Here is a 72,089-nt window from a genome sequence, read left to right as displayed (position 1 = left end):
GTCTGATAAACTCTCTGAACTGAATTCCTGTGGCTGTGAATAGGGATTCTGTCTCCTTTTTTATTCATTCAGTGATTGGGGAAGTAAAGAGTAGTTGTAAATTTACTGCTGGTAAATAAACAGCACTGTCAAAACCCAGTGTATTCATTCAGTGATCACTTCCTTTTCCCAATTGGAAATATCTATGGTACAAGATTTTTAGTTGACAACTCAAGAGGAATAATACTACTCTTAAAATAAAAATATTTAAATTTCTGTTCTGTCTGGATCGTCTATTTCGTTACAAGTTCCATGGTGTTGTGATGTTAGTGTATTTTGAATAAGAGATGCAAATGTAAATCTTTCCATCTCTTACACTAGTAATGAAGGAGGTAAATTCTGCTGTCTGGCAGAGGCAATCTCATAGAGATATGATATAGTTCTTTTTTTCATTTGGGTTACAAGATCCAGGCCTCTATTTGGTACTGGAATTCACATTTTCCTTGATCTATGGGAATATTTTATGTATGCTTTCCATTATTCATCAAATGTACTGTTAGATATGCGCTTTTTTTACAGAATCAGGGTTTTAGATCACACTCCTTGCAGTGCCTGTTTTTTTTTCTTTTTGCCTCACTTCCGTAAGTGCTAAATCTTAAGGAGTACATGCATGAAAAGAAACTGACTTCCTCATAGGCCATGACCTTTCATGCATGATATAAATTCACATATTATGATTATAGTATAGTTACAGTCATTGAAAAGTACTGCAGAGAGCTATTTGACATTATTGTATATAGAGTGAGGGCAAAGGGAGTTGAGCTACAAAGAGAACCAACTGTTTTTATTAATGCACAATTTCATAACTAATCATTTTGTTGAAGCATAACATACATCTTGTGAACTGATGTATTTGTGTTAGACATTTGTAAATCTAACTAAGCATAAACACTTGACTTCAAAGCATTCCTGTGAGAGAATGATCATATTTTAACAATATGCTCAAAAAGACTCGTCCTTTTGTTTGAAAAAGTTATACCTGAGGGAAGAAGTGTACTATGAGGTATACTTCTGAGTATTAGTATATATAAACATCTTGATTTGGCTGGCTAAAAAATATATTAGGTAAACCTAGTCTAGCAATGAATACTTCAGCAATCTGAATTATGTTATTAAGCAGCACTAGAAAACTTGTTTTGCAAACAAAGAAACAGGAAAAAAAATACCCCAAAGTTTCAGCTTTTGCATTCTCACTAAATGCTTAAATTGACAACAGCACTTCAAGACCAAGAGACATAATCACGTTTCTATGCATTACCCAAGCCACAGTAAATAATGCATACATATATAGCCCATGGGAAAAGAAGAGACAAAGTCATTAGCTTGGAAGTTTTATTGAGTCATTTTGCACTGAAGTTGACAAATTTTACCTACTTGTTTCTGTGAAGCATGGACACTGGGTTAGTGTGGCTCACCTGACAGGCAGAAATGTAATAATCCTCAAATTTACTAGAGGTGCTAAGTTGGGCTGTTAAGAACAGTCTGTATCAGATAGCATTCTTAGCTCTGAAGCAGGCTTGACAGTCACACCAATTTCAATAACCATTTGCTAAAACCACTAATCATTTTCTTTGGAGGATGTGCTGGATATGTGGAAATCCAGGAAGAACAACCACTGTATGCTGAGGGCATCTCTACCACTGTTAAGCTGAGGTCTGACTAAAGCTGGGTTGGTGTACACTACTTTTGTAATGAGATTGATGTGGAGGAAGGATTGAACTCGTGCAATCAGTTTGCACACTGAGGTGTGTCTTGGGTTTGCTCTGCAATTTACCACGTCTCAGTGCTCTGTAAAGAGCACAGACAAACATGCCTTAAGACAAAACTTACTTAGGAACTTCTGTTTCAAGAAGCTGAAGATGACCGCCTAGATGTGTTTGAAAGAAGTGATAAAAGAGAAAGAAAGTGATTTTATGAATATGTAGTAAAGACTGTCAAACAGGACAGGAGGATAAAGTAGTGCAGTAGGAATTAGCGACACTGGAAAGTAGATGTGTCTCCACTATTTACTGGTGCAAATCAAGGGGAAAGGACTGTAGTTTTGATATGCAACTGTTTGGGTGCAGTCTGCAAGTATGCTTATGCAGCAAATTCACACTAAAAGGAACTCCAGTGTACTAAACTGTTTCTGTTAACTCTATGCAAAATTCACCAAGTGGAAAATGTAGAAGGAAATCATGAGCTGTTCAGTTTCAGAATCTCCAGTCTCTGATGTTGTCCTTCAGTTAACTCTTGAAACTCATCTTTTTGGTAATATTTTGGCTTCAGAATACTGGAAATTATACAGGGATACTCCAAGAGAATGTATGTTATCTGGTGCTCGTCTACTTTATGTCAGTACTTACTTGGTTATGTCTTGATACAATCAAGCCAGATTGATTTTGATTCCTATTCTATTTAAGGATGTCTTTTATCATGATAGCATCAGGTATCTTCATTAACAAGACACCAACTGTCTTAAGAAACTTAAGCTTTTTCATCAGTTCATCAAGCCTTGAAATTACACCAGTGCATTTTTGTATCTCTGCTAACGTTACCTTAGCATTTCTGTTTGCAAGACACATGGAATAAAAAAAATAAAAATCAAGAGCATTACTGAGAGACTGAGAGAAACAACAAAATAATTGTTCTATCTCTTTTTTCCTATTAATCTACAAACAAAGACTTAACTATCCTGAGAGAGATCACTAGCTCAAAAAAAGCAAAATTCTACTCAGTCTATTTAAACATGCAGTGAGAGCAAGTTAAAACTGGGAATACAAAATGAGGGTTAGCAATATCTGGCTGTGCTATGTGGCTACTATGGTTGCTACTTTAAGATCCTCAAATAATTTCCAAATGCAACTGTAACTTGCATTCTATCAACGGTGGTGTGTCCCCACCAACCAGAGATACTCTTTCCATCCTAGTGTTTTTTCAGTCATCTTCTACCCACATGACTTCTAGAGCTGCTGTTTGAATATCAGTGCAGGACCTTGCTCTCTTGTTCCTATTCCATGACCAATCATCATCCATATTTGTAATATTAATCAAATCCAGAAATTTGATTAAAGGTATTATAATATCTTTGACTCCTGGTGCATAAGGCTTAAATGTCAAAGAGTAAATAGAAAAATACCCCATAAAGCAACCATAATGTTTTTGGAATAAATTAAAACATGGAATTTAAAGAACAGAAAACAACTAAAGCCACACAGTGACAGTAATCTCTGCTGAAGAAACTGTTTCTTCATTTGTACATTCTGCTGAATTTACAGTGTTCTTGGCAAGCACATTTGCAATTTAAGAACTGAGAATAAAGACCTGCTTTTTATTAATTCTAACTTATTCCCCTGTAGTCACTGTCTTGTTACCCTCATTCTCGCTGCTCACTACAGCAGGTCAAAAGTTTTGATCATTGTAAATTTTAACACAAAACGCAAATCCATTTATACTTGCTATTTCCATCTTTATGAGATTTACTGACTCTTTCTTTCAATTATTTATGATGGTTCTGTGCTGTAGGCCAGCAACTGCCAAATACTTCTTTCCCATCAGATTTTATGGGGAAGTGCTAAAACATCTCCAGGATTTACTAAAAAATTCCCAGTAAAACTGACTGTCTTCCAAGGCCTATAGGTGTTAGAATGCATACATAAGTTTAATACTGGTTTTATGGCTTATTCATATAAATATCTCAAAAGATTCAGAACTGACATAAACAAATAAGCTGGAACCCTCCATGGCTGTTTATTAATGATTTCTTATTTCAGCAGTTACTTTGTGTGGAGAATCAGTTCTTATGGGTCTTTAGCAATGGGTGTGAAGAGTCAGGTTTTTTGTTTCTTTCTTTCCAATAGTGGTTAAGTTCTAACTCTTTTTTGAAGAGACCAGTTGTGATTGGAAATTCAATTAGTTCAGCTTAGTTATGAAGGGAATGGTCTGAAACACAGGCCTGCCAAGCAAACATCATGGTACCCCTTGTGACACACAGCTTCTTTTTCAGTCAGGCCATAAACTGCACGTGACAGTCTTTCATGGACAAATACATAGCATTCCATGAGACACTGGATTTTGTGCTTGAATGATTCAAGGTACAGTCCTTGCTTCACCAACTAAATTAGGAACAATATGATTTTATTTTTAAAAAGCAAAAAGTTGTGGAATGTTCTTCAGAACCTAACTGCAGCCCCTATAACATCTGAAAAACAGTGGAAACAAACTCACTCCTCATCTACATGCTCCCATATGAATCAGCCACTGGCCATCAGGGTTTGTGGTGGTCCATTTAGGCCTTCTTTTGCTGTCTGGTCTATCCATTATACAATCGAGTGAACAAAAATATCTCTGGTCAGCAAGCAGAAGCAGGCAGCATGGAGGGGCAGCAAGTGGCACTCAGCCATGGCTTAGTGCTGTCTCCCTCTAAGAATCTTTCAGAATTCTCAAAATACAATTCTACGAAAATATTGTGCAGTTGAAGGGTCAATTGTTGGTGGATTAGCACTTAATTCCCTGGAATAGTGACACAGGAATGAGCTCATTAAAAACAATATTGATTCCTGGAACAGGGTATAGAGACAGCTACTCTCCTGCTGCTCAGTTTTGCTTCCCTCCTGCAGTAATTCCCCTACCCCATACATTCAATTTCCTTAGACCGTGGTGTCATCTGGCAGTAGCTGTACCTTTAGCAGCTGTTGCTGGATGTACCACACACAGATCCAGCCAGCACACTGTAAGGCTCATACCCTCTCTGAGGTCCAGTTGTGTTTCTTTGATAATGTACATTCTCCAGATGCTTGTTGCTCCTCTTCCCCCGTCCCTTCCTAACCCATTTCTGCTACATACAAGGTACTGCTGGAAGGCATTCTGTGAGCTCCATGTAATCTCTTTGCCAAGAGGTAAAATCATCCAGGTTAATTTTTGCTATTTTCCTTACCAAATTGAGCTGACCTTGGTGATTTTGTCAACTCTTTCAAAGTTCATCAAAGAAATGGGAGGACCGTATATTCCACCTAGCACACAGGTTAGAAGAATGAACACCTTTAAGACTACAACTTTTGGTCAAATTATTTTATCAATAATTTTAACTGCTCTTTAAATTACTAACTGGAAATGAGCTAAAAAATTAGATGTATGGTCAAATGGAAAATTGCATGTTGAAAATCTTTTTTATCTCAGAAATGTAAATAATTCCTCATAATTGGTAAAAGACTATTAACTTTCGGTTTTAGCACCTTTCCTACTGGATCTTCCAGAATTTTGCCTTTATTTCCTTGTAAGATCAGTTATGAGAGAACTTGTTTTCTGATGAAAAAAATGTAATTATTCACCATTTTTTAATGTAAGACCCTCTAGAACTCATTTCTTTCAAGTGAAAACTGTATTTCAGCAGTTGATCTAAAATGAAAACTTTTTATTCTTCTATGATCTACGATTCTGTTTTATAAAAATTCTTCTCAATAGTTGGTAAATAGTGGTTAGGAAGGGTATTCCCACCAAAACCTTATACAATTACAAAGCCTTATGACAAAGTTTCCTTAGATGTCATTTTCAGTCTCAATATGTCACCTTCTCTCATATCAAGCACCTTTTTAAAACAAAATTCCTGTATCCTCTGCTTTGAAAAATCAAACTGTTTTGCTAATAATTTCATAAATGTAAAAGAAATAAAAGGAGAAATCTTGCAGTAATTTTTCATGTATTCATTTCTGTGATCCATTTCAACTCTTCCCTTTCTGCTGGCACATACCAACCACTACCTATGCAAGGAAACAAAATTTTCCAAGATTTAGTCTCCTTGGCTTTGTGTGTGGATGAGAAAAATTAATTGTTCAGAAGAGTAGTTTTAAACTCTCAGAAGAGGTCACATGGAGGCAGTTGACCACAATACATTTCAGGCATGGATGTTAAGCAGCTCACCTTGGGAGGTTACTTGATGTTGTGCTACGAAGAGGAGGGAGTGAATAACTGAGTAAGATTTGAACTCTGGAAAATGCTGAATGCAACTCAATGGATCAAAGGTAGCTCTATTTTTAAACAATCAGTGACTCTAAAATTGGAGAAGTATATAGTCTGTATAAAAATGAGATGTGATTTGAATGCAAAACCAGGTTAGAGAGTAGAAATCTTATCTTTGTGAACTGTAAGGTTTTAATAATGAAAAAATGTATGCATTTAGAAAATACATCAAGACATGAAATTCAAAAACTTTAAAGCCTTTAACAAATACAAAAAATATCCAGTTGACAATGTAATTTCAATGGAATTAACAGTTTTAGGGACAGTTAGATATTACTGAGAAACCAAAATACTTGCCATGTAGATCCGAAGAGCCTAATTATCTGAACCAATGCCATAGAAATAAACATAAGAAAATGGATGTCAACAGAAGGCAGGCATATGGTTAATATACTTAAAATATAGAAAAACTCTAAACAATTGGCTAAACAGTGTAAGATACCCAAGTTTAAAAACACCCTCCTCTTCCTGAAGGGTAATGGTCACACAAGTACTGAATGATGCATAAAAAGTTTGGAAAGAGACTCTTCTCCTGCCCTTGCCCTCAAAAAATCACTTTGCTTTCCTTTGACTGAACAATCCCTTTGACTGAGGGAGAGCTTTCCCTCCAGAGCACTGGGACAATCAATTGAAGATCTTTAAGGCAAATTTTAACAGCTTAGTGGTGAAGGGGTCTGTCGGTTGTTTGGTCTCCTAGATTTGAGTTGCCTGTCATTCAGAAGTAATCAATGCGCCCTAATAATGTTTGCTCTGCTGCTGTGGGAATGGGGCTGCATGTTGTCAGGTTACTGAGATGATTTTAATATTAATCACTATATAGGATATAAAAGTCCAGCTCTGCTGCAGTTTGGACTGTAATGTATTTCCTGTAACGGAAACAATTACAAAAGGAAAACACAAGACAAGAAAACACAATTCTAGGCTATGTTTATCAATTCATGGCTATTTGAAAATCCTCATCATCCTGGCTAAAAGTGAGGCTGACCATTTAACCTCTCCTCCCTTCTTGCTTCTCTCATGACACAAAAAGCTCTGGGAGCTGCCTATTTCTTCTTCCTGCTATTAAGAGATGGATTTTTCTCTCCTTATTGCACAGACCATATGAGGGGCAGACAGCTGTGCTTTTCTACCCTTTAAATTCTGCTTCCCATTTACTTATCCCTTGTAAGAAATAATGATGTTTACAAATTGAAACTTCAATAGATTCGTTCATTTTCTACTCCCAAACTTATTCAAATAACTAATATTCCTATTGCATTTGCCTAACTTAGACCATTTCTTCCTGCCTGCCTGCTGTTTCTGTAACCAGTTAGTGAAGAACCATGAGTTTGACTGTATGACCCAAAGGTTCCTTCCAACTTTAGCTACCCTGAAACCATCAATAAATTTCACACCTTGAAAAACAGTGCTTCTAATTATCCTATTAAGCTCTAAAATATGGGAAAATTACATAATTAAGAAGTCCTTGTGTTGCTTCTGTAACATGGAAGTAGTGGAAACTAAAATTTTGAATAAAACAAGTCTAGTAAGCATCTTGTTTGAATGATTACTGAACCCACCAAGGGTTGGTTTATTTCATTTATGGCTATGCAGATCATCTCAAATTTCCCCTGTCCCAATGGATACCTACATCTCCTCTCCAGTTTGTTTGCCTGAGGAAACAGAGACTCAAAGGTGGATTATGACTGAATCAAACCAGCTCTACTCTTCTATCCCCAGGAAATTCAATTACACATTTCCTCTATGTATGAATTTTACAGCCAAGCTATACTTGACCCTGTGACAAATCTTTTTTCTTGGTGTGAAGCATGGTGCTCCCGTCCTCCCAGAGTTTAGTGATCCTATTCTTCCTGTACAGCAATTTGGCAGGCAAATTGTATGCTTATTAAAAAAAATTGTCCAAAAATACATGCAGCTTCACATTTTGAGTAAATTGTAAAAGAATATTTTTCCTACAGTATTGTACATCATTTGGATTTTTTTTTCCACCATTAAATATCCATTTGTTAACTTCATTTTCTCTAGATCTGATCATCCAGCTGAAGTTCTCATTTAGTTTCACAGTCTGACCGTACTACCTGGGACTACTGTGCCAATTTCACCTGTATGTGCATCCATTTTCTCTGAACTACATCCTCAGCCTTCTATAAATTTTATAAATTTATAAATTTTATAAATTCAGTTATAAATCGCAGCACTGAAACATGGTGTCTACTCATACCCTGCATCAAAAAGACACAGCTCAAGTCTATGTAAAGAAACATGGAGTCTGTTTCTACGGGTGGCTGCATTGCCCCTAATGCCAATTGTGTTACTGAGGGCTGCAGATACAGAGCTTGAGCCAGATTGTTTCTATTTTCCCTCTGCCATCAACTAAACTTTTCAGGCAGACTTCATTCCAGCTCTTGCCTTACAACAAGAAGTTCAGAACGCAGCTTTTTGGAGTTACAGGAATTTGTATGTTTTTCAAAAATTTATTTTATTGGAATGTGCTGGCTGGATGTCCTTAATACTTCAAGAGCAGACAGCCACCACACACTATGAAAGAAAAGAAGAACTCATTTTCTTCTAACCAAGACTCTTCAGGTTCTTCTTGCAGGTTTTGTTCTTTAACAGATGCTTAATTCACAATATATTTTATAAACATTGCATGGTGTTTTTGCAGAGTCATGTCTGTGTAGCATAAATAAATGACTCTTTCACGCCTAAAAAGCTATAAATGCATGTCATAGGAAAGAAGCACTGAATGGATTCATGCCAGTGGAAAAAGACCTTTTAGTTGAGCTGCATAATGTGAAGCTATACCATTTTTGTTTTAATAACACTTCCCCTTCCTTCCAGCGTAAGTGTGTAACTAGGGACAGATAAATCCTTTTGTCTGAGATACTTCTACATCACTTTGAAACAGTACTTTAGGTCTCTGATCAAATGGCACTGGAGAGCATTTTTCATGTGAAACTATGGATCTCTTTTTCTTTTTCAACACTAAAATGAGAGGAAGTATTTCTTTTCCTCCAAGTACATTCAGTGTTCACTGTTCTATTTAGGTCCAGTTTGTTATGTGGTTCAAAGCTGCATTTGAAACTTGTGAATTAGCCATGCTACCATGTGAAGGACAGTTTCCTGATGGTGGGAAAAAGATTAAAAGAATGACAGCTCTCGAGGTTTAAGTGGTGCTGCAGGGTATTAAGCTCCATAGAAGAGTCTGAACATGTCAGAAGTGTTATGTACTTTATATTCACGGACAATTTCACAAAGGAGTTGATCGTGCTGTCCTTATGTTCTGAAAGGCAATAGGAATGACATGGTTACCAGTTTAAAGACTTTGTAGAACTGGGCCTGTCATGTTGATTGCTAGAGAGCTCTTTGTATGGAAGTGTTTTAAGGCAAACATTCTTGTAGGTATTTGCTATTAAATTGTTTAATAAAGACCACATTGAGCTTTTAGTCAAGCCCTGTAATGTTCTCAAAATACTGAAAATTTGCATGAATGCCTTGGGGTAAAATGCTAAGCTGATATAAGTTGAAAACATCCATCGCAGGATTTAACCCTGAGTAATTGACTAGAGTTGGCATAATGGAAAGAAACAGATTTACCACTTCAGCTATATAGACCTGTGGCACAGAAATAATTGCTGCACTTCTTAATATCTTTCCTAAAATCATATGTAGTATTTTATTTCATTAAAATTAAAAGAAAGTTGGTTATCCTGTATACTAACATGTACTAACATGTAACTCTAATACTAAATTACAGGTGGGTTTTTCTGTCCTTTTGTTTTGAATTCCTGTTTGCAAATCTGGCCTGTCATATAAAGAAACACGCAGGTTATTAAAAGTTATATGGTATTCCAGGTTGGGGCTTATTCATTATCTCTAAGTGAAGCTGTCCCACTTTGTTGGAAGCACCTAACACACCTCACCAGCAATCTTAGATGTTACATCACTAAACGAGTTTGGGTTTTCTTTGTGCAATTACCCACCCCTACATGGAACAGTTTCAAGCAAAAGAGCTGAGAGACCCTGTTCACATACAACTTTGCCCTCTGACTTGGCTATGATGAGCATGAATTTGGCAATGAGGAGCATGAATCATTCCAAGACATTGAGGGATTTCCGACTGGGCCTTAGAGTGATCAGAACTGACCTAAGAAGTTGTATTTTTCTCCCCTGCTGTGTTTTATTTGGGGATAAGCATTATATGCTTATCCAACAGAATGCCTCTCTTCTCCACAGGGTCTGGAGAAACATAAATCTACCCCACACATTTACCTAAGACATCTGAGAGTTCCTCTGCCAGCTCTCCAAGCTCACAGACACAAGCCAGCTGTGGTCTGGAAGCTATAGATTCATTTCAGCATGGCCCTGTGCCCAAACTAAAACATCTTGCTCAGCAGAGCTGTTAATGCCTAGATGGCTGCTGGGCTGCAGGTGGTAAACACATCCAGCTGCAGCGCGGGCAGCACAAGATCACTGCCCTGTGTGTTTCCTGGAGACCTACCTCTGTTTGCTGGTCCGCCAGCTCCTTGGGCTGGTGGAGTCACCAGTTCTGTCAAGATTTCAGCAGTGCTGTACATGTGAAGCAATAGATGGGCAGGCACCCCTGGGAATGGTCTGCTGGAAACTCTAACACCTAGAGAAATTTAGTGTTCCCCAGGCACAGAAAAGGTTTAGGGGGACAGGTAAGCACTCTAGGACAGGAGCATCTTTGCCTCCTTTGTGCACCTAGTCCACGGTCTTGTGAAGCAGCCAAATAACTTTAGATTACAGGCACGTTAATACATTATAACCTTGAATTGCATTTAGACTAAATATTCTGTTTGTGCAGTGTATAAACTAGTATATTCTGCTCGGTCTAACTAGGATATGAATGACAAATTTAGAGAAAATGTGGAACTGTTAGACAAAACAAAAACTTATTTCCACCTGGTTTGTGCACAGCTACTACACATACTTCAGAGAGTACGTACAGTAGAAATGCTCTTGGTGTTCAGAATCTTCCCAGACAAGACAAGCTGACATTTCTAATACATTGTCTGAATAGTTCTGAATACAGAGTCAGTTTGGGGGGAGATTTATTTCCATATGATTTTTAAAAAATCACATGAAGGTAACACACTATCCCGGCCACATCACTGACAAGAATTCAACGTTTAATTTTTCTGGCTGGGAGCCTTCTACTGAGTATTCTGGGGTTTTAATTGCAAGTTTCACATTCAGATCTGTCAGTGACCAGATTAAGTAGTTGTTCATTTTTTCACAATTTAGGTGGATGAATGAAAATGAAGAAATATGCCTACAGATATTTGAATGATGGTGTAATTGCTTAGCAGATCACTTAGCGTTTCTTACAGGCCTTAGATTACTACTGGAATTTTATTTGCCTATATGGAAGTACTGCAGCGCTCATATATATCATGAATGGGAACAAACACTCTCACTTGGTACATTGCATTAACCAGATAGTCATGAAATAAATCACAGAAATATATTCTTTTATTTAGTAGCAGCAGTGTGGCATGATTAAAGGTTGGATGTGTATCAGAAAATCTCAGAGGTCCGAGTAGACAGCATTAGTAATCTAAACTGTGCCTATGCTGTTCTTAGTGCTGTGCTTGAGGAAAAAAAAACAGAATAATTGGTACTACACCATGATTGAGATATTAGCTATTGCTGTCAGTATCATTTTGCTGTTTTGAAAAACCTCTAATGATGCCATTGCAAAGAATTGAGACACTTTATATTTCATGTATGATAAGGCATGCAGATCAGATGGGTCAGAATGATAATACATATTAAACCAGACATTTTAAAATGTCTATGCATACTCAAATACTACTTGGGTAACACCATGAATATTTCAAAATTCACTGATTACTTTACTCGGTGGAGTTCACTGATCTTTTTCCATAATTCTCTATATTCCTATGTCTGATAAAGTCATATGCATATAAGCAGAGTATCTGTGCATACTGTCTGAAACAGGTACAGCATAGGTTTTCAACAGATGTTTGTCTTAGTCTGTTCTCTAATCCAAGATAAATTGTGTTTTTCCTTACAAGTAAGAATATTATAATTCATAATAATTTGTTCATTCACTGAGTAGAAAATGATTAAAAATATAAATTAAATGTCAAAGCATAACTAATCAGCTGAAAACAATGAAACTTTCTATCCAAAGGAACTTTGTTACATTTTCAAAAATACGTTTTCATTTTGTTGCTACTGAATATGGATGCTTACACACTAGGCAGGATCATTTAGCCATATCAATCAATAAATGTAGACACCTGAGATTCCAGTTCTATACACATGCAAGAACAATAAAAACATAAAGCTCAGTACTAATCTACTAGTAACCTGCTCAAATATGAAATATTATTTCTGTTTATAAAATAATTTTTAATAACTGCAGAGCAAATATAATTTTCTTTTATCTATCCAGCATAATTTCATTAGAACTTGACAAGTTGCAGTCAATATAGTGCGCCAAATCTGATCTTGGTTATGTGCAGATATTCAAGTGATACCACTAAACTAAATCTATGTAAGTGAATCAGATTTTCATCCAAACTTGGTACCACTAACAAGGAAGTGTTTTAACAATAAGAGGAGTAGTTCCATTTTAGACTCCCACAGGTATCTGATACACATTGGGCTATGAAATATGAAAGAGGATCTATAAGGGACCTCACGTTTCTGGATTTGGGACCAGATAGGGTAACCAAGGGCACCTAGAACAATGTGAGATTCCTGTCTCTGAGACATCTCCTTTGTGGTTTGGAAGAGGAGCCATGCTTAAATACATCACTATAGAAACCACTGTATCTCAGCATTTGAGACTGCTCCAAATACTTTTATAATATTGACAAAATAAAATACTGAAAAGCTAGTTGGAACATGCCAGTTACTTTTAAGTTACAGCTGTAGGTTTGGTAAAATGTAATTTGAAAAACAAATGGAGGAAATACTGACAAAATTAGTAGAAGTTCTTCTTTACTTCTGCAGAAACAAAAATTCACACAATCCCTCCAAGAGCTCCTCTTAAGCATTGCTGCTTTTTTCTTTCCTCATACGTGGAAGTGCATGAATATTTTGCTGTCCCTGATCATATGCATGAAAGTATATTTTAACCAGCAAACTTCAGACCAGTTTGTGATTAGTTTAACTTCAGCTTTGCCACTACTTGTGTTTGAGACTCTCTCACAATTTCAACTTAGGTATTAATTCTTATTTGATTTTAATAATCCTTAATTATAGGTGTAGTCAAGTAATACAAACACATTAGTCTGTGACTTTATCTGCTGCCAGCCTTCTAACCAGCTGATGTCCTTCCATAAACATATATCCAAACATAATAATAGATCTTAATTTCCACTGGCATTTTACCACTGCTGCTCTGCTGTCATATTTCTCTCATACCGGTGGTCAAGTTTCTGGAGCACAGGCTGTTTTATTGTACCCAGATAAGCTTGATACAATACAAACATTTGTGGATATAAATACAGTTCCAACGTTTTATCATACTACTCACACACCCGATCCCAGGGATTTGGCTACTGGACTTTGAAACAACGAAGGTAAATATGGCAATGACAGGACATCAGTAGTAGTGAGATACAACTGAAAATAAACTGCTACTCAGACTCAGGAATGCAACCCTTCGTGAGGTGGTTTAGAGAATGAAACTGAGCAATGAGTATCTTAAAGAATGGATTACTACTGAACCACAGAAAGCATTGCTCTCTTACTGTTTCTTATTTTCTTATGCTATTATGAGCTTAAAAGGATACATTTTGAAAGACACAAATATAAAGAGATTTTAAGTGTTTGTTCTACTATTGAGCACTATAAAGACGATCATTGTGAGCCTAGAACAAAAGCAGTGACTACATCTCTGGCCACAATATAGACTATATTATTGAATAGAAGCCAAACAAAGTGCTCCAAGGAATGAAACAAGATCCTGGAGCAACCATTGGCAGTCCCTCCTTCCTGCCATTACTCCCTGAATTACCTCTATGAGTTTGTGTTTTGGGCAGGGAAGAAAGCATGTCCAGGAAATCTTGGGAAAGTCCTGTGATGCCCTCAGCCTGCCCTTAGGAAAGGGAATGCAAATGCAATCACTCTTTATCTCCAATTTCTGCTGCAGATTGGGAAGAAGGTCTGCAGTGGGGTGAGGGAGGGACTGGGAAGAGGACTTGGGCCAGGGAAGAGAGCAGGGCATCTATCTCCAGGCCTCTGTGAAGACAGCTGAGGAATGAGTTCAGTGTGTGCAAAAGCTTAACTTTATCCGTCTTATACATTCCTTATATAATCAAACAGAGCTCTGTAATAGCGTGTGCAATCTTGAATGTCTTATTAACCAAAATAGAGACACTGCTTGCCAACTGTGCTTTTCCAATCTCCCTCAGCTCAACTCTGCACCATCTGTCTTTAAATCATAAATATACTAATAACATTTATCCATTCAAGTTCTAATCGCCTAGGCTCACTGATCTCTGTGTTACCTTTGATTATTTTTTGACATTGCATGTCACCCACTCATCAGCTGCTGTTGTTGGAATATCACACAGAAAATAAAGCCATTTAAATTAAATGAATGCACAGTTCATTGGAAACCTTATAAACTCACACAGAGACCTTCTTGTATATAACACATTGTATTTTTCTGTTTTGAATAACACTCAGATCATGGACTCATACCCAGCTCAAGTCCACTGCACAGGCCAGGTGCAGCAAACAGAGATAAGCTCTGCAAGATCTTCTGGGTGGTAAGAGCTACTGAGAGCAGGATCTAATTCAAAAGCAATGGCTTTTAGGTCATGGTGTCCATTTTTTGCTAGAAGGAGTGTTCCCTACAATATACTTTTCTAAATAATTGTTCAATTAACATTTAAATATTCTAGCAGTAAGGCCTCCACTGTATTTCTTGGGAAATTATTCTACAGAAATCTCTACAAAATAAAAACCTGAACGAACTCACTTCATGATTTTTCCTTTAGTTTTTATGTTTCTCCTCATTCCTCAATTTGAAATGAAAGATGCTCATACAAATGCTAAAAAAATTTAGGACACAGCTGTATCAATCAATGGTTTTAAGACTATATATTGTTTTTAAAACATTTTACCATCTACTGTTGCTCCAAGCCAGCTTCTGAAAAGACAAGCAAATCAGGAAAAATGAGAGGCTGAAGAATGTCAAGCAGAGAATCCTCTTGGCCTCTTTATACTTTCCCATCAATACTTCCAGGTCCATATTTAGCACATGGCTCTTCCTAGAAAGTCTGGTTCTGACATGGTAATATCTCCTGTGCAAATGCATATGTAGGAATATACACATCTGCATAAGACAGGAGAAACAAAGTAAATATCCTGAAGTAGAAAGGATAGAGAACAAGCAGAGAAGCTGGGAAGCAGAAAAAAGACTGAAATAAAAGGCCAGAAGAAAGGCTGTCCTTAGCAGAATGTACCCAAATATTTATATTCACTCCCTATGGAAAAAACACACATGTTACATCCTTCTTATTCACAGTGAAGCATGTCTTTTTCAGCATATGTGCCCATTGACCATCTCCATGATAGTGCAAGCAAAGATAGCTACATAAAAACAGAAGAGTAAATTCAGTGTTATTCTCTCCCTACTTTTCCAGCAATACTGTGTTCGCCTAGTAAGGTTTACATTTCAGCTGTCTTCCCCAGTTCCTACACTTACTTTTGGTGGCACACATAGCTTATTCTGCAAAGAGCAGTACCAAAGCTGCTGACATGTATTCTTCTACTGTTCTTCATAGTATTTTTAAATTGTTTTAGAGATTTTCATAAATATAATCCTACATCAGCTACATACAAAAGGCCTACTTAGGAGATTCTGTTATATGAACTGGTTGCACAATATTAAAGACAACAAATGGGGAAAAGTTGATGAGTAAACATCCGCAGAAGAGATGGAAAATGAAAGACAGACCATTGCCTCGTATGTGTGATAGTTTGCTCAGATTTACTATATTTGTTTTGAACTGTATTTTATATCTTTTGAATTTTAAAATTAGTACTTTTTTCCCTGAAAGAAAATTTAAAATCTTGGCTTTATTATATTTGAAAATATTACTGTTATCCCATTTTCTTCTTATTAACTTATTCCATGCTGAAACGTTTATTGTGGTGTAATTAATCCCCTGAGAAATAAGTAAAGCCTACAGCACTTAGGCAGATTTCAGATTTATATCCCTGCCAAAGTAATTCTAACAATATTGATTCAAAGCCCGATTTCCATGCCTAAATTTAAAGAGAAGACAAACCAATGACTTGTGGTTCAAATCAGCCCTGAGATACATACATTACGTTTTGCATCAAAGTCTATATTGTTCTGTACAAAATTTAAAATTGTATATCGATACATTTTTTTCCTTACAATTCAGTTTCATTCTGAAAGCTATGGAACCAGATTCAAAACCACGTATCCTCGAAGTTTTAAAACCCTAACTTTTAAATATCCTTTCAGTACTGAAATTCTAACTGGTGTTTAACAGATGTAAACTGCTTCTCAGTTTCAGTTTTTCCTGTTCTCAACAGCTGATTCGGGCCTGACTGATCTGGGAGTCCCCGACCTGGCCAGAGCAGCCCTTCACATGGCTTTCAGGGAAGGTCTGATTTGACACAGTCCTACACAAGGCCTGGGAAAGTTCTGACCCAACACAAGACTTCTTCTCCCACCAGAAACTATACCAAACTTGATAACTGAGATTCAAGTTTACACTTTTGAAATTTATCAGAGAAAATGGTCCTCCCACCAAATAATAATCTTCTTTAAAAAATTCACAGAAGGCAAGACGGCTTTACAAACAAAGCTGTCATTACCAGCTCTGCAAATCTCTTTCCATCACATAAATAGTTACAACAATAGCATAGAAGATATTTCCTTCTATATAATGAATGTGGAATTGTTGGCCTATACAGATTTCTCTTGAGATTTATCATGTTGTTAACAGCCTTGAAAATAAATTCTGTGTCAGTTCTAAAACATAATGTAAACTGAAAGATTAAAGTTACATGATTTCTTCTTCTGCCTAGTAATTGAAATGAAGCTCAGATACCAGGAACTCAAATAAAACTTAAGCACGTGGTGTGGCAAAGCAATCTTTTTAGATAAGAACAGGTATTTGTAGTTCAGTCGAGAGCTACAATCACAGCAATGGAAAAAAATGAGAAAAGGCAGAGGAAAAATGTGTTTTCCTCATGAAACAAGAAGTAGTATATGTCCAAAACTGAACATGTCAAAAATGTGAAGTAGAGATGTGCTGTTGAGGACAGTGTTTACCAATGGCAGCTATTTTTCCCTCCTTCTCTCTCCTCGTTTGTGCGGTGTGACATGGGGTATGGCTCATGCGTGTGAGAGGAGTGGTTGCGTGGCCATCCATCCATCCAGTGGCACCCAGTTTTGTGGAAAATGGGAGCTTCAGCCAGTCTCCATCCTGGGAGCTGGAGCTCAGGTGTTTTACATCTATGATCAGGGCTCAATCTCCATTTCCTGTGAAGCATCACACATTTCCTCTTCACTGGCCCACTGAAATTCATCACTGAAAGACATATGTGCAAAGTTTAAATAAATTTGTTGGGTTTACCTCTGAACCATTCAATTTGCATATTTTTAAACCATATTTTTACAATAGGAGTTTCTAAACTCTCCCCAATATATATATTTTCAAAGTGTTAGCTGAGTGAAAATTCAACTAGTATGAGTGATCACCATTCTGTAGCAAACGCCCTGATGCATCTCAACTGAAGTCATTGAGACGCACTATAGACCTACTTCATAACTTTAGGCAGAGAATGTAATAGGCCAGTCCACAGCAAGTGGAGAGAAACTGCTCTAAAACAACATTCAGTGGGATTTACCTTTCTTCCTTACCACTAAGAGAACCTAAGGCAGGTGTCAAAAAGTTAGGAAGTAGAAAAAACTCCCCATAGACTTCCTATACAACAACAGTAGAGCTAGTGGCTAAAGAAGGGGATTTCATTAAAAAACAAGCAAAAGAAAACAAACAAATAGCAGCTCCACATACACAGATGCACACTGAGGAGGGTGACATAGGCACTACCCTCTAATTATGACTCAAAACCACAAGCCCTTTCCTGGAGCCAGATTTTGTCACCAGCCTATTCCTTTCCATTACAAAGTTGCTAAGAAAAGGATGCAATTTATCAAGCTCCATTAGATAAAAATATTTTATTTTATATACAACCCCCCCCCCCAATCTATATTACTGCTTCATTTTTTCTTATTAGAGTTGAATCTATACCAATGGCTCACAGGGATCCTTCAGCATGGGTAGCTTTCTCTCTCTGAAGTTATTTCATGTCACATTTCACTATTTCACAATAGTATTTTCACTATTATAGTGCCTCAGGATACAGAAAGGCAACTATGAGAATAACCAATAGCCAAATCACGCACATTAGGTAGATAACAGGGGTTGGTCCTCCCATTAATGACAATTTCATGTAGAAAGCACAGCAGAGCCTAGAGACAGCAGCATGGTCCAGGGAGATGGAGAGGTTGCTTCAGGTCTGTTTTCCAAATCAGCTCCATGTTTGAACCATGGGCATGCAGAATTAATGGAGCAGTAGTATCCTTGCTGACTGTAGGTATTACATTAGGATTTTGGCCTTTTCCAGGCTTAGCAGATTCATTATAAATACTATGTGGTTTATGTCATGGGACAGATGGTATAGGGTCTTAGAAATATTGTGAGGTGAGATTTTATGTGCCTCAGAAATATACTCATTTCCAAGACTGCTAGCAGCTAAAAAGTGACTTTTAAAAAGTGATCCTAAAAAGGATCAAATATAGGCCTCTAAGACCATATTGTCTCTGCATTTCCATTTCTTAGAGGTATAATACAGTTAACACAGACTTTCTACCTCAAAAATTTAATTGTGAGGATGAATAAATCAAAAACTGAGAAGTGTCAGATGGCACAGTAAAAACTGTTTCAGTGTACTAGAAATAGATTCACTTTTGTCTTCGCTTAATTTGATTTGTAATGAATAAGTATCTTGAGTAAGAAAGATGGATTTTTGATATGACAAATATTAACTGCATTTCTGTGTATCATGGTTTAATCCCAGTCAGCAACTGTGCCACGCAGCTGCTTGCTCACTCCCTGCCCTGTCCCCCTGCTGGAATGGGAAGGAGAAGTGGGAAAAGGTAAATCCCATGCGTTGAGATAAGAACGGTTTAATAATTGAAATAAAGTAAAAAAAAAAACAAAACAGTAAGAACAACAACAACAACAACAATACTGATGCAGAGGAGAAGGAGAGAGAGGAATAAAACCTGAGGGGGGGGGGGGGGGGGGGGGAGGGCGCGGAAAGTGATGCACAATACAATTGCTCACCACCTGCTGACCGCTGCCCAGCCAGTCCCTGAGCAGTGATCAGTGGTTTCCAGCCAACTCCCCCCAGTTTATATACTGAGCATGACATTCTATGGTATGGAATATCCCTTTGGCTAGTTCGGGTCAGCTGTCTGGGCTCTGCTCCCCCCCAGCTTCTCATGCACCTGCTCACTGGCAGAGTGTGGGAAACTGAAAAGTCCTTGGCTTAAAGTAAGCACTACATAGCAACAACTAAAACATCCATGTGTTATCAACATTATTCTCATACTAAATCCAAAACACAGCACCACACCAGCTACCAGGAAGAAAACCATCCTAGCTGAAACTGGGACACTGTGTGAGCAGCTGGACAATACTGTACAAAGTGATACCTGCAGGATGAAAACTGAGTATAGTGTTGTGCATATGACAATGTACAAATCACAGAAATATTAGCTGGAAGAAACTTCTGTAGGTCTAGTCCAATCTTTCAGAGCTGGGTTATTGCCAATGCTAAATCAGGTCTGTAAGCAGAGAGATCAGATCTAGACCAAGGAGATGTGTACACATATGTATATACATTTGTATGTATATCTACAAGATTACTGGTGGATAAATATGCAGAAAACAAGTAGAGGAGAAAGGAGAAAGATATGAGGGATGCTAAGGATACAAAGAGAACCTATAGAGCCAGGTAATCTGGAAAGCCATTGCTGCAGTGAGATGGCATGACTGTGTTTTCACCTGTTTCCCTTGCAGCTCCCATGCAGACAATGTGCTGGCCCAGCAAGGGCAAACATCCCTCAGTGCCGCAGAGCGACACTTCTGCTGCCACATCATAAGCTGAGATGGACTGGGGCAGTGGGACAGGACAGGTTGCTGGTGGCCTTGCCAGCTCCTGCAGCCAGCAGGTCCCCAGTGCTCCCCTCACTTTGTCTGTAGGTTCAGATGGCTCTTGCATCACCCCCTCACCACCTGTGAAAACCAGCCCTCCCTCATGGTGCTGTCAGCGGCTTTTCCTGGCTTGTCTGTCACAGCCAGTAGTTTCTCATGTCCTGTTCCATTGCCTTTGCTTCTAGCAAACTAGCCACTGCCCTGCAGCACCAGTATGGCAGTCTGAAAGAGGCTGTAGTCATGTTCTGCTAGTTGGAAGAGATCCCGGAAACTTTTAGGTGAACTAAGTACAGAAGAGTCTCACACTGCCAAATGTGACTGAGGTTGTCTGCAGTATCCTCACTTGAAGCTCATGAAAGCTGGAAGACCCAAGTGCTTGCCTTCAGGAGATGGTAATATCAACTTGTTGAGGAAGCCAAAACCAAACTTCTCATTGTATATATATTTTTTCTTAAATTGTTATATTAAAAAAGGTGGACGCTAATGAATACCATGACAGAAAGAAATACTACATTTCAGACAGCCACAAGAATGACATTTATATCTTCTGGTGGTAAAAATAGGAATAAACCCCACAAACAGTATTTATTTTTAAGCTACTCCATCCTTAAGGAATAATTAACCTTCTGGCTTAGGCAGACTTTCCCAGACCAGCTGAGCTTGCAGATTCCAGGGTAAAATGGCGTTAAGACACACCATGCAACTTTGCTTGACAGCTAAAAATGTCAAATCTATGTAATTCTGTAAGCTTTACTTACCCACTTAGCCCAAGCAGCCATCCATTTTACCAATTGACCTAGAACACATTGATTCTCTTAATGACAAGTCTATTCCAGCAAAGTATTGTATTTTGCCAGTTTCTTTATATGTCAGCCATGAATTTTTCACTTAGCAGTTAAGAGTTTTGTCCAGGCATAGCTAGTGATTCCTTTTCCAAGTTGTTCATCCAAAAGTATACTTTGAAAGCAACTCTACCATAAACAGTGAAACTATCTTCTGTCTTAAAGGCTGGCGTCCCAGGCAGGTTCAGCAAGTTCCAAGGCCATGGTCCAAGTTCTGCACAGCTTATCAAAAGATGCGCATGGAACTACTCATATTACACACAAGTTTGTTTAATAATATCCTAAAATCTGCATTATGCTATTGTTTTCATACTGTCTACCTGTTCTTGCAGTTTTCTGACATGTTAGAATATCCTTCATAAGGCAACGCAGTCAACCCTGATGATCCAGAGCACTGGAATAACCTAACTGGAGTAACTGGTTTTCAGATCACATCTGTGTTACAGAATAGAACATTTTCCTAAGTGATGACCTATATAATTATCCATAAGATCAAAGGGTCAAGATATATGTATTACTATTACAGAATAGGTCTGGCACTGTGAACGTTGTGGACAAGTGGTGCTGAGTGCCAGATGGTATAACTGTAATGCTAATGTGATTTTCTTCTGCATGTAACCGTAGCTTTGCATACTTTGAAGACACACACCACTGATGTGAATTAGTGCAAATCTGCCCCCTGCAGTCGCAAAGCTTTTGCGAACATGGCCTTCATGTCTTTCCTCATGTTTTGTATCAGCTGATCCTTGTCATGATTCAGATATACAAAGGATATATGGTGCAGACCTCTGGCATGCAGGGGCTCAGATTTGGCCAAATGGGAAGGAGGCCATGCAGGACACAGAGAAGGTTACTTTCATCACAAGCCAAGACTGTGGGAACTGTTCTAGACATTAGCAAACCTTTATGTAGAAGAAGTTCAGCATGGAAGAAGACACATAGACTATTCCATGACAGCCAAAGTAAACATTGCTAGCAGGACTCCATTGTTTTTCTATTTTTTTATTAGACATCAGAAAAATTTGCCCGTGTGATAGTGACATATATAAATTCAGCGCATAAAATACCACCTTTCTATTCATTGGCAATACTTTAATGCTGTCAAGAATCCTTTCCTGTAGTGAACAGTAGGCCAAAAACTATTGTATATTTCTTTTTTAAGTATGTCATCTTAAAGGAAAGCAGGCAGAGAAAAAAATAATCAGAAAATTCTTTTGAAATACCAGAGAAGTTGTGGTTTTTTTCACAAAATTGTTAGATTGACATTTTTTCTTAAAGCCTGAGTTTGATCCAGAGAAAATTTAATGTCACAGTAGGGCAAGAATCCCTGGGTGTTTTGCAGTTTGGATCACTCTGGAGAGTCATTGTCTTTTCCATTTCTCTCTCCATAGCAATTGTACAGTGCTTGCATAGCTGCTCATAGTCAGACACAAAATGCATACACCAAGTATAGCATTAGAATAATGATGGGAAAGCATGGAAGTGTTTTAAATATTTTAAAATGAAAAAGAAACATTCACTGTGTTCTGTCAGCTTCAGAAAAAGTTAAGTTACACAGAACAGTTGTTTCTCCTATCTGATCTTCTGTCACATACACAGCCACTAAGAGGGAAAGCCAAAACTATGTGATATGTCATTACCTATTAACTCAGTCATATAAAAGGGATATTTGGCTTGTTTGCATCTGTTCTGTGTCTAGAACAAAGCTGTCAAGAAAGAACAAAGAACCTTAATTTTAATAGTTTAGGGAATAGGGGAGGAGAAGTGTCAATCAAAAGTTTTTATTCTTTACCCTGGAATAAACAAGTGGTTTCTGATAGAAGTGCCTTTGCAACTGAAATTTCAGATGCATCAGCATTATTTGTATGTTATAAGTAAAACATCAATAAAACTGCATTTTCTTGTAACCTAATTATAGAGTCGAGTTGTTGCCAGTCTCCTCCTGGAGTTCTATTTAGAAAGAAACAGGCAGAGTGAATAGCACAGGGTTTAAGGCCTGAAGGGATCATTAGAATATCCACATTTTATGAGTCACAGGCCAAGACATCTTAATATGTTTAGCTACTTACTAAGCCTAATAATTTATCAACTTAGTACATTTTTTAGAAAAAAGGATCTTTAATACTTTGCTGATGTTTCCAGAGAATCCATCATACCTTGATTAACTTTTTGAACAGATCATTAGTGATTTAGAGCCATTTCAAATTTGAATCTGCATAACACCAGCTTCCAGCTTTTGGTGGTTATTGTACCTCTCCATACAAATTTATGAAGTCCCTTTGTGCCTTTCCCTTGGGAAAGTAATTAAACATGGAAAGCTATTCATTACGTGGTAGCCTTTAAAAATCAACTAGGCAGACTAAGCCCTTTAATTCTGTCATTCTAACATATACTTTCCAACCCCCAGACATTTGTATTCCTTCTCTGTTCTCTCTCCACTTATGCCACATATCTACATACCTTGGAGCTGTACAGATAAGATACAGGTATGGGACTATAAAGATAAAACAAACACTGTGATACAACATATCACAATGGTAAAGCCACTTTTGTCTCTCAGTAAAAAACTTCTTAGAATACCTAATATGAACCTAGAACTCTTCCTAGAATTTTCAGAATTTAATCCTTCATTCTGTATATATGGTCTGTATTCCATATTTCTAGATGTGTAGCTTCAGTTTTGCTAATATTAAAAATATGTTAAAGCAGGCCTGCCTTATAAATCAGCCTGGTCATCAAATAAGCCATATAATTATCAAATTTTTGTGATTACTTAACATGTCTGTTGCCAGCAATAACTTCATACTTCCAAATCATAAATCAAAAATATTTAATAGGCTTTAAAAGCATTAATTGCTGTGTAGCGCCTTTTCAACAACTCTCCCAATTAATAATGAGCTGTTATTGACAGTCCCATCAAGATCAGTCTGATAGCAGTCTGATAGCTATTTGTAATCTGTCTAAATGTGCCTTTGGATTCTACACAGACAAAATATAGCATATATATAACACAGAAGAAAATATGAGATTGTGGAAATGATAAAGTTTATTAAAATGAAAAAAAAAAAAGCACATATTGACTTCTTCCATAACAGCTTGAATTCTTGAATTCACCAAATCTAGCATATAAAACTTATATGGATAAATGTGTCTAGAATCTAGAATTTGGGGGGGGGGGGGGGGGGGGAACCCAGTATGAGTTCTTACTTCATGTTGTGTTCCCAATATAGCCAGCCTAATTGTCAGCTAGGATCTCACAAAGCTGTGAGGCAATGAAGTGAAGAGACATGCTCTCCTCCCACTTCTAATCTTCTGTTTTTCCCAGACTGGCAGACTGCACTTACTCACACACACGAGTTTGCACTGGGTGATGGTAAAAAGGTAGAGAGCATATACTGTTTAGCAAAGACTACAGCCACAGAAACACAGTGCAGCCTGATACCAGAATGCACTTTCCAAGATATGAAGTGGGATTGGAATATCTTGGTTAAAAGCTGTGATGTTACTGATTTTTTGTGCCTAAGCAAATCTCCTCATTTTCTCCCCATTCACCAGGTCCCCTCTTTCCTATGATTAGATGTCAGAAGGTAAAATAAATTATCTAAATTTTAATAGTGAGGAAGAGTTCTCAGTCTCCTTGTAGAGAGTGAGTCAAGTCTCAAGGTCACCTCCAAGTCTTTTTGTTAACATTGCATTTTCTTTAGTTAACAAGTGACAGGAGTTCTATTTAGGAATGACAGATTGGGCATACAGACAGCTTCTTCTAGCAAAAGTTTTGACTAGATCTCATCTTCCTTGAGATATTTTGCAAGTATCATGTTGCAAGTTATTATTAGACCTTATGTTGATTCAAAAATAAAAATTCCACATGACAAAAATATTATCCTACATGTGCCTCTTCTAGTTCAAAGCTAGCAATCATCATGATAGAGTAGACATAAGTTATGGGATTTCCACAAAGGAAGGAATACTGGACCAGTGAGAGAATGTTATAATCCAGCTGTAGCAATAATTCCAAGTAGCTTTCAGGCAGTGAAGTCTTAATAAACTTAAACACTTGTGTAAGCCAGATTTATTGAAGCAGCTTCACATATTGTTGTTCTGGTTTAGGATTTTCTATTCTGGGCAAAGCACCAACTGGAAAGATGCCTTGGAATATGCACTCCCCATTCCGCCAGAAAGTCTACTGGAAACATCACATACCTTTTCCTCTGCTTTCACCTGTCCCCCCACTGTATGTATTACCAACGTTAAATAATAACATAGATCACTATTTTATGCTGGAAAAGTTAAAATTAAAACAAATCCGAAGGACTGTGTTTTATTACCAAAAGAGGATGCATGTTACTGAGCTTACACCTGAGACAGCAGGTTTCCAACAGCTCCCCCCATGTGTACTTGCCTTGAATACAATATCTGGAAAAGCTTTTAGTCCTGTTTATCTGTTTATTTCCTTTTTTTTTTTAATTGTTAGGAAAGAGATAAGTTTGCTCCAAATATTGCATCTGCATACTTCATGATATATTTTGTCACTCATTCGTGCCATCTTGGACTCCCTTCTCTTTTGTTTAGTATAATTTGTCCTATATTTCTCCCTCCAGAGCTCTAGGATGGCTTCTATTTAGATTTTACATTTTCAACATTTCAGGAGCTTTTTTCATTTCCATGATCACTTGTTCTGTCAAGAATACAGGTTTCTTTCTTCATCCCTGACTTATTCAGAGTTTTTCCACTGGCATCTGCATTTCCTTTCTGTTTACAAATTTAAAGGCATGTAATTTAATTTTGGGAATTCTAAGCATTGTTCCCCCCCTTTCAACATAAACCAGTCTTCAATTCATCTCTGTTCTTTCTGATTATAATTTTCACATATGAAAATAAAGCTTACTACTCTTCCAAAGCACATTAGTCTTCACCATACTCTGAGGTCTCCAGAATCTCAAGTCCAGGGATATTCTAGCTCAGTTTTAGTCCAGTCAACTCGAAACCATGCCTGATATACATTGCTTTATTTCATGCTAATAAAGCTTCTGAGTTCCTTGCTCCTTCTCCAAAAATCATTATTGTGATGAAAAGATGAAGAGTGTGATTCAGTCAGTCCTTGTATTATTCAAAGTGGATGACAATTAAAATTGAAAATTCTCTCAGACTGTTACTATTAGTCTTGCTGAAAAACAAACAGAAAATTCTTTCAGTCCAAAGCCTCCTTTAAGCAAGGCAGTGACAATGACGCCGTCACTCTCCATTATATTTGCACTGGGCCGGAGGAACTGCTCTCCATCCTGGCCTGAGAATACCAGGCAGTGGAGAACAAGTTAGGTCCCTCAGAAGTCTGGCACTCAGTCTAGTGTCACTCTTCAGCCATGAGCCTGTGTACGGATTACATGTAAGAATCCAAGCATGGTTATGCTTATTTTGTTTGGGAAAATACACTACAACTCCATAAACTGACAAAATCTAGTCTCACCAAGAACAGTTCAGTCCCATATAAACTTAAAAACACATTCCTGTTATTCAGGTGGCAACTGCATATAAGCCAGTGACAAGTGACATGTGCTGTGCCAGTCAGCTGTGTACCCTGGCTCTGTGTGTGATTTGACATCTTCAGTCCTCTAGTGTTCAGAACCAGTGTTTTTATGCTTTCTGCCTGACTATCACCTGTAAATACACCATGCGCCCGCTTAACGTGCCCCGGCAGCCGCACAATTCCTGTAAGAGAGGTACACGTTAATCCCGGGGTATGTAGGAACTCTTCAGGAGGAGACCCATTTCCTCCCATCTTGCAAACCTCAGTCTCTGATGCCTGTACTTTCATTTATTGTCTTTCTTTGCTGCATAAGAATGGGAGAGACCTCCTGAGACACAGAATTTAGCTATTATAGGAAGGCATCTTATAATCTTTTCATTCATAAACCTATTGAGTCCCATCACAAAAATGTTTAAAATTGCCATTGGAAGGCTGTTTCAGAATCTGACAGTTAAACTAATTAGGGTCTTAAGACTTCTTAAATATGATCCTGAAGTTTGTCCATAGCCAACTCCTAGAGTTGTCACCGTACAGACTTCAGACAGTGAATTATGCCAAGGAGTTAGTGATTTATACTGTGTGGGAACTGCAGTAAAGATGTCAAGATCATATGTGATAGGATGGCAACTGTGACATAATGTTTTCAAAAGTGAAAGTCTAGTCTACTAAACTCATTGCTCTGTCTTTAAAATGTCTTCACCTACTCAGTCCAGAAAGCCTCAACAGTTAATGTATAGGTCCTTGGACTTGCAGGTTCAACTGTACAATGCTATCCATAAGTTAAATAAGCCCTGAAGGACTGTAGGAATTAAAGTGCATTTTTGACTGCACATTTTAAAATGTCAATGCTAAACCTAAATTCTACTGTCTGTAGAATAAAAGGTGCCTCAAGAATGAAGAAATTGTGTGGTTCAAAGATAGACTAGTATATAGAACCATAGCTAAGAAATAAAAATATGAGCTTTTGAGTATTAAAACTGTTTAAGAGTGATTACTGAAGAGCTTCCTGATGTTTATAGAACTGATTTAGCTGCTGTTCTGCATCTTTCTAAGAAACCCAACAAATTCAGTTCAACTCAATACTTCAAAATCTTCAATGCTATCAAATGCCTAGTACAAACACAAGTAAAAATTAATAAGGAGCACTCCAGAGAAGATACATCCATTTTAGAATGGGCACCATTTTCTTCTAAGTTACACTGAATGGAAAGGGGCAGTTTGGTTCTGGTTTTTCTAACCAGAGATATAATCCCCAAAACTTTCAATAAATTAGATACAATCTATAAAAGTCAGGAAGCTTCCTTTCTGAATAGGTTAGTTCATGATGATAATGACAGATTTTCTTACATGAAGAAGTCAGTCCAGATGAAAAACTCAGGAAGTAAATTGTGATTTCCCCTAGCTGTCTAGTATATTTGGCTCCAACCTCTCGTCTCCAGAACCTAGTAAAACAATACTTGGGACATACTTCCATATCCCAGCAAGTGCAAGCATTTTGTGTTTCACAGGCTAGGATATAGAAAGCAAAATGACTGGAAATCATGGAAAAGGATTTGATCCTCTTCATCTAGACTGGCTTTACCTGGAAAGAGATCTTTGAATAAGGCACATCTTTCTATGCCAGTCTGGCACTTTTAAAAATAATTTGGGTGGTACTTTACAATATATTTTCAAAATAATTCCTCTTAAATACCTGCATAAATCATGTTCAAACATCCCTGGCCACATTTGCAAAACTGAGTAAACTCAGATTTCACTGTAATATTGTCTACACTTAATTCCAAATGCATTTTTACATTAAATATTTGGGTATAAGAAATAACCATACTCCTTGTCCTGCACTATGAATTTTTTGGGGGGGAAGTAGGACAAACTGTCATTCCTATAAGAGGTGCTAAATTGCTCAAGTTCACAGAAGTTTAGAGATACAAAAACATTTAAGCTGCATTTTCATATAGCACATTAACTTGCATCATCCACTAATATAAGGACAGACGAAAAAAAAATCTGCTCAAAGTGCTTTCATGACAGCACTATAACATAAATTTATTGTGTCCAATGAAAGATAAGGAAATCAGTATTGCTGCTGGTTGGAAAACCATGTATAATAAAACCTTAGAATGAACTTAAAAAGTAAAAGACAATAATTACATCAGTATATTGGTTAAAAAGATAAAAGCAAAGTTATAGATTAAATAGATCAACAGAATAAGATATAAGGTACACATACATAAGCCAGTAGGTTGTTTGGTAAATGTTTATATATGTAGCAGATGGGAGGAAGGATGAAGACACTTTGATTTGAAAATATTCCTAAGTATACACTACTGTCAAGGCTCAGTCAGCTCGTATAACCTTATTTGCTCAGTGGGGATTTGACTTCGAAGTGCAGAGAAATTCTCTCCTTGGAAAAGCTCTCATACGCACTTCTGAAAGTATTTCCTCTCAGTATTTAGAGACAAGGTATTCAACTGTACTAGCAGCACTATTCGGGAAAAGCAGACAGCAGATTAAAAAAAAAAAAATCCCTGAAATAGACTGTCTCATTTTTTAATTACAATCTTATAAAACAGATATTGCCAATTTTGCTGCTAAAGCACAGTTTAGATGGAAATGATAAAATATGGGAATAGGGACAGCTCTTATTTTACTATGACTGGAAACATTCTTGACTGTGAAGTAATGCTGATGGATACAGACAGAGAGATAGCTGTGTTTATCACTGTATATCAGACATACAGAAGCTCTGAGAGAGGCTTAACTTTAAAAAAAAATAAATTTGTGGCTTCAGGTTTGTGATGATTATATACAATTGACAAAGCCACAAATTGGCAGTCAGCCCAGCCTTATGAGGTGCACTGGCAGTTTTACCCCTACATTTGTCTGCTTCAAGTCTTTTGTTTCTTTTGCACCATGAGCGTTCAACAAAATGTTTCAATCCTCCAATCAAAACCAGTAATCAAAGTAAATTAAACTTTGCTATCAGGCACTAGCACAGTAGAAAGTTCCATTGGACACACGTATCAGCTTGCCTATGAGTCTCTAAGGCCAGCTCCTGAGAACTTGCAGCTTTACATAGTTAAACCCATAGGAACACAAACCCGTAATTGTGTAAATAGCAGCTGATAATTTCAATGAAGATGAGATGCTAAAAAAGGGTCACAGTAGAAACACAGTAAAGCATAATGAAGATGTACATTCTTCTGCTGGACTGATTATTCTTTTCACAGTACGTGATGCAATGGATAGACATGAGGGTCTACTATTAGAGTGATATGGCAGAATTACTCATGAAGGATATTTCAGTTTTACCTTTACCACAGTACATTTAGGTTAGTCCAGATACTGTTCATTTCAAAAGGTCCAAGATGACCTCTTTATTGACATATATTAACACATCTTTGTATAAGAAACCGAGTATGACAGACTATTTCAAAATCATTAACTTATGGACTTAAATAATTCAACACAATTTAAATTACATATTGTTCATAAAAAGTACCTATTCTATACTTTGTCTGAATTCCTGCACTGCAACCTTCAGGATAAAAACCCAGGCATTCCAAAGTGATGATTCTTCATCTTCTTTTCTGAGCTTCTTAATGAGAATAGGCTACAAAGATTTTTTTTTAAATCTGCTGCCATTACCATCTGCTGAGATTCTCAGTCTGAGCCCTTCTCTTTCTAGCCAAAAACTGGCAGAACACCTACGGCTTTATGGGTGTCTTCATCTCCAAAAGGCAAAGACAGAAGGAAAATACTGAAGAGCAGAACTGAATTGCATACTGCTCCTTGCAGGGTATAAAGACTGTCCTCCGGTTAGATCCCACCATGGTCAGGCAAAGACCACCTGTGGCTCTACTTCTACCCTACACTATTGTTTCTGTATGAGATGAAAATTTCCTGTTCCTTTACAGCTCAGCAGAGAACAACTGTATCAGCTGGGACGCTGTAGCTCTCAGGAATCCAAATGATCAGTACCTGTGCCCCTTCTAGCACCTTCTTTCTTATCCTGTGCTCTATAGCTATCCCCTCTGCACATGCTATACATTAGTGTCATGCCATCTTCAGTAGCAGCTTTGATATTCCCATAGGAATTTCCCATGCAAGCTATTTCTCCAAACCAGTATTCACATTAAATCCTGTCAGCTCTTTATTTCTATAGATCCTAAAGGATCACTTCCATGTTGGTGCATTGCTACTTTTGTTCTGCACTGTCTCACTCCAGGTATCAGGAACATTACCAAAGAGCATTGAGTACCAGTTCTACAACATTCCCAGGAAATCAGATCCACAGTAAGAAATACGGAGTTTCAGACCCCCTGACAGAGGGAGTGCTGTAGCACAGAGCAAAGAAGCTCTATCAGCCATGCTGGCAGAGCTGGTATATCTCCTGCTGAGCTCCCTACGCAGTTGCAAACAGTTGTCACAGCTTATTTTCACACTCTAGTTTTTAGACATTGGTGCAGTCCTATCTGTGCACAGAATGAAGATGAATGGCGTATGTGACAGCTTGGTTGCTGGACCTGTTAGTTTTGAAAATTTGGGTGGACAAACATCAGCTTGTCTTGGATGCTTGGAAGAAACCAGTATTTATGCCCCTATCCCTTCATCTGAGCAATCTGCAAAGGAGCTACGGAGGGTAGGTCCACCCACATTTCTAACTAAGCATTCAAGGGGCCATGCAGAAAATGCATGAATTATATGGTTCTTCATACCTTCTAGTCAGCGCAGGGACCACAATGTAAGGCAGAGGTATATTACTGGGAGAAGTAGGCTTCAAAAGGTAGAAGAAAGGAAAGACTGCAGTTTCTTCTCCCTCTTAGCCCTCTCTTATAACCAAATACAAAATATACCCCTCTCTTAAGAAGGAAGATCAAAACCTAATCCATCATTAATATTTTTGTTGCTGATAAGAAGTCACCCTGAGTATCAAAGATGAAAGTCAGCCTGTAAAAGGTTGCTAACACACCTTAAGAAGAGCGAGAGGGCAATGACGAGAAAATTAAATTCAGTGTAGATAACCATAAAGCAATGCATATGAGAAAAGTCATATTACATACTTATGCACACAGATAATGATGGGCTTTGAGCCACTATTTTCTACCAAAGTGTGCGATCTGGAAGTGAAATATTTCCATGAAAACATAAGTTAATTGTTCAGCAGTAACCAAAGTGAATGTTCTCTGCTTCTCCTTTCACCGTTTTAAGTCCCTTGAGGAGAGAAAGGAGGGATTTTTTTACAAATTGAGAAGAAAACAAACCAGAGTGGAAATACAAAAGCAGGACTAAAGGCAGATGCTTTTCTTGGAGTCTCTGATGTCTACTCTGGGCCTCATCCCTTCTCCTCTGTGTGAAGTGTTTTGGCCGATAATCCTTCTATGAGGTACATTAATCACAGAGAAACAAGGCTATCCATCCCACACCTCACCATTCCACCACCAGAATTTCCCATATACCACTGTATCTTCAGTATGAATACTGCCTCCAACATGGATTAGAATCAGGCTTCAAAACTGCTCTTACCAAGAGAACATGATGGGAAAAAGTTTGAAAAGCAACTATTTTAACCATAAATACAAAGACCACAGGACAACCTTCCAGCCAGGACTACAAAGAGAGTAACTACTTCAACAGCTGTGACTCAGGAGCTGGTCAGAAACTGCTGCTGTAATATACTGTTGCCCAGATGGAACATGGTACTTACTACCTGCAGAAGTTGTGGACTGGAGTGCCTGGTGCATCACAGGACACTGCACAACTTTGGTGCTAAAACACACTGAACAATGTAGAAAGAAGAAACAAACCTCCTTTGGATAATATGGTAGCTGTTTGCTATTTAACAAGGAATCCCAGGGCAGAGCTTCCCTGCTGTTCTGTAGAGGGAAAAGGGATGGCCTTAGAAGTTAAGGGACTCAAGAAGCCCACACTGAGGGAAAGGATAGAGACAGCATCTGATCTGAGGGGATTAGTTTGAATGGTCAGTTAATCACAAGAATTGCGATTTGGGCACAGTAATCAATGTGTCAATTACTCTGGGCCTGACCATAAAAACCTCGCTTCATACCAGGCTCTTTGTAAAGCAATCATATAAGCTTGAAATAAAAGAGCTCAGACAAATGAGTAGCAAATGTTTTCATCACAATTTGATTTTAGATAAAAAAGACATAGCAATTGTGCTTTAGATCCTTCCCAAATAGTTAAGCTTGATGTATCACCAGCCAGATTAATTCATTATACACCTTGGGTTTAAGATATACATTATTTTCTCTTCTACTGGGCTATTTTATTACCTTCTCTTCATCCTCACAGAAACATTTCTGTTGTTCACAGTGGGTGCATGAAGCATTTTTCTTTGCACCTCATTCAGCTGAAGAATTAAATTGAATTAAGAAGAACTAAAACTGAAAAAAATTGCCACTTGCAAATGAAATGCTGTCAAAAACCAAACCCACAGGTTTTAAGTTCTCATTCGAAAATTATTTCAAGTTCACCAGATAAATTTATATATTAAACAAGTAACCTCTTAATAAATCTAAAAAACCCCTCCGGGAAAATAGTTTATTTTTATGTTCTTTATTCCACCAAAACTGCATTGCAGTTTTCCAGTCTTTATATTTACATTATTTGCAACTCTTTCCATAAGTGCCAGTACAAATGTAACTGATGAAATCCAGAAGAGTCATACAAATGTTCCTGAAAGCAAGGTGCATTTCTGAGCATTTTTTTCTGATGCACAATAATATATATGTATATATTAACAAAGCTTCATAATATAAAATATCTTCCATGGCAAGTAAAACTTCCCCACTTAAGCTTATTCAGATTTCAGTTACATAGACTTCTGCATTTCAAGTTAGTGCAAATAATGAAAGTAAGAGCCTGAGCAGAATGATGTAAATACAATGGAACAAGAGAAACAGCAAAATTTTACCAAGTCCCTGCATATGGTTATAACATTTAATCAGTATATCATTAGTATTCTTTATATACAATGCATTTAAATAATTGGCTTGTAAGAACTATAGGCAACAAATTTACAAATTAAAATAAAATAATGTTTCACACAAATATGGAATGTCTGGCAAATATATGAAAATAAAATGCATCTAGTAACAAAACATTGTAAATCAAAAAGGTAAAAGACGTCTTCTCTGTCTTGGAAGATTTCAAGGCACTTTCTTGGCAAATCAGAATTCTCTCCTTAGTAGAAAGTCTGCAACAGAAAAGGACATGCCATCTTGTAATTAATTTCAAAACACAGAGGCAGTCTGCTTACTACAATTCTGTTTATAAATCACAGTTTTCTGTGTCTTGCATAAATCTGAAGATTAACTCCAGAATGCCAGTGGGTCTTGCCTTCCTGTGAACACTAATGAGTTTTGCCGTGGCAAATCCTCAGCACTGACGCTGAGGCTTAATTAACACATAACATCACACATGCATCTTACGAGGAGGTTTGCCACACATCCAGTCCCGTGCATTTCTACATTCTGTGTTTCATCAAACACTTTACTTCCATGTGCAAGAATCTGAATTACGAAGGGGGGGGGGGGGGGGGGGCGGAAATCCCAAGCAAACCAAAAACCCCAACAGTAACAAACAGACGCCCCCAGAGGAAGTGCGCGCCCCGCGCAGCATCCCCGGGGCCGGCAGTAGCTGCGCGGCGCGGCGGGGCGCGCCCGGACCCCGCGCGGGCCCCTCTCCGTGGTGCTGAAACCGCCCGCCGCGGCCAGCGCCACCGGCTGCCGCGGGGACACCGGCGGCTCCCAGGGAAAACTTCGCATCGAACAAGAAAACGCGTCTTTTTCTATCCGGGCACTTGCAGGAGAGGGAGGAAAATATTTGCATAATAGCACTTCAGTTCTTTTTCATGAGGAAAACGCTGCCTATTTTGGTACACTCAGGAGAGATGCTTCAAAACAGCTGTCAGTTCTTCGAGTGGGAGTGCCTCGTTCTTCAAGGCAACCAAGAATCTCCAAGACTCTCTGGGACGTTAAAGCAAAGGGCAAATTCCCTTACAGTAAACAGGCACTGTGACCCTGGTCCTCTCTAAGCTAGTGAGGGTGGTGAGGAAAACAGACCCCCTGTGCCAAAACATGGAGTAGAAGCAATCACAGAATCATGCTAGAAATGCAGTGTTCTGGAGGGATGAACCGATGATGTGTAACTCCTGTGCTGCCCTGTCTGCTTGGAGGGAAGAGAAAGAACTCCTGCCACCTTTCGCCTTTCTCAGGAAAATGCTTCCATTCCAAGATACTGGATGTGAGTAAACGTAAAGACCTGAGACTGCCTTATCTCTAGGGGAAAAGAGCCACTCTGTATGCTTGGTGGAGGAGCAGGGTAAAGGAGCCCACAGGCAGCTGGGAACCACTCAGATCATAGCTCTACTTTTTCCTATAATGTTTTTTCTCTTAACAAAATAGAAAGCCTAGATACAACTTTAAGTGAATACAGTGAACATGAGCTGCTAACACTGCTTACCATTTAAAACCTCCCTTCCCTACATGTCATCTCTTTGAGTGTATTTTTGGCAGGCGAATTAGAACACCTGGTTTTGCAAATCTTAGAAACTTTTGAGCCTTTTGTATTTTAAAGACAGAAATAGGATGAGATCGATGCTTCTGTACTGTGGACATGGAGACAGATCTTTGACTCATCCTCTTGAAAGAAAAGTATCGGACCACCCAGAAATCATTCTGGAAGCCCTGAGCCATGAACACAGAGGTGTAAAGAGATACAGATGAGAGAAAAACAGACTAAATATGTGAAAGTGCAGAAAAGGAGAGAGTGGTAGGATGTTTTAGGAAGCTGAGATTTGAAAGAGAACACTAACAAACAGGAATTTAGGCACCTCAAAAAAAAAAAAAAAAAAGAAAAAAATAAAAGGCAGGCATTCAGAAAAGGATTCCTGCCCTTAGTCATGAAAAAGGAGATCCTGGCAAAGTAATGAAATCCCTAGTCTGTCTCTGGTTTAGTGCCCCTGATATATTCAAAACCATCTGCAAGACCTGGAAGGCAAGAGGCCAAACAGACTGAAAATAGTTAAGAAAAAAAAAAAGATGAGAAAGAAATTATACCATTTCTCCTCAGCATTGAAATATTGCTATATTCTTCAAAGCATTTTCTCACAGCCAGCAAAATGAATCCCACCTCCACTTGGAAGTGAAATCAGCTAACACTGACTCATATCCTACTCTTCCTTTCTTATTCTTGATTAGTATGAATTGAAGTCTTGATGCAGGAAGAAGTGACATACACATCTCTGCCAAACTCCAAGCTCGCAGTATTTGTCAGGAGGAGGTGCTGAAAGGAAATCATCTTTGAAGAAATGTAAATAAGTTAAATTCACTGATTGTATACATTTTTTGGTCAGTAATAACCAGTGCACTTTTTCAAATTACTGTTGGAAGTGTAATCATCTTCTTGGTATTCAAACAACTGGAGAAAACAGTGGAAGATGTTCCTTTCATCAGTGACAATGCCGTTCAATTAACACATTTAACATGCTATTCATAAACAAGAATGGACTGGTTCTTTTCAAAGTCTGCTACTTTAAGCCTTTAGCTTTGTCAGATCTTTATGTTCAGTTTATTTCTATCACCATGAAGTCATATTCACTTTAGATAAATTCTCAGGAGACAATCTGGGAATGAAAAGTGGTCCCAAAGTTGAAAAAAGTGAGGGGTTATCCATGAAGATTGCATTGGCAGACCTAAGACCAAGACATTCTGCTTCTTCCATGGATTAACAACAAAGTCCTTTTCTGAAAGACCTGAAATAAATGCATTGATGAAGCTCTCATGCATTTTTCTTTCACCAGCCAGACTCCTTGAAATTTTGAACAGTAAGAGGTCACCCAATGTGTAATTATGGAGCATGGTGCTACAAGTGACTTGTAGGAAATTACAGTGGGGCCCATCACAGGTATTTGTGCTTCTATATATTTCCAAGAGGAACCAGTCAGTCCTTACAGCAATGCCAGGGCTGCATGTTGATGCATTCTGTTAATACCACATTTCTGAATGCACACCTGATAACAAGGTACAAGTGTGAAGTAAATCACTAGACCATTCAACAAATAATATGGGTGAGAAAATGATACTTACATAGCAAACATCCTAGGACTGTGTACACAAAGGGCTCATTGCTAATCTCGTTAGCAACCTTGCACACCTTTTGTAATCTACAAAACAAAATTACCCACAGCAATAATGAATCTCCATTGCCAGATACCCTCAAAAATGCATAAAATGAAATGTAGAATTTGTACTAGAATTTCAGACGCTCTACACAGGGAAACTATTCTCTGATGGAAATTCATGAAATCGTGTCCAACGTGCAAAATTAGATTGTACCTTATCCTAGCCAGGGCTTGAGAGGAAATGTGATTGATTGTAGCAATTAATTTTCTACCAAGTAGTTTTCTCCTAAGATGCAGAAGACCAGGTTCAACTCCCAACTTTACTTGAAGGAATTTAAGTCATTAACTGGGAGGCTATTCTAACCAGCAGATTATGAGATAGTTTGAGGTCAGGCTCTTTCAAACTTTTTTATTGTTCCACTGAAGTGTTAACATTGATGGAAATCCATATTTTCCATGTCTAAGTACATCTCCAAGTCATCAGACTATGAGATACTACTGTCTCACTTGCTATCTCCTCTCTCTGTTGTCCTTGGTTCAAATGACAACCTGGTTCAAGTGGCCCCTGAGCCACTGCCATCCTTTTTGATGGAAAGACTGACTGTCTGGTAACAAAAAAATACTTAGGTGCAATTTTCTTTTCTTGCTTGATAAGTATTTTAATAAAACAATAGAAATTGTGCCAAACAGCAACAGACTGAATGCTAACCTGGGTTCAGTTCTTCGGGGAATGATTTAGTACAGAATATAACCATGTCAGCAGGAGAGGAAGTAACTCATCCTCAGACATCCTATGGTGACTAAGGTTTCCCTGAAAGAACATATCAAAACCCTCTAAAGAGCTAGGAAAAAATCCTGGTTATGATCAGCCTTGATAGGTACTCTAAACCCTGAGTGCTGGATAAGGTGGAGACAGTTCTGAAGATTTAGCTCTCCTTTTTAGATCAACAGAACATTTAAGGTTGAATGAAACTCATTTTCTGCTTTGGGTTTGGGTGATGTAAAGGGGTAAAAAAACTGCTTTTGGTTTTAATTTTTATTTATTTATTTATTGTACATTTTGTTTGATAGTTGAACTTAAAAATAGTTCTTCACACAGTCCTAACCACAATCTTGGTTTTAACTTTAAGAAAAGCTATTTAATTAGAAGAGAAATACTATGACTATTTATCCATAGAAAAAATGAAGCACTCAGGCAATACAGGGGAGTCCAAATAATATTAATATACTCTGGACCCATGTATCAACGTATGCAATATGCAACATGCACGGTATTTTTGTAATGCAGCATGTAATATATGTCTAGCCTACTCGTATGTCCACTTACAAAGCTGTATGACTATCTTTTGAGGATCGGCCATGGGTTTCTACATTCCAGCTTCTGATAAGGGAAGATGGACACAAGGGCTGCTCCACCCCCTTTCAAAAGCCAGATCCTCTGAGGTGCTTAGCTTTGGTGAGAGACTATCTCAGCTGCTCACAAAAATTGCTTACCATCTTTCTAAGTGATGCAGACAAGAAGTGTCATTATTTTTTCATGTTAAATGCCAAAAAAATTCCAAAGCACCCTGGTCCACAGCCTGTGCTTACACATCACTAATGACATTCACCTTTTCTAATTAAATGCTATTGCTTGTTTTCCACTCACTTTATTTGAACTGTTCATTGCACTAAAGAATGCTGAAGTAACTTCCTTTTAAGTTATATCCATTTTGTTTGGGGGTTTTTATTTGATTTTCTTGTGTGTTTTATTCATTTAATAACATCCTAGGACACTTATTTTCCATTCTCTCTGACAAAATTACATTCAGGCTGTATTAAAGCAAAACTTCTGTGGAACTCATTGGAATAGTGTTTGATAAGAACTGCAACTATCAGTAACAGAAATGATGAATTGATTTTAAGTTCAATAGGCATATAATAGAAAATCATCATCACAAACTGAAATATACTAAAAAGCCAAGATAACCATACTATTGAGCGTTAAGAGAAGGCAGAGAATGGTTCATATTTTACCTTATTGCACAAGTTTATAAGTAGAGCTAGAGGGAGGAGGAAGGAGAATATGGCTTCACATCTGCCCTCTGCACAGGCATGCCTGACACTTTTTTCACAGTGTAGTTTTCCTTCCATTTATGTTAGTCTCACTTTGAAGGAACTCCATTATATGCAGCTGACTGCAAGTTCATGAATAGAAAACCTTGTATATTAGAATACCTTGGGAACATTTTGTGGCATGGTGCTAAAGAGCAACAGTCACAAAAGGACCAGCACACCAAACACTTAGTATGAGAGGTGGGTTGTTTTTAAACAAGTAGCGCACCTACCATTATAAGGTACTTTAATTACTACTTACAGGCTGGCGTTGAGCAGTCCCTTGTGTTGTGATACAGTCGATGGAAGTGCTTGCTACACTCTGATGAAAATGTGACTGGTCCTGTTTGAAAGTAAGCAGGAGTTAACCACAAGCTTACAGTGTTGCTGCTTTGCAGCCTCAATGAATGACATCAACACAAAAAATTAAGTTAATCATTTTTTTTTTGGCTAAAATTACGTTTAGTCTTTTACTACACCTTAAACAGTTATGATGCAACACAAGTATACTTTGCTACTGAAATAACACAAAAAAATGCTATTGCTACACTATTATGCTCATGATCTGAATAACAGAAAAATGGCCCTTGGAAACGATGGACTGGCTTAGCATTGAAACTCCCGTAATTCAAAATTAACAGTAAAATTTATTATATGGTGAAAAATAGAATGGTGTGACTACAACAGAATTTAGTTTGCTCAGTAGTCATCAGTAGTCTAATGTAGAAGGAATAATGTAGATGGAATGCAGATATTATTTCTAAGGATAAATAAAAGCAACTTTTTAAGAAAAGAGGAGTTTCTAAGCCCTGGAAAGTTGATGTAGTTTCATGTAATAATGCTTCTAATTTGCACATAGATGGTCTATGAAGTTCTTAATATTCAATGTGGGTGTTGAGGGGAAAAAAATGACAGCTGAAAAACAAGGAACCTGATCTCCTGTTAAAATAGTCCTAGAAAGAAAGGGCGCAGAGGGAAGCATGTGTTTCAACACTTGGGTGAGGCAAATCCCTGTGTTCCCAGGGTGTAGTGTGCCACCTTTGCTCTTCCAGCCTGTGCTCCCTTCTCTGGACATACAGTGTCATCTGCCTGTGTTAATATTTGATAAGAACATATAGCTACTGGTCTCCAAAACATGGCCTAAATGTAACAAGTTGCCAAAGAGCCCTTCCATAATTGCTGATGGCCATGAAAGGTATTACTGATGGCATCCAAATTGAAAAGGAGAGTAAAAATGTAATATTTTTAACATTGCAACATGTAACCTGCTTAGCAATACTACCACTGACAGCTGGGGATGAGATTCCTGCGATTTGGGCAGCAAACACTGACATATATTGACACTAACAGAACAAGCCTAAATTTAACTTGCATCTTCTAAATTCAGCACAGAGGAACCCTGAATAAGAACAGCTTTTCCCAAGCAATGCTACAAAAGTATCCCTATGAAGCATGCTGTATTGACTAACTTTCTGGTCAGAGGAAGAGAGCAAGCATTTCTGGGTAAAAATTATTTATTTTACAATCTGAAAGGTGGTTTATCAGCCTGGTAAAACATACCAAGCCAATTCTCTCTGGACAGCAGAGCCAAACTACCACAAGCTTGAGAGAAACTTCCTCTCTATGACAGTGAACACACTTGAACACTAGACATATTTTACAGTAGTATGTGGATTTCGTGAGATTTTTCAGCCACAGATAAGCTTTTCAATAAACTGACAAAGCAGCCTCTGCAACTTTGAAGTGGAAGGTTGTTGCTGGTTTTTATCTGAGTGAGTAATTAGGCTCGAGAGAAAATATGTGATTTGAAATTACCCAGGATATATGGAGATAACATCAGCTTTTGTCACTAAATTCCATGTCCCTTCAGATAATATATGGTTTTCTAGCTCTTTTCCCTGCCATCAAAAATAGGCTGTTAATTTTATTTGCGCCTTACAGAGCACTCTGTGTCAGCTGGCTTTTCAAGCTGAATTAACAGATAGCTTTATGACTCACAAGATTATTTATGATTTTTCCTATAGTCGAGGACTGTTACATATGGTTCTTATTTGGCTTTAAAATGTGTCTACTATTCTTGGCATACTAGATGTGTACAATAATTTTCTTAACCCTGAAACTGTAAAGATAATGGACTGTAAAGATAATGTTGATTTCCCCTTCTCTCCTCTTTCTCACAACTTCATTAGTTTAGGATGTTCTAACTCTTGAACTAGCAAGGACTATAACTCAACAGTTTACTTAACTAAGGTTGTTTAAAAGAGGATTATGATTTGAACAGAATAAAGAAAAAGAAAGTTAGGCTATAGTTTAAGAAAATGCCTACAGATTACAGGATCTAATAAAGCTGTGGAAAAAGAAACAAACAACAGGCAACACCCCCATCACTGAAGATCTTAAGAGTATGATTAAAAACAAATAAATATAGGCAGAAATTCTGAGACAACAAAGAAATAACCTTTTACAATTTTGGAATGAGCCTGCTTTCCTTACTCATTCCAGCTAATGTTAGTCAAATAATTTTGACAATTTTGATCACAACTACTCATGCAGAAAAGGACTATTAATTTAGTGGATCCATAATAATAATTAACTGATAATTATTGGGTTTGTATATATAAAAACTGTAAAAATAAAAATTAATTAAAATAATAATAATAAATAAAGGAATGGCTCCATAAACAGCCCTTCAAGTATTTTTTGCTCTTTTTCTATTCTGTGATTTAGTATTCTCAAAATACTGAAAGATATGTGCAGTCCAATTACATGTTTTAAAATCAGTGAATGTGAAAATAAATATGGCAAGCAACAACAGAGTGATAAAAATGAAACAAGTTTTAAATAATGTTTTAATGTATCATGTTTTGAAATTTATTTTAGGCTAGATTATTCAGAGAGACTCAAACCTCACTGTAATTACTTCTTTAAAAATTTCTAGTCCTAATATGTAAATTTAACTTCACAAATGTTAAATTTGGTGCAGAACCTCATAAAAGCTAATGGTGTGACACTTGTGGCTACTGAGAATATGCGTATGTAGGAAAACTAAGAGCAAGCAGCTGCCTTACCTGTAAAATGTTTTATGAACTTGTCTTTTAGACTGGAATCTCTTGGAAAAATTTCTGAGGAAAGAAGGAAAAAAAAAATCTATGTAGTATAGGAATTACCATAAAATTTCTGCAAGCGTATTATTCCAAGATGTCTGCTGTAAAGAGCCCAAATAGCTTCCCAAATTAACTGTTAAATTAATATTCATAGTTGTGTGTGTGTATGTGTGTGCGTGTGTAAACAACATTGTGCAATGTTTCAAGGAATTCACAAATGAGTACCAAATGGTCATCCTACAACACACACTATCAGATTTTCTGACAATCATTTCTGCACATCTTACATCTGAGTTGGGCTATAATTTCAGAAAGACTGTAAATAATATTAATTATCATGTTATGATAAGTATTTAAGTACCTGAATAAATTATTTAAATACCTAGATAAATACAAACCAAACACTGTATTTTGGGGTTTGAAATAACAAATACCTGTAAAGAAAATTCCCCTACAGATCACCTAAGATAGATATGGGCCATACATATTTTCATTGCACTATTACTCTAAAATAGTACTTCTGTAAAAACGGATATGAATTTAAAGATTTTCCCTTTCCATATATGGTATTTTTTCCAAAAAGTACATAAGAAAATAGAAGTCTCCAAACAGCCAAAGGAATCAGGCAGAACAGAAATCAGAGCTAACACAAAACCTATACTCGCTATTTTTTTCTGCAATGGGATGCTCCCTCTGGCTTACAGCAAAAAAATTAGATGCAAGCAAATGCTCTCAGAACTAGTACATTTCCCCTCAGTCTCATAAATCTTCCACTGAAAAACTGTATTAAAAATTTCTTAGGTAACTGCAGTTATTACTGCAGACAGCAATCATATATAACAGCTGCATGTTATGTTAAATTCAAAAGAAGTATCTTTCTTAGAACTAATACAAGGAACATTTTTAACTCACAGCATTAGGACCTGCAGTTAAACATATTTATTTACTACAAATATTTCTTTACTGCTAATGTAATTTTAAATCTTCCTGTTCTCCAATTTTTTTTTTTAATTCCCCATCTGAATTAACACTTAGCTGAGAAAAGAGCAAGTTCCCTTTGATATCACAGGAAGATGCTGGTTATCTACCAAAATAAATCCTTACCACTGGCTTTAGGCAGTTTCTCACAGGTCACATCAGTGTTTTTCAAGGCTTGGATGGAAGCTAGAATGCCCAAGCCTTATTGCAACTCAGCCAGGTTAGGGGACCCAATTTACTTAAGATCCCTCAAAAATCTGTTTTAACTAACTTGTTTTCTTATTGCAAAAGAAATACCACTGCTTCTCCATTAAACTTAAGAATTTGACTGATGTGAAATGTCAGGTGGTTTGACATTACATGGAATGAAGCAAATGAAAAGCCAAAATAGTGAAACAATCTGTGTGAGTTTTGAATGAGATGGCTGAAGTGGACCAGTACTGACAAGTAACCAAAGGTTGGGCTAGGAACAGACCGTTCCTGCTCTAACAGAGAACATTTAGACCCAGGTCCTTTCAAAGTCTATAGAATTTACTATGGGAGCAGTAGCTGTCTTTTGCCCCATAAAATTCTTTAGGAAAAGTTCATAATACAGCATACAGCCAAACCCCCATCCCTAAATGCACAGAAGGTAAAACAGGGTAATGGATTTGATGCTCGGGCAAGGAGCTAGGCATTGCAAGCATAAAATTGTACTGTAGCTGTACTGGTAAGCCTGAGAAGGAATGCTGCAGGGTGGGCTTCCCATAAGTAATCTGCATTGGCCCCAGGTTCACACCAGCCCAGCTACACCTGTCCCAACAGGGAAAACTAGGTCAGTCATGTGTTGGAAAGCAGCTGAACGATATTGACCGTGTGTCTGCTCCTCCCCTGACCCGCTGTCATTCTTCAAGTGTTCATTCTCTTCATAGTGCACTTGCTTGGTAAAACACCAGTGAGCCCCGGGCCCTCCACAAAGACAGTCTAAGCTCATTTCTACACAAATCACCAGCAGCGCAGGTTACTGGAACACTTCTATCCACTGGCTATAATGGCAGGGGCAACTCCGCCTGAACTATGAATAGCCCAGCGCAAGCACAGTAATTCCCTTCTGCCTTCCAGCAGCATAGCCAAGCCCCACTACCTGTACACAGCTGTGAAGCTCAGGTCTCAAAGGACTTAGGTTTTCAATTAAAATATTTATCATCTTTTTTGTACAGAATACGTATCACTGACTTCCAGACAGATCACACTGCAGACAGAAGCAGAATCTGAAGCCCATACAGCATGTGTTCATAAAGCAGTGAGAAATCATCACAACAAAACCTTTGTGTTAGCTTTTCCTGGCTTTCAACACACTTTTAGTCATATTTCATGTGGTAGTTATCACCTATTAAGACAGACAGCTTAATGTCCATTCTCACATTGTATGCTCACATCCTCACAGTGAAAGTTAAAAGTCCTTTGACATATTAATTTCACAAAGGAGAAGCAGAAACATGAATATATAAGATAGATTAGCAAAGTATTACTGAAATTAAAATACTGGGCAAAAACACAAAAGAAACAGGAAAATGAAAAAATAAATTGTTTTAAGTGTGAAACTCTCATGAACAGGAAATATTGAGGGGAGAGAGTTTATTCAATCCATTCTTGCCTCAATACCATGTTACATAAATCAGTAAAATACAGCCAGCATATATCCCATGGGATATAGTAAATGATTGTTTTTAATCAGCTGGGAGAATATTCAGATTGTGGCATTCTGGCACCTAGGCTTACAAAATCTGCACTCCTCATCACAGAGAGTACATCTGAGTTAAAGGCATTTGTGCCATTGACCTGGGTTTGTCCTGGGTAATCTCAGTTTGTAATCATACATAATCTTAGTTCAAGGATTTCTTTCTTATTTACATTAGGACCTCTATGCGTGTCCTTAGATAATTACTCATCTGGGGCAAAATGCTGCCCATCCTACACCCCTTCCACAGACAGCAGTGCACATAGACAACTATTATATGGTGCTAGGACAGATTTGCTACTGGATCTTCTGTCTAAAATACTAAGAATATTTATGGCAAAATCTAGGGACAAGACCAATTTAGAGGGTTTTCAAGCTCTGCTTCACAGACAGAATGGTTAAATTTATACTGCAAATATGGTTCTAAACCATCCATACTGTTAATTTTCTCAAGTTGTAACACTTCACAGAAGTTCTCATGGCTTCAGGTAAAAGGTGACTGGATCTGCCTGAGTTTTATCCCCTGCTGGGATAAATGGGATGATGGGGAGAGCTACCAAGGTCTGAGCTAAGCAGCAGTGTGCAACAGCTGCTCCAGCTCTTACATTTTTGTTGCAAACTTTTCAAAGTTGATTTAAACTACTGTTGTTAAGCTAATTCCCTAGAACATTATTCTTCACACTTTTAGTTGCTATTCAGCACCCAGTAGCTGACACAAATGTTTAATTTTTCACTAATTTGGACATGATTACAGAGACGTAGAATACTTAATCAGCCATAGCCCTGGGCTCACGTATGTGCTCAACCTGCAATATAAGACATAGCTGCTGCACCTCGGGTGAGGCTTTTCACCTTTCTGTGCCTTCAGCTTCTCTGTTTTTCATCTGTTCAGATTGCAAAGCTGTGACAGACGATGCTGATTTTCACCCTGTGTTTGCACTGTCTCCAGCACCATGTCATCATAATTGTGCCTGGAAAATTCATACCCTGCTGGAGTATAAATAAGAGCTGCGCTGGCAGCACTGAAATAAGCCAAATCCACACAAGAGTTTGTTGGTTTGGGGCATGAAAACTCCACATCCTCAGGCGATAGATATCACCTTGGCAGAAAAAAATCACAATCTCAGTTTTTTGTGCACCCAACAGGCAGCCTTTGATTATTTTAAGCTTCTTCAGAGAAGCAGTGTAAATCAGCCAGCAAAAACTACTCCTGCTCTTGGCCTAGTCTGGGTCTACAGCAGAGGATCTACAACATCTCACTGCAGGCTGTATTGTAGGCAAGCACAGAAAACGTGAAGTAGCAGAGCTCAGACCCCGCATTGTTCATCAAGATTCTCTTCTTGTAAGAATATTCATGCATCTAAAAAAAAAAAAAAAAGCAATTCAACAAAATCCAAAGCAATTCTTCCTCAATGGCTGAATAAAAAAATCAGCTTGGCAAAGCACTTGTGGAAAACTTCTCCACAGGAGGTAAATGCTTCAGGAAAACATAAGTATATCCAAAAGAACATAAAAACAGTGATTACATCAGTTATCATTACACCTTTTTTTCTGCCACCTAAGCAATATTTGTCAGATTTACATGCAGATGCAGATGCTAAAGTGCTCTCCACAACACACAACTGCAGTATTTAAAAGCTTAGCATTTTTAGCCAGGTTTAATAATTATCCATTTTCCAGAATATCCATTGTGAATTCAGAATATCCCCTGTTGTGTTGTACAACATTCCTTGAAATGACATGTCACATGTTGGAATAACAGGCCTTTCTTGGTTTTATGTTGCTCTGCAATTCAAGAAGTTATTTAATACAGTTAGGCAGTTCAAATTACTATAATCTCACATAAATTTGTTTATAACACAATGCTTAGTAAAAGACATTCAATAGTAATGATAATATATCTTATTATATCTTACAATGGTTATATGATCTGATTTGGGTTTTATTTACTCTGGTAAAGTCATTTTAATGTAATTGTTCTTCAGAAAAGAGAAATGCTTTAGAATAACTCTTTCTTTGCTTTTTATTCTTCTTTCCTAGTTGTATTTCCACTTTAAATCCTTTTCAAGCCAAATTAATTTTAGTACAAAGCAATACATTTCAGCAGGTCTCGTATTACCAAGCTTACAATAATTTTTTCCTAGTCTAATACAGATTTATCTAAATTTTGCAAAACCATCATACAATCTTATTAAAATCTTAATTTCCATGTATTTTGTTTGAAGTTATTTTATAACTATGGCATTTAGAAAATAAATGTTTTGTTGTGTATTTTCTTCTTCCTCTCTGTAAAATGGTAGAAGAAAGCTGTCAGCAGTAAGATGCAGCTGACTCTTCTATTATAAATTCAGATGCAGGCTTCTAAAAGTGTTGTTTTGGCATGAAAATAGCATGTGAAATTTTAATATTTTTTTTAAAAGACCATTTCATGTCATAAATACAGAATGTGTTAATAAAGTTTTAAATAGAAGTGACACTTTGAAGGACAAGACTCTCTGAAGCTTCAGCTTAAACAAAGCCTATGTTTGTTCATAGCATAACAATAAATCTTGCAGTGGATGAAATACGATGCTTCTACAAATACTGGAACGCTGTCAGCAAAACTGTCTCTCAAGTACTTGTATAGACAAGTCCCGTTTATTCGGATGGAGCTTTTCTTTGTTAGAAACTCTCCACAGTGCCCGAAGATGGCAACCCTTGTCTGCTGTGACAGTACCACAAGGTGAAACACTACTAGTAGTAGTAGGTTTGCATACATTCAGCAATGTCATGATGGACTTAGTTTACGTGAAAATAAAATGTATGGTGATAGAAGTGATGGTAAAATCTTTCAGATTCGTAAAGAAGTTGATAAAGTGTAAGAAGAATTTAATCAACAGAGATGAAACTAGACTGGAACATAAGGAAAATATCCAAGTAAAGCGATATAGTAGAAAAATGAGTGAACGAAATGAAATTGTGATGCCAGCATGAAAGTATCTCATCATGATTGTCTTAAAAATACATGAAATCTTTTTAAAAGGCAGTGCTTAAAAAAAAAAAGATATTCAGAAACCTTAATGACCCAAACCATCCTTCCTCTGGATGACTTAATTTACATATGTAATAATTCCTACAAATGTTAGGAAGAGATGTACTGCCTCAGTTAAAAAACCAAACACACACACACAAAAAAAAAAACCAAACAAACAAAAAGCACAACAAGGAAGTTCTGCTCAAAATCAACTAAAATAGGAAACAGTGCAAAGATAAGGCATCCTAGTGGAGAAAAAAAATGTTAACATTCATTTTGATAAGAGTACAGTGTTGTGTTAAGTGTTTGACTACAGTGTCATACAAGGGAACCACATGGTAAAACACCCTGTGAATAAACAGAGCATGAAGCATGCACCTAGAGATCTGATCCATGTATTCCTGCTACAAGTAGACAGAAATGTGCGGTCACCACTGTAGGCAGCTGTCACAGGGAGTCAGTCCCCTTCCCTGAGGGCATTTGCCATCCCACGGTTTCACAGTGCTTGGGAGAATGGCTCCTAACACAGCCCTCAGCAGCAGCTGATGGTAAGCAGAGTTGAATCAATTAACATATACTTCTTTCTTCAGTACCCTGACTAATTAAAAGGTCTTAAATTTCCTACTTTCATTATTATACTTTGGCTGCGACCAGACTGCACAAAACTCTTACTTCTGTGCCCTTGGCTGGACAAATTTCTTACCTGCAAAACCGAGACTTTCCAGCAGCTTTGGCTAGGTTGGAAATGCTGGTTTTTTAATGCTGCTATTCCACTGCTACCAGAACAGTACTACTTTTTATTCTGCAAACAAGAGCCATGTTAATATAGATTGAAATGTTCCTCTGGATCCTCATATGGTGTCCAATACAGCAGAGGAGAGCATGCAGTTCTTTGTTGAAAATATGCGACATCTGTATTCCCTACTCGGGGACCACCAATTGATTCTGGGGGCCGTCCAAGACTGCTCAAAATCCTTAGGACAAATTTGTGGTTGTGTTACAACTCAGTTCACAGATTGATATATTTAATGCATTTTCTATTGCAGTTTCCCATAGGGAGGCAAGAAAAAACATTGCTCTTTGCAACAGAGAGCAACTCCTTCCATGATTAACAATCGTAAATCATTAAACTTTTTCTATTATTTGTATTAGAAATAACTGCCATATGAGAAAATATCTTCTTAAATGATGTATTTTACTTCTCTTAGCCTCCTCATCTGCAGTTTCTACCACATAAAACTGTATTTCTCCTTTTGTTTTGTTATATTTCTTCCAGTTTTCCACAATGAAAAGCTTTATAATAATTTCTAATTGTCTTAGTAATTTCTTTGCTTATACACACACACACACCCCACTTTTCCCCAATAGATCTGGAATTCATTCCTTTAGGCAAGGGAAAATATCTGCTTCTGTGTGCAGTATTCCAAGACATCACTGTCTTACTACTCCTATTAAGTAACACACACACAGCTCCCACTTGCTGAATTCTTTTGAGACTTTGATGTGTACATACTAAGTTCCATGGGGCACAGATGGAAAATGAGTCAATGTTCCAGACAGACGCATTTCTTTCTGTTTGAAATTCAAAACTTACCAGATTCTTCCAAGTGCTGTGTAATAAAGATTACAATAAATTAGCAATTTTTTTTACATTTTCTATCACTGTCTGCTCTAGCAGGTGAAAAATTATCTGGTATCTTACTATTTTCTGACAAAAAAACACCAAAACAAATAAACTTCCAAATCAACACTGCTGGGATACACAGAGATGAGAGCATCTGCTCAAGAGAAAATCCTGAATTAATCTACAACTGCATACCACTGCCATCTACTGAATGTAGAATATGCTGAATGTATTCATGCATACCATTCTGCTCTGAGAGCAGTTTACTAGGCTTCCCATCTACTCTGTCAAACGGGAGCCCTTTCAGTTCTCACAGTATGAAGTGTACTCTAGAGCTTAAGGGTTACAGATAGAGTACAATTAAGAATTTATAATGAATGACTCAGTCAATTTATCTTCTGCTTCTCAGAGTAGACATAAACAGTATTCTAATCTCTTTGGATTTATTTCCTGTCCATAAAATCCTTGTTTGGTATTCCAACTTTTTTATAGAGAATATCTGGAATGCACATTGTGATACATGATTGTACCTCATTGGTCAAGTCCTAAAATGCTAGTTCAGCTCTCATGTCAAATAAATGCTTCCATGATTATTTACTTGTCAAGGTTTGAAACAGTGCTTCTAAGGATACTTAAACTAGTGACTGAACATTTACTTTCCCTGGTATTCATTCCAGTAATAGTTTTCTGATGTGAGCATGGCAAATAATAGTCCTTTTAAATACTGAGTAATTGGTATATCCCCAAATTCTCCCAACTTTCATTATGAATACAGTATCTGGAGTTACTTCATTCAGTAACATTCACCAGGAACTTGACCAACAAAGTGGGCTGTGACATCGGTCAGTTCAGAAATAAAATAGCATGACCCCAAAGAGAAAGCCTAATAGGGTCTGCCTGCATTATGGATTATAAAGTTTACCATGTCAGTCACCAATGGCAAGAGCATTTAAAAAATGAGTGTAATTCTTAATTGTGCTAAAGATGGGCTTAAAAGGAAGCACCAGCTTATAAAATCTCATTCTGGAATTTAGTCAAAATTTCTATTTTTTTCCTGTCTTCCCTCTGCCAGTCTATCACATGTAGTGCCAACCATTCATACTTACCCCAGAATCTCTGCTCACCTGTGTCAAAACTCTCTTACTCACCCTTGTAAGCCCTATCTACATCAGTTGCTCCCTTAAACCCAGGGGGGATTAATACTCACAGGGCATTCACAGGAGAGTAACTGCCATCTATTTGGTTCTACCAAAATGTAGTATTGCAAATGCTGAACATTTAAAAAAGTGCACAAAGTATTGTATGAAGGGATTCCTAAAACTGTCAATAAAATCAGATATGGTCACCTTCTACAAACTGTAATAAAGTCAGAGAAAGAACACATTAAAAAACATATAAAGAGCAAAGGTAAACTGCTTTCCTAATTCAGCATGTCTTGTTTCTGTCTGTAGAAGTATATGTTTATATATCTTCATAACATTTGTTTGATGGATTGACATCTGTGCACTATAGTTTGGAGAAGATTTGAAGTATTTCAAATTTCTCATTCATCACCCTTTCTTTGGAATGGAATTATTATTATTTTCTAAAAAATCTTGAAACAGAAGTGCTGCCTTTTTATAGTGACCAAGGTCAAATTCCACTCTCGCTGATGGCCACATAGTCCCCTTCACACATCAATACTCCATTAATGTAATTGCAAGGGAATTATGGAAGGGGTTTTGGACCCAAATATTTTTCAGCTGTACTGTTATTACAGAGCACTTCAGGTGGGTACCAAGAAAACAGATGACTGACTTTAGACACTTGACTTCAGTTGGATGTACACCCTTTATTTGAGCAATGGGGCAGTAAGCTTTAGCAACACTCTGTTATAAATAGTATGGAAGATTCTGTACATACTATAATACAAATAGTAACATTAAAGAGCAAGGCTAATGTGTCTTGGACGTTTCTTCAAGAGGAAAGGGGTATTTATTTATATCTGCTAAATGATAAACAGGCAAGACAAGTCTTATATTAGCTAGGCACACTGCAGTTCCTTGAAAAGGTTATGAACAAGATTCCAGGACATGGTGCCTGAAATAGTAGATGGCTGGATTTAATAAATACAATGGGTTCCAGTCATATGATTCTAAGTGTGAAACACTAGCTTCAGTTCCATCATCTCCATTATGTTCTATGTGCTGTTATCCCTATTGGATCATGGCCTATGAGAGGACCTAAGAGGGAGAAATTTCTCCTGGAATCCCTACTACTCCTGCCCCTATGAAGTCCTTTTCATCAAGTGCTAAGTCTTACCTAAAGACTATGCAGTCTTGTAAATGTATGATAATGAGCCATGCAAAACACACTCTTTCACCCTGAGAAGAAATACATTTGTTTGCTATAGTGTTTTATTGCTAACTCCCTCATTCTTTGTCTACTGGAAATTAAATGGAGTTAGTTTCTGAATTAATTTTATTTTTCTTTTTATTACATTACAAAGGAGTACGTGGGATTAGAAATTAAATGTCTCAAACTCCTTGCCATATTTCTAGCACAGGCTAAATCCATAAGTAACATCCTACTGATTCAGCTTGGTTTTATAAAAGAATGTCCATTATCTAGCTCCTTTTTTGGATGTTTCAGATCATAAAACACTGCTCTTTTCATGAGAACTAATTAAACTTTGGTGTACCTCATGAGACAGACAAATTTTAAAACAGTTCACTTTTTTCAAGTTTCCCTTTCCAAAACACCAGAACCACAACTGTGATGCTGCCTCAGAAGGCATTATGTGCTCATTTGTATTCTAAATTTTCTTCACTGCTGCAGTTTCCTCTCCATTCATCTGGGTTAGAAAATGAATGAAAGTGAAGTTTGTCCTCTTTTTTCAAGAAAGCGAGACCTTTAGTCCCATAATCCTTTTATCTCTCTACTGGAGAAAGTGGAGTGCCCAGGTCAAAGCTCCTGTGCTATTACAGTTAGTATCATGGCACTTTCGCGAACACGATCCCTCCCAAACACAATCTGTGGGAGACCTGCCTCCTTTCATTCAAGTGAAGTGACAAAGTCCTCTGAGATGACCTTGTGCCTCTAGGGTTTTTTATGCTTCAGGTGTGATCAGTCTTTCAACAGAAACTTCCACAAAATCAAAACAAGAGCAAACAAAGCAAATAAGATACTAATTTTGCTTGAGTTCACTCTTTTTCATTTTTATGCTGCTGCTTGGGAAGGATATGGAAGTTCTTTCCTTTATAACCCAGCTTTCTGACTTGAAGTTAGAGGGCCATCTTTAAGACACCACAACTGCTCATGTTGTCTCAGTTGACCACTCCCTGTGATCCACATTCCCATATCATACAAAAGGGAAAGCACCTGTGACGGTACAAGGGAGGAGGCTGGAAAACACACCCAGAAGTGAGAGAACACCCAGAAGTGAAGAAACAGGCATGGAAGCATTTGGTGTTCATCTTGTATCACTTGGATCACCCACGCAGGATACAAGGCTCAGGAGAAGAACACCTATTTATCATTCCTATGTCCACCCACACTTGGGTCAATTCTTCAGAAGCTATGGAGGAAAACCATTTTTAACTAAGTCCCTCCAGTAGTCTTAGCAGCAGAAAAGGTTGACTTGCAGTCTTGGGAAGGTGATAAAGACCTGTTCATATCCACGGGAAGGACCCAGCCAGCCACTGCCCCCCTTCGTCCCTGCCTATGCCCTACTCTTGCCCAGCCATTGCACTTTGCCTTCTTCCCCCCCTTGTGCTCCGCTTGGCCCCCTCCCCTTGACTGGTCTCCATGGAGCTGCGAGTGGGAACAGAGTGACAGGAATAGTTAGTAGCGATCATTGCTATGAAGACAACTAACAGCATGAACCTTAATTCCAGGAAGACCTTCCTACCTCAGCAGAGTAACGACTATTTACAGACTGAAAGGGGTTGCCAGGCTCCAGTTCAACACCCTCTTATGGGCAACAGATTATCCCTAGAGTTGGCTCCTCCAAGCCTGGGCACTGAACTGTGGGAAACACATAACCTGAGCTTGGAAGGAGCTAAAGGGAAGAGAACTTGAGCTACAGAAAAAGCATTTAATTACATATGAAATGTCAGGATAGATGGACAGGGTATGGAGAGGATAGTCTTGCCTGCTGTGAACTATTCAGGTTTTTCATCACTGGCGACAGTACATTCCTTCTGTCCCCCTCAAACTTTTTTCTTTGCTTAACTCACCATTTGTGAAAGGAAAGTAATTGTTTGGTAAGTGCTCAGACACTGTACGTTCATTACTCAGAAAAAGAAAACACAACTTGTTGCCGTTTAAAACTGCAGTAATGATTACCATCATCTTCATGATAAGGACCGTTGGAGATGCTGACCCCAGCTGGCCAGGGGACAGAGATGCTTGCCACCCTCTGATGCCCCCTGCAATATGAATGCAGAAAGCAGCACTTAAAAACTGCCCTATCTAAATCAGAACATTTCCCACAATATCTTCTGGTACATTGAGAAATATGATACTAAGTAATTTCTCTATGCTTCATTCATTTATAATGTCATCAGTTACATGCTGTACCAGCAGTCATTCATCATCCAGCCAGAGTTTGTACAAATACAGGTCAGTCTCCAAATTGGCTGTAGATCTTTCCGAACATTTTTTCTTTCTGCCACCTGTCTACCAATATTTCACCCTGTCAGCAGAACTATGTGATGGCTTTTAGACCGGTAATGGAAATGTACTTTCAATTGCACATGTGAAGCCTTCTCCCAAAATCTTTCCCTTCTTCCTATGTAAGATTGTCAGTCAGCTCCAGGTAATTTAACTAAACAATCCTTTCAAGTTTCCAGTTGCCACTGTCTGCCTTCTGATAGTCTCCTCACTCCTGCAAAGCCTTCGTGAGTAAACATGGAGATTTTTATTTAATAATTTTAAGATGCTAAAGGAAACATGTAATAGTATAATAACAGAGAAAAATGTTTTATTTCCCTTTGTTCATAAAGGTAACAAACATTTAATGTATTTCCTAATTTTTTTCACAACACAGTCATAAAGCTTTCAGAACCAGTTTCTCAAGGGGGTATTTATAAGCTAATGTCTTTGATTTGGGGCATTGGTCTAATTCTGAGACTGTCAGAGCTGTAATCTGAGACTGCATTAGAAGGAGAATACACCTATGTCTCAATGTATCTCTGAAACTGGCTACTTTCAGAAACCAATGTCTGGACCTGGAGATCCAATTTCCATTATTAAGAGTCACAGAAGCCATTGTCTGAATTTCAATTTTTGAAATAAAAAACAACAGCAACTAAGGAAATGCATTCTGTTTAGAGCCTTAGCTTATGTCTACAGTAATAAAACACAAAGCAGTTGTGTACTAGCAGCTCTCTGGACTCCCAACTGGTACAAGAAATCACTCTAGAAGCCGTTGTACTCTCAAAAATAACACAGTTTTGAGGGCTGTAAGACATGGGAAGGAGAGTATGCCCTGGTTCTGTTCTCCTTGATTTCAACAGAAGCAAAAACAGGTCCTCAATCTGTGAGTAATTCACATGATCTACTTAGCTAAACAATTAAGTCACAGCTCTGACATCTGATATTTATTTTAAGTTGTTTGAGCCAGATTCTCTTCTCTCAGCCAACCTTTTTTTCTGTTCTGGTGGCACAAAGGCTGTAACAACCATGGATTTTCTCAGCTGGAGAGTCTCCCAGCATGAATAAGTCTTTACCTGTCTGGCAAAGCCAGCTTTTATGTTTATTCCTCCTCCTTTGCACCCTCCGAACCTTCTCCATTTCCTTAAGCGCACGATAAGAGGCCTGGCTACAGCTCTCATTACTATGCTTCAAATAATCTCAGCCTGCATACTTGCCTCTTCAAATTAAAAGTATCCAGTTAATTTTAAATAATCCAGATGCTATTGTAACTGAAGTGAAAATATAGTCTGCTATGATGCTCCTTCTGTGGTATTTCAGAAGACACAAAATTGAGGATCTGTCCAAGGCACGTTACCAACGAGACATCTCAAAAGCTTTGAACGCTTAAACTATAGGTCACTCCTATCTGTGCAGGCCATGCTCAAGAATTTAATCATATTGCTAGGTAATCCTTAAAGAAAAGACACTCAATCCAAGCAAGGCAACTTTTTAAACCCCCCTCTCCACCCCAGGAGAGCAGAGGCTGCAGTACAGGATACCCTGAAGACAAGTTCAACCAAAAAAACCCACTTGGATTAGTTTGTCGACCATTGCTGGAGTGAAGAACCTTGTGGTTAACAGCTGCTGCTTTTGCATTATTTTAGGTGATGTACCCAATGAAAAGATCTTTAAATAATACTAGTCTAATGGAGATGAAAAATCAGGATATAGTTTATTGCTGCTCTTATTCTGAGTTTACTTCAGGCAACGTCCCATTGTGGAACTGAGCTGCAGGGAAATGTGAATCCTCACAGAGGGACTGCCCTGTAAATACGCTCTGGGAAGCAGTGGAACACCACTAAGGCACGATGATGACAGCACCAATTCCTCAGACTTGATCCACACTTCTGTGAATATGTTTATGTTGTTAAGGAGTCAGTCAAGGATCTCACTCCAGTCTCAAGACGAGATGCACTCACATCCTAATTCCTTACGCCTGTGCTCTTATTTCACTACCTAAAATGTGGAGCTCTCCAGAAGACAAAGCTCAGGTATATGCCAATACACGGGGCAGGCCCAAGCTCTGACCCAGCCGTGTGAAGTGGCCTGAGTGTCACAAACTGGTATTTTCACATTACAGTGCAGACTCTGCCTTGGACAGCTGAAGAGGCATTGAGTTCAGAGGAAAGTGGAAGCAGAAAGCAAGCAGATCCACCACATAGAAAAAAGGTAGGGAATTAAGTATGGAAAGTGTGTTTTGTCTAAGGAGAAATTAAAATTTTGCTTGGGCATTCAACTTCTCTTCTTGTATCCCCTTTAGCTCTAGCAATATAGTTGTGTCACACTTCTGGATAGCATGAGTTTCAGGGAACACTTACAAGGTTCACTAAACACCTACCTACCATATTTCACTTCCAGACGTGCACTGGGATGTAAAGGCCCAGCAAAGTAGGCTCACAGCTTTGCATGCCAAGAGTTTTGGCCAAGGAAATGAGTCAACCTGGGAGGTAAACAACATCAAAGAGAGTAACATTCAGAATGCAGCAGCCCCTTCTGATTCAATGCTTTCTAATCAGCCACCTTCTAATAATTCATTAAGACTTCAACAAAGAGGTTGAAACATTGGCTTCTCCTAGGGCTTCAGCCTACTGTAATGAAATTATAATGGGGTATATTTACAAGGTTGAATATCTTGAACTCAGCTATAATGATGTTTATTAGTAATTCTTCAATAGCTGCTCCAAAAGCATATTTGTATTAGTTAATCCTTGCCTGTGGAGACCTTTATATTTGTTGAGCAAAAGAACATTAAGAAGCACGGATTTCTTTTTTTTTCCTCTCTGTAAATCCCTATTTCCACCAGAAAATGCTGTGGGATCGAGAAATAAGCCAAACATAGTGTATACAATTACTTTTCTGCTATTACTGTCAGTGATCACTCTAGAAAACAGAACTGGAATGGATACAGATCTATATTAACATATTCTGACAAGTTTTACAATTGAAAAAGAAATGTAGAAAGAATTTAGCAGCCATACTATTTTGCGAGCTTCTTGGACAGCACCACACATACAGGTAAGCACTACGTGCATAATTCAAAACATCCTTTTTCTTCTTTTCACCTGTCAGAGATGTGAACGTGGAAAATACTGGAATACATCTATTTTGAAGAGTAAAAGAAAAAAATCTCAAAACAATTACAGACCCAATGTGTGAATTTATGCAGAAGAGCTCTCTTTTTCCCCCCACAGGAGATTCTAATAAACAGGTTGGGATACCCTCAAGTAATTCAAGTAGGAAAATGTACGACATTATGAAACCCCCATTATTTTGAATACTAAGCTGTGAATACGTACTTCACTCTTTCCAAGAGGAAAGATGTATTACACTATTGATTGTTCATTAAATTATAAAGGATGATTTTGAAAATAATGAGACATATAGGTAAGACTGGTCAAACTATTCAAGGCATTAATTTACTGAAGCTATCTTTTCCTATTCACAGGGGTTTTTTTCTGTAACAGATAAGAATTTCCATTCATTCATCTATCAACTATTTAAAATCACTAAACTATCAAGGCAGACATTTCAGCTGAATCCAGAGACTCCAAATTATGCCCAGAAAGTTATTGGACAGATCTTGACTGAAGGCAGAACCACTCTTAGAATGAGATATAGAGACTACACATTGATAAACATGAAGAGGAAATTAACTTCTTGCAATTCTGAAGCACTCTACCCATGTCTTCTGTTTTAGCTATCATGGATGCTAATAAATGTAGATTCTAGGATATCTGCATAAATTAAACACAAGCACAGCTGCAATACATCAAAAGCAACACATGAACTAGTTGAATCATCTGAATGAAAGCTGATGACGTGCTTAACTGCATACAAGCCAAACTCAGCACTGACAAACACTGGCAAACTTTATCAGAGTGAAAGGAAATAGAACTGAGTTTGCCAGAGCTTAATTAGAGCCTGCTCTTTTTGAAATAGGAACAGTCTCCAGGTTGATTGCTGTGCAAATGGTAATTTTTAACTGTATTTTAGATTTCCTGTGCTTATTTTGGAAATGTTTCTATTTTTTTCCAAATCAGAACAGATTCAGAACTATCATATCAGATTAATAACCCACAGTTTCTCCCTTGTAAGCACTTTATTCTAAATTGTTACCTCAAAGGTGTTCCCAGTGAACGTATGCCATGTTTATACTCAAGCTAAGGTCATTTTACCTTATTATCACAGTTATATAAAAAGACATCTTATAAATGACAACTGGGATCAAAATATTTTATTTGAGGGTTACATATAAATGCATCAGGCATAATGAGCTATTTAGACATACTAATATTGGAGGTTTTATCTTTGGAGATCGTAAGCAGGTGTAAAATACATTCCAGCAGGCCAAAATATGCTGAGCAGAAAGAAAGAAATAAAAGAAAAAAAGAAAGAAAAAAAAAACCAAAAAGAAAAAAAACAGAGCAAGTTTAATGCTTCTCTGGTTTTGAATAATGTTCTCACTCTTATAACATTCTGGTACTGAGATGGAGAGTGTAACTGCAGAGAAAAGAAACTGTAACCCTCAATATTCAAGAGGTTTTCTATCTGATCTAAGATAACACTTGTCTTGTAGGTATCATTTAATCTCCAGATCTCCTCATTTCACTCCTTGCTCTGACAGGAAAGGAGTAGTTATCCCAGAAAAATGTAAAGGAGAAGCAAGGCTTTTCTGGAGATGCTGCTCAGTTCTGGGTCTGTGGAATTCAGGATAAATGCGCAGTTTGTATCTGTTTTAAGGATTTTGAAAGCCCTGACTGCAGCTTACGTAAGGGACCCTCTACAGTTCCATGCAGCTAAATCATGTATGTACACACAGAGTGACTCCACCATGTAGGTGATGGAGAGTTCATGAGCAGTACATCTGGGTGTTAAATTTGCTGGACCTGTGCAGGTCTTATTCACACAAATTATTTATTTTGTAGTAATCCCTCTTCTGAAAGTCTAAAATCGCCTGACATCTGGAAAAGCAGCTTGTTACTGAATAAAGGGGGCAAACCTGTGTATGTTAACTTTACATGTAAACTTGGGATCTAATCATATAATAATGGGAAGCACAAATTGTATGGGGTATCTTGCTATATCAGTACTGACCAACAAGTCCATTCACACTTTAGGCCCACAGCATCAAATGGAAGTGGTTAACCTGCTCTAGATTGTCTTCTGACCTGGAAGATTTCTCCAGAGAAATCCTCATATTGCTGTGTTTTGGCTGTAAGTCTTTGTCCACCATGGAGTTCTGAAAATATTTTTCCTAAATTTTCTAAATTAAAATTTCAGTGACAAAAGCGAAGTTTCTCACATGTTAGGCATGCTATGCCATTATCAGACAAGGAAGAAATAATTACTCTATCACGATTACAGCAATAACATCACAGCTATGTCTTCAGTTATTTTAATCCAATGGGATTTAAGAGTATTACTAATCTAGTGCATGTATCCAGTACTGCCACATATACTGACAAGGATGCATTTCCTAACACTTCATTTCAAAGGTTCCTTCTCCTGAAACACATCACAGCTTGATATCATGAACAGTAAAGATTAAGGAAAAAAAGGTGCTTGACACTTTTCTTGTAGAGGTTTATTTTGCTTTTTAACTTTCTTTTACAGGTTCAAGTAAAAAAGGAGAACATAATTTAAAAATCAAAGCCTTAAAATTTGATTTGTGCCATGTCACTCCTGAAGCTGTCTAAAATCTGCAAGGAACATGATAATAGTTGCTTTACGGATGCAACTTTAAATGTTTTTCTTCAAGCCAAACCCACAGACTTCAAATCACGTAGTAGGAGAATATACACTAAAATGCCATCTAACCAATTTACTTGAATTGACTGACACATCTACCAGAATTAAAAAAAAAAACCTTACAAAAAAAGTTTAAATATACTTTAGTATGCAAAATTGTGCCTTTACCATAAGTGTTTTTGTTTGATTATATTACCATTTTAATTGTATGCTTAAAAAAAATAATTTAGGATTAAAAAGTAGCCACAATTTGTAACTCCAAACAGTATTTTCCATTGCCGTTAAAGGCTGTATTAAATAAATATAGTTTTATGCACTGTTTCAGTAAAATCTGATTTTTTGACCAGCAGACATAATAAAACATAGGATAATATAAAAATGGCCACTATCCAATCAAATGCTTGGATTCTTCATGTGTCAAATCTTGTTTATACCCTAAAGAATCGCACCCTCAGTATGTAATCAATAGTCAATCAATTCCCTCACTGGAGTAACTGTTTTCCAATTGACCAACATTAAAATGCCCAAAACACACATTAATATCCTGCAGGGCTTCCACTAAAGTAGTAACCTCTAATTCACACGTGACAAAATGAAGCATTCATCCTTAAATTAAATAGAAAACCTAAACACCAACTGAGGCTAACAAAGGGAAATCAGCTGCACTTTTTCTAGCCAAACACTTTCTACCATGTATCTTCTCCTGATTTTTAGTCATTTTGAAAGTTTAATTTTGACACATTTCCTTCACCAGAGTTAAGTTTTGGTTGTGGTCTTGCGGGCAGGGCATATATGCAATTGCTTAAGTATCAAAACAACAACAACAAAAAAAGTCCCAAAGAACACTTGTTTTGCAACTACAAAAGTATCTCATCCCATGTAACTCTGCTCAGCTGTGCACACATTCAGAAACCATTATATTCTTTTCTAACAATCTGCTTTTGGGTTTGATGATAAGGGAGAATATTAATGTAAGCAACAAATTACCAAAACTAATTATTTTTCAGTCCATCAGCTGAATGCTTTTATTGAAAGAAAAGATATTTACTATGGCTATTAAAGTGCACTTATTTGACATATTTTAAAACATGTCTTACAAAATAGTAACATAAGATTTGCTCACGTTTAAGTATCTATTTATTTATTTTAGTTCAGTAAAAAAAAGATAGACACCACTGAAAATTTTAGTTCTCAAAACAGGTGTTATTAAGTCCTACAAACTACTGTCACATCACTTGGCAAGATCTTTAAGAATAAAACAGCCCCAATGTGGACAGTGGCACTAGGTACACTTTAGACATGGAACTAGCCTCCCCTTTCCCTCTGTAGCCTTCTGGTGGCTATCTTCCTAGAAAGCACATCTTTATTGGGTGCCTCATTGATCAGGAGGTTTTGTCTATAGCTTTGCACTGTGACTACTACTATGCAATAATTTTTATGCTGTTTTAAGCACTTTGGAATATACATTCTGTATTTTTAAGCCACCTTTGTAACTTTCAAATCACGTGTAGGCCTGAAACACTGCATCATTCTCCCTCAAATTGTCCTCAAAACCCACAAAACTCAAAATTATGAGTGTGTGCGCTACATGTAAGTATGTATGGATAGTTACACTTCTCAACTTTTTAAATCTTTCTCCTTGTATATATACATATTTAAAAATCAAAATCATCTCCAGACATGAAGCAGTGCATTTTCAAGGCTAAAGCCTATCTACCAAACAATAAATGTACTGCAAGGCCTCGCACCCATGCATTAACATTCCCCCACCTCTCAGAGGCTTTCCTAGCAGATTACCATCCAAAATAAACTAGTAAAATACAGAGACCTGCCATTCTTTCTTGACTGAAAAATCAAATCGTGTCTACAGTAAAAAAAAAAAAAAAAAAACAACAACAAAAAACCACCCCAAAATATACCAACTCTTCAGTTTGCTCACAGGCTCAGGGCCAAGCTAGCCTAATTCAAAATGCATGCTACAGTTCCCAAGTTACAGACAGTTATGCACTTGGATCTACTTTGAAGTGAAACTTCTGTTTTATTTGTTATTCACTCCCCTGTGTACTGGAGGAGCCCTGGTGTACTTCAGGCCCAATCCTGGTGTAAATCAGTGAAGACTCTGACACTCACTTTTCTGGGGCCAGGACTGTACACATGAATAATTGTGTCTCTTGCAGTGTTAAATGCAATTTTTATAAAAGTATGAAACACAACTAAAACAAAACCCAAAAGACCCCCCTCATATTGAACAAATAAAAGGTCACTGACTTTTTGCACGTAATAGTTCAACAAAACAGCTTTTTCATACGCTCTCTTGCTCCTGGGACTGCGTACTGCCATCGGAAACGCTGGCTGCCCAGCACACTGCAGCTCCACAAGGCTTCTCCCTTCACATGCCAGGGCAGCATGCAATAGCAGGTCGACACTGTAAGGTACTGAGCACCCCCAGTTTGTCTGTGATTAATGGAAGTCAGAGCAGAGCCCCTTGAAGGGCCAGTGTCATCATTTCATTTGAAGGACTGCTCTGATGGACTGCGCTGTAGTTTAAACCTCCATGTACGTAACAACTATGTTTCATCTTTGCTCACTCGCACATCAGCTGTCAGGACCAGCCCATGGGCTTGACATTTTCCACTGTGATATGGAAGATTTCTGGTTATCCTAGATTTCAGATGCCTTCTGTTCAGTGGCCTAGCACTACCACCTGGCAGTCATGTTTGCCAAGCACGCAATATTGGTATTACAAAGGCATATTGCACAATACACCTAAAAACCCAAGCAGTCAAGGAAATAAACGTAGCAGCAGGGTTAGAGATCAAAAAGGCACCACAATGACGAAGGAGCTGGACATAATGATAGATCCAAGCACTTGTGTAGAACTGAAGGACTCCATGGTCCATTCACAAGGACTGTGAATACACTCTCTCTGAAGCATTTGGGACTTAATAACATTAGAAATTAAGACAGTCCACAAACTACAAGCAATGAGATCACAGACATCTTACAAGTTGGGGAAATAGTACAACGGTAACACTGTCTGGAAGGAAATGTTGGTGATAAACAACAGCTAACCTGAATGAAAGGCAGTAAGGTCAAGGCTCATTCCATTAAAACCAGTAGAAAAGGTGGAAAAAATAAAATATGCTTACAAATGTAAATACAGTTACAAATACACACTTGTCAATTAGATCTGTTGGTGTGTGTAACTATATATTTATTACAGAAAACAGTAAGTAATGGGTCATTAAAAAGTGGCCAATATCAAATTGTTTGGGAGAATTTCTCAAGGAAAATTTGAGGATGGCTTTGAGATCAAATACTATCAATATATTTAATGAAAAGTAATTCTTTCTCCTCACCTAAATGAAACACTATGTGACAAAAATCTATCCCTGCTTACTTGAATTTTTTGGGAAGAATTGACACCTGACCTTGGAACAAGCAGAAACAATGGTTATTTCCGCTGAACTCCTTAGGAATGTGGTCATACTTCTGGATCATGGTGTGCTGAGATCCTCACAGCCCCTCTGATCCTGCCTCAGTAACCACTGGCCTGGGCAGCATCTCATCCTATGACATCTTTACTGCTGCCAGCACCCAAGCCAGTTGCACAATATCTGACAATTCATTCAGTTTGTTAATTTATGAGAATATATTTTCTTTAAATTACTAACTCTTGAATAAGCAGAGTTATAATTTATTTTCCTATCATGTTCGCTCAATAAAAATAAAGAAAAATAATTTCTTAATTGTTTGGAATATGGATTATATTAAGCTTCTAAAAGCAAAATATATTTGCCTGGTTCTGTTCCAGAAAAGCCTACCCTCCAACTTCACTGTAAAAATAATTTATTCAAAAACTTTGGACCTGGAATCAGGAATAATTACTATAAGCCAACAGACTTAATATTTTGATTTTTAAATGTAAACATTATTCTCCTTTTAAATAAATTTCATCCACTATTTTGCTAATTTCTGAGGAATTACCTGCTTTGGTAAACATAAGATTTTGGAGAATGCAATTTGTATTAACTCTCATCTTCTTTTAAGCCTCCTGAATATCCAGCAATTCCTATTAATACAATATACTAAAAAAAATCCCCACATCCCCCCCCCCCCCAACCTATTTTATTAATAGGAATAATAATTGGACAAGACATAAGTATTATAAAGAACTCTGTATTATGCCATATCATACATTTTGATTTCCTAGATACAAGGTTTACATTCCTCAGTGGTCTCTTTTTTTATTCCAGATCTGTACTTACATTCACTGAAGTAGTTTAGTATTAGGCACAACAGGTCTTGCAGAATTATGGACTTTCAGCTGTAACTATCGCTATACTTACAGATTTTTTAAGTGAGTAAAAAGAACAAAACTTTTCTTATGCCTTACCTAAGGTTACATGTTTTTTATTCAATTGTAAACTAAAATAAACCTCAAACATATCTTTCAAATCTAACTCATTATGAATAATGGTTAAATTAGCACCATGCCATGGGATAACTTAGTTTTCTTCTGCTGATGTGTAGAAATTTTGGCATAAAACTGAACTCTTAAGTTTAACCTCAAAGTTTAAATAGTTTGAGGGCCAAATTCCCTTCTCTGATATGTTATTCTAAATCTGAAGTAGATATGCTCAGGAGGCTAATTTGAACATGCTAGTAAACTGAGAGCAATATTTATTTTCATTCCTTCATGCTTGAAAAATAACTAATCAAAATGTTTTAAAACGTCTTGCTGGTCTCCCAGCACAAAGAAAAATTTCAGCCCCCTACCCCTTGCAGGTTTAGATAGCTCATTTCTCCACTGTCATGGGGAATGTGTAAGGAAAGAACAGTTAATGCAGGCTTTTTTTATTTCCCAAGACTTCTTTAAATCTAATTACGTGGAAGCTATTTTGGTTCCACAGAAAGTGTTTGGATGAAGGTAACAAAGAAAACTTGAGGAGAATGACAAACTGTTCTAGTTTCCCCAACGTCGCATTCAAAAATAACCTGATGCTGAACCCTCTCTTTCTGAAAATACATATTTGTGTTCTTCATTTTAAAAAAAACTGACCACAATTACACATCAGAAGCAGGGGATAGATATGAAAAAGATTGCCCATTGAGGAGCTTTCAGCACTAAGCTTAAAAACTTTATGAGACACTTCCTAGTGGAAAAAAAAGCCCACACTGAAGCATAGAAGCTTCATGGAAATCAGGCAAGTAAAGGATGTTTTGACAGAAAATTTAATCCCGCTAGATATAATAATTCAAAGGAACAGCTTGTATTTTTAGTGACATCCTACCAGAAATCCTAGCAAAAGATGAAGATTGCTTTTTTGGTAAATTGGAATATATTATTTCTTCTGAATATACTCTTCAGAGTAACTGCTCGCTCTCATTAATCAGGTCACCAAGAAAAACAGGGATAGATCTCTCAGATAAGACTTTTGAACATGTAGGGATAAAAGAGATAAAAGTTAAGACAGCTAAAGTGATGGTGAAATTGGTATCTTTATTGCATATGGGGGTGTCCTTCTGGGTCCTACAAGACACATGATCCTAATCTTCATATGGCCAAAAAGCACACAATGCAGAATATGTCTCTGATTATTAAAGGGAAAAAAAGACCCAAAATGTCATTTCCAGGCAGGTCACAGCAGCTCACTGCCCCAACACGGTAGGGCAGATTTGAGTATCCATCCTATTCCAGGGCTGTCATGCTCCTTTGCCCCACAACTAACCCACATAACATAGAGCACAGCTGTTATTTCCATAATATAGCTCTAGCCCAGGACCTGCCCTTGAACCACCTGCAAGCCACATCTAGATGGGGCATCACAGATCAACCACTCTTGCTTTTAGATCTGATTTATGTATCTATAAATGAGTGGCACATGTAGGATGTCTGACAGTGTCTTGCCCTTCTTTTCCCAGCCTCACTGAAGACACCCTGTGATTCTGTGCTTTACCATTACGGCCTGAGCTAAATGAGCAGGTCCCCATAGCTGTAAGGAGGACACCCTAACCCTTCTCAAACCTGGCCCACCCCTAGTCATCTGCATCAGCCACTTGCCTTGCGCTGCTCCTAAAATTCAGCTGGTGGCACTCCAGGCCAGCTCTCCTCCCTATGCAAAGAGCTAATCAATCCCCAAATGAGATAAAATAAAAGAAATGTGTGTGTGGAGGTGCTGCTCAGTAAATTGAATTAGCTCATTGTGGGGTGAGACTGAAGCTGGAACCAGTCCTGAGAATGAGGGAGAGAAGAGGAGGGCAAACATATTTCAACCCTCCTGCTATTCAGCTCGTTGATAATATGAAGTAGCATCTTCAGAAAAGAAAAAAAAAAGAGAAAACACAGAAATTATGCTTCTTGCATGCTCTGTTGTATATATAGTACTGTTCAGGATCCTTTTTGTTTCAAACAATAGAAGCAATTGAGCCATTCAATTTTCTTTTAAATCAGACATTTGGGTTTGATTTTCAGCAATAACAGACAATCCAAATATAACTCTGGTTTTAAAAGTTGGCTGAGTACTCAGCTGAACGCAACACCTTTTGTGACTGATGGGAAGATGAGCCATTCTCTTCAGTTGAGACTCAGGTACCTCCAGCTGGAGTAAAGAGCTGCTGTTAATGTGCTGGAAACAGGAGTTACAAGAAAAGGGCTGATGACTTAAGAAAAGCCTTGTCATAGTTCTCTGTCCCAAAAAACAAACACACACCATCACAACGGTAGTAATTTGTATCCTTGCTGTTTCTTATAAAAACATCAAATGAATATGAAAACTTGATTATTATTTAAACTGTAGATCTGCCCTTTCTAGGCTGGAGAGAAAGCTACCCTTATGGCTGCCCGTAGGACACTGCACCTATGCCCAGGACAACTGGAGAACTTCTTTAAGGATATTCAGCAGTTCCACTCCTTTTGTATACAACATAGTTACTAAAACTAACCATTAATAGAAAACTAAGCCTTATTATGTATAATACTGATGAATTCAAGAAAACTCCCCTTCAAAGTTATATAAGTATTGAGATATTCACGCTGTTTTATAGCTTAAGACAATTACTTGTTTAGGAGTAAACATCTCAAATGGGAGATACTCTCCACAACAGACTTCTTCCTCAAGCCACCCAACACTAGTAACTATTGCTCTGCAGTTTATACTTTTCTTTCATTCTCTTGAAAAGAAGACACATGTAAAGTTTCATGCATTCTGCCTCGAAAAGACCTTTCTACATTTTTTTCCCTGGAGAAGTGTACACTGAGAGTGTGCTCACAGCACAAAGAATTTAAGCCACAATTAAGTCAATCACTCATGACCAGTCATATTGATAACCTGCAGCCCCTTCTCCAATCAGCAAACAAATCTGTGGCAATTTGGTTTGGCCTGGCTTTCTATTAATTACCAGAGACTCAATGCTCTGAAAAAGCAAGGATATCTGGAAGTTCACTGGGACACTACAACTCCTTACTGACGGACGATTCGGTTCTCGGGGCAGATCACACTCAGCAAAAGCTTCCAAGGCCCAAACATTAATTACTTTTGCTTGATTTGTTTCTTTATAATCCAATTTCCTTAGACTGTGAAGTGATCTCACTGCGCAAGTGCCTGCCCTACAAATCAGATGCTCACCTAACTTCTGAACTTGTCACCCAACTTCAAGTTTTTCCAAAACGTGGTTTAATAGCCTTTAAAATAGACCACTGGACAGAGAAGAGCAAGTCTGCCAGTGTGACTTGGGGAGGGCTGCATCCTAACTTCACCTATTACCAGCCATCAGGCACAAGGACACCCTCCAGGGAAACAGATCCCTAAGAAACCAAACTTCCCTAGTTTACCTCACCTTGGTTTACTTTCCAGTAGGGTCTCTGGCAGGAAACAAGAGAAAAATGTTAGTGGGCTACAGCCCAAAGACATTCACTATAATCTCCTTCTTGCTGAACTGCACCATCCTGACCCACACGAACCCCTCTGGCAGCTCCACTCCAGCAGGAACTGCCTGGTGTGGCTCTGCATCCAAACGAGCTCAGCAGGGCTGCCCCACTGCCGTCTCACTGGCTCAGCATCACCAGGCAGCTGTGCCTGGCCCTGAACTGGCCCTGCGTGTCATGGCCAGGCCTGACCTGTGCCAGTGCTGGTGACATCTCCCTGCCCCAGCCTCCAGAAGGGGAAACAAGTCCCCATGCCCAGCACAGCCCGGGTCTCCCGCACCTGCCCCAGCAAAACTAGAAAAATGCATCACACGGGAACCAGTCAAGTTGAAGAGGAAGTTTAAAGGAGTAAGTCCCGGCATCTGTCTCTCAGATTAGTCATTCTTCCTCTTTGTGCACATCAGAGGAGCCGTCCTAAGCCTGAGGGGAACCGGGGCTCCCTCAATGCCGGCTGCCCTCCCACACCGGGAAGCTGGGAGGACTTGCGCAGAGGGCGCGTAGACCAGCTGTGGCCGCAGCTGGGCTCTGGGCAGACGGTGCGGCAGACGGAGCGCCCCTCTCCTCCCTGACGGCCGGGGTTACCGCCACCGCTGAGCCGCCCGCAGCGCGGCCCGACACCGGCAAAGGCTGAAACCGCCGGGGCGCGCACCCCTGCCCCGCTGCCCGCTCGCCCCCTCCGCCTGCCGCGGACAACCCCGCCGGAGGAGCCGTCGGGCTTGGCGGCCGGAGACGGCGGCGGGGACGGGACCCGGAGAAGGCTGCATGCCCCGGGCTCCCGCGCGGTGGCTCTTACCTCCGTGGCGGGCGGTGGCGAACAGCCGTGGGGGCGGCGGAGCGGCGACGACGGCCGGCGGCGGGCGAGGGGCGGCGGCGATGGCGCGGGGGTCTGGCGGCGGGGCGCCGCCGCCGCTGTACCGCCGGGAGATCACCCGGTCCCGCCGCGGCGGGCGGGGCGGTAGCGGGCGGCCGCCGTCGCCGAGGGCTTGGAGGAGGAGGTCGAGGAGCGCCCCCCGCTCGGCTCCGGCGGCGGGCACGTCCCTGCCCTCGGCGCCCGGCGGCGGTGGGGCCGAGGCCAGCAGCAGGAGCACGATGGCGGGCAGCGCCTGGCGTTTCTTCGCCCCTCGCATCTCTGCGGCGCTGGGAGGAGGCAGAAAGCGAAGGCGGTCAGCGCCGGGCCCGGCCCGCACCCCGCCCCCCCTACCGCGCCCGGGGCACCCCCGCGGCGGCGGCGCTCTCCCGCCCGGGCCGGGCGCAGCCCCACCGAGGCGACGCGGGGACCCGACGGACAGCCACCGGCTGGCCCCGCCGCGCCTCCCCGCCAGCCCCCGGGCGGCCCCGCCGCGCTCGCCCGGCGCCCCGGAGGGCGCATTTATAGACGCGGATTAGAGGAAGGGTATTAACCCGCCGCACATATTTGCGGTCCTGGGCTTTGTGGGGGATTTGCTCGGCTCCCTTTGCCCCCGACCCTCCCGCGTCTGCCGTCGCCTCGCTCCTTCGCCGGCAGAGCTCCCGGGACGGCGAGGGAGCCCCGCGGGCCAGGCCGCCCCCCGCCCGGGCAGTGCCGCACGGCGGCCGGCGGGCGACAGCGTGCCGACGGGCGACTGGCCCGAGTGCGGTTACGGACGAGTTACAGCGGGAACCGCTGCAAATCAGGGTGTTAAGGGCAAAAACAATTGCAGCAGGCTGAGAGCAGCGCTTTAATGCCCCTAAGTAAGCTATTCTAATTATAGCAAACGGTTGGGATTAAGGGGGAGGGAGGAAAATTCTGTTATTTACGAAGTGTTTCATACGTGGCTTCCCTTGCAAATCCTCTTGGGCGAAAGAGTTAACCGGCGCGGCCAGGGAGACGGCTCTCCCCGACGGCTCCGGGCACTCCTTCCCGCCGCCGCCGCCGGGGCGCACGGCAAACCCGGGGAGCAACCGGGGAAGGAGCCGCGCTTCGCCGCAGGGGCAGCGACACCCCCTCGCCGCACGCCGAAGGCCCCTCGGGAGAGCCGCTGCTTACCTTCAGGCGGAGGCAAGTCTCGCCGAGAGCGGGAGGGCTGGGGAGAGGCGTCCGCTGCCGTGGGCGCAGCGCCCGGGTCCCCGCGGAGGCTCCGCCGGCCGCGGAGCGGGGCGGTCGGTGCTGCGCCCGGAGAGGGGGGATGCGCCCTCCAGGGCCATGCGCTTCTCTTATATAGTCCGCACCGGCGTACTCATTTGAGTACTATCGACTTTAGGTGGGTGGCAGTCGATGGAGACACCTCTGGTAATCACTCTTGGGCTCAGAGAAGGTCTTTTCTGACAAACTTCCTCCTCCCCGTTTGTCCCCCGGTGGATGGCAACTGAAAGCTGCGTTTGAAGCAGCTCTGATCTGTTTGTGAAATTAGATTTCCCCGAAGACTGGGAAATGCTTACTAATAAAGCTGCCGGCTCAAGAGATTAAACTGTATTTTAACTTAGCGGGATTCCATTGGGAATACAGCAAGAGAACTGTTTTCCCCGGCTTTTCTTACCGAACAAAGAAGCTGTTGCTCACAGTCTGAAGTGTGAAGTGTGTATAACTTGGGTTCTGTTTTGATGGCAAGAAAGTGGTAGACTGTCTTTGGCAAGTGAATTCACAAACTAGGGACCCTGTAAAAATTTGTTTCTCCCAAGCAGCTTTTTTAATTTTTGACAATTTTTGAGACAATTAATGAAAAGCTAGCAAAACAGGTACTGACCTAATGAAACCATTAAACCCCACAGGTTAAAAAACTTGCTTCCTAGAGCCCTAAATGTGTAAGCAAATAATTAGTGAATAAGATCTCAACTTTCAGAGAACAGTACATACAGATGGTCTGGGTAGATTGAAAAGAAATACAAATTTTTAAAATCATACCAGACAATATTTCATGGTATGATGGAATTTGCAAGTATCACTCTTTGTCAGAACATACCACTGAGATACTTACTTGAGTAGAAGAAAAAGGATTTAAGATATCCTTGAAGATGTGAAAATGGGGAATTTAGATCTGAAAGAGATTTAAACATTCTGCATCTGTCTGACATGACATTTCCCTACAAACTCTGTCTCTTACCCAAAACTGTCATTTGTACCCTTCTCTGGTTATCTCGGGCAGAGCACACTCAGGGCTGTATCACACAGGGACTACACCATCATGGGTGATGGGACCCAGCTTCTTCCCCACATCCACCTACTCCTGTGCTATCCTCACTCACCTTTGGGGGAGTGATGCCACAGAGATCAGGGATAAACCGAATTTAACTAATGAAGGGTTACAAAAGGTTTTATCACACAATTCTTTCTAGAGGTCAGCATACTGCACTTGATATACTGGTCTGACCTGTGGATTCCCAGGGTAACAGAAGGGCAGTGTCAATCTCTTTCTCGCTACATGCTTTCCTGCTTTTACCTCTTTATTGGGGGCAGGCATATAAGGACTTTTCTTTGGTCAAGCTGATTGTTAGGTTGACTGAAGAGGAAAAGGGAGAGCAGTGGCAAGTTGAGAAATAAAGCAGCATACTAACTTACCAGCTCCAATATAAATCCCAAAGTTTCTCTTGATTTGCTTTTTGTTTCTCTACTTCATTTGGTCCTGAGACATCTATTGCCACCACAGGGTGGGACTGAATTCTCCACTAGAAATGACCAAAGTATTACCTTGACTCGACCTCCTCTGCCCACCTTCATAACTAGTCATGGATTAGGTTTACATCATCTTCTGTTGAGTATTTAGGGTTTAAAAGCTTTCTATCAGAACCCAACTAGACCCTTTACCATTATGTGCCACCCAGTTTTACCCTTGTCCTTTGCATCTGCTGTCACTTCTTTCCCTCTTTTAGAAGAGATGCATTCTCCTTTCCTTGGATTAATATTATACCTATCCAGAGGGCAATACACTTTTTAAATTACTGTTTTAAACTGAATTGAATGAACAGGTTCGTTGCGTCATTTGTTACCAGGATGTGGGGTTTTTTTATGTTATCCTTTGTGGTTTTTTGAAAGAATAAACAAGTAGTTGAGGAAACAAGAGAGTGAGTGTCCCTGCAGAGCAGCTTGAGAGGCAGATCTATCAGGCCCTGAAGTTACTGCAGTGATTCCCATTCACTGCTGTAGGAGCTGGGGCAAGACTTAAAATGAAAAGAACCAATTAGAGCCACAGCACATCTAAATCACAAGTTTTAAGTAGTTTTTTCAGATTCTTTCTATGCCTAAGAACCCTAAAGACTTTTTTAAAAACAAAACAAAACAAATTAAAAGATTTGTTTTCTATTATTGCACAAAGCCCTGTCTCTTTTTTGATTGTTTTGATACTTGAATTCTTCAGAGAGCACTTGAAAGAATGACCACCAGACTGCAACCAGAGGAAGATGACTGTTTTACTAATCCCAGGCAATCC

At 38.8% G+C, this 72,089-nt stretch overlaps 1 protein-coding gene across 1 annotated transcript; it reads right to left on the bottom strand.

Moving 5' to 3' along the window:
- Positions 1–33,244: 33,244 nt before the first annotated feature.
- Positions 33,245–70,525, bottom strand: ALKAL1 (ALK and LTK ligand 1). Its single transcript, XM_055801081.1, has 6 exons — positions 69,713–70,525; positions 68,501–68,844; positions 41,985–42,038; positions 39,179–39,259; positions 36,788–36,864; positions 33,245–33,894 (listed from the first exon to the last, which is right to left on the bottom strand). Exons 2-5 carry the CDS (start codon positions 68,832–68,834, stop codon positions 36,800–36,802), a joined length of 534 nt encoding a protein of 177 aa, XP_055657056.1. The 5' UTR covers positions 68,835–68,844; positions 69,713–70,525; the 3' UTR covers positions 33,245–33,894; positions 36,788–36,799.
- Positions 70,526–72,089: the final 1,564 nt, after the last annotated feature.

Source organism: Falco peregrinus, chromosome 3, assembly GCF_023634155.1.
Source record: "Falco peregrinus isolate bFalPer1 chromosome 3, bFalPer1.pri, whole genome shotgun sequence".
In the NCBI taxonomy this organism is placed as follows: Eukaryota; Metazoa; Chordata; class Aves; order Falconiformes; family Falconidae; genus Falco; species Falco peregrinus.
Note: the sequence above shows the minus strand (reverse complement) of the source record. Positions and strands in the feature narration are given on the sequence as shown.

Excerpts from the sequence above, each read along its gene's own strand:
- ALKAL1 (XM_055801081.1), bottom strand. The coding sequence starts at position 68,834 with ATGCGAGGGGCGAAGAAACGCCAGGCGCTGCCCGCCATCGTGCTCCTG. Across the intron at positions 39,260-41,984 it reads GTTCATAAAACATTTTACAG|GACCAGTCACATTTTCATCA; the intron begins GTAAGGCAGCTG and ends ACTTTCAAACAG. Across the intron at positions 36,865-39,178 it reads GGACTGCTCAACGCCAGCCT|ATTACAAAAGGTGTGCAAGG; the intron begins GTAAGTAGTAAT and ends TTTGTTTTGTAG.